We start from the raw sequence: 71,651 nt of genomic DNA on the forward strand, positions 1-71,651 counted from the left end.
GTTAACAACACATCATTCACAGGAGTTTACAGTATTTTTTCACTAACATTAGCTGTCATATTCCAACTCAGTGACCGAGGCAATGCTCTTTAGCAATTCCATTTTTGCCCTGCGAACAGTTTTTGTCTCTTTGTTAGGCGAAGACGAAGAGACACTCAGCCTGGAAGAGACCAACATTGTACCTCGAGGTGGCAGTATGTTGTATGATGATTGGTATATTTAGACAATTCTAGCACCAAAACACAGACAACATGTCCCCTTCATTCATTCATTTAGTCAGCAGTTTCCACGCATATATTGAAGACTACAGTGAGTTAGGATTTTGAACACAGACGGTCGCTACAGTTAAGTAATGGGTGCCGGAAGATGCTGGCACCAATAAAAGAGAGAATGAAATGCGCTTATATGCTATGTGCTACCATTCTGACTCTTTTAATGAAGTGATGACAAGGCTTTCATCCATAATAACAATCTTTGGCAGGTCAAACAAACACAGAACAGCTCCAGGTTCTGCAGAGGAGCCTCTCATAGAGAGAAACAAAGTGCAACACAGTTAACGCCCTGTAATACTGAATGAAATGTTGGGGTGTATCACATATTCTGCTTGAGTCAAGTTGTAAAGCTGATACTGACATTTGACCCCCCCCCCCTTACTCCTATAGTTGATAGGAACTCGGTAACCATGTGTAAGCCATCTCTGAATGGGTTAAATTTTGCATGTAAGACTGCACATGTGATTGTAATGCACCCTGAATGGTGATAGTGAGTGATCGGGCAAATCCAGCCAGTCACCTTCTGGTTTGAATCAGTGCAAAGGGAGTGGAGGGGGTTGCTTTCAGTAGGTTGGCTTTTATTGCTTCTCCCCTTTGGTTTTAAACAGATCTGCCTGTTTGTGGAAGTGTGGCTGGCGGTTGGCTCCTCAGTTGGTAAGGCAGCGGTGTTTAATTGTGCTTTGTTGTGGCGGGCTGGGGGGAGAAGGAGGCCCTGTGGTCGCTGCTATACAATGGTGTCCTGGCCTTTCAGCGTGTACACACACACACACACACACACACACACACACACACACACACACACACTATATTCAGGCACATCACAGGCATTCAAGCTGATGGAAACACGCCGTTCCAAATTTTTGACTTTCTGTATTTTTATTTTATTATTCTACTATTTGACATTTCATTTTTAATTTTGTTCATTTTTTGAGTCAAATAGATACCTCAAGAAGTCTCTCTCCCTTTTTCTCTCTCTCTCTTTCTCACACACACACAAACACACACACTATAACACACACACTATCTCCCCTTAAGTTAGTACCATCCCTTACCGTCTTGTTCGCTAACCAGTCGTGATTTGTGACAACGCAGTTTCCTTTCAAATACTAGTGAAGGAGAGCTGTGTGAATCTTAATAGACACCATCACATCTTATTGTTGACAAAACATTGAATTTTACTGTATATCTCTACATCAGGATATTGAGTAACATTTCAGCATCCATTTTTTTTCTTTTTTCAAGCCAGGATTAATAGTGCCAGAGGAAGTTTACGAGAGAGATTTGGAGATTTGTAGTCATCTACTTGGCTAATGGAAGTGTTAATGCCAATTGTACAACCACCTGTAACAGGACAGAAAATACACTCTGAATAATGTTTTATATATCTGCAGCCTCGGGGTTTCAAATGTGCTTCAAATAAAATTGTACTCATTTATCTTACACGATTTCAGACCAGTGGAGGGATGATGATGATGATGATGATGATGATGACAATCAGGCAGTCAAAGCTCATTATCTGTGTGAAGCAGGTAAAGATTAGTGAGTTATCCTCACAACAACAAAAATAACATGATGGTGACGAGAATAATACATAGTTATTATCATTACAGCAGCTATAAACTAGGACTGGAAATCCTACACTTCATTGCTTCCCAACCCACTGTCTATTTATATCTCAGTGTGTGTGTGAGTGTGTGTGAGTGTGTGTGTGTGTGTGTGTGTGGGGGGGGGGGGGCTGGTGGTGACTAGTGATCTTTCAAAGAGGTTGAGTAGTTTGGAAAACATGTTGCTACTGTCTGAGCTTCTCCGGCGGTGCAGCAGACGCTGTGATGTCAGCTCAGTCTCATCATGCTGGTTTTCCTTTCATCTGTGGCTTTATTATCTATACTCTTTGAATGAAATCACATTGCAGATTTAGTCTTTTCCATATAAAAGTATATGTCCTTCTCCCAAACTAGAATGTTTATGTTCATATTTCCTAATACTTGCTTGCTCTTGATAGAACAAAATACAAATTAGCCTTTTATTGTCATTTTTTAAGTCTACATTCAAGAAAATTGTTTAATGCATTTAAAGAAACGTTTGGGAAATGAGTCATTGTTTCTAAGAGCCAACCAACAGATTGAGACCATTCACCCCACTGGCACCTCCTAATATTCAAGTCTTGTCCTTGTGAATGTTGTGTATGGTTTGTTCTATTCATGCATGCAAAGACAGTCTCAGAGAAAAATGTATTTGATGACCTTTTAATGCCCCTCTCCCAGCTAAGCTAACTAGCAGGCAGACATTCAGTGTGTGTATGTGTGTGTGTGTGTGTGTGTGTGTGTGTGTGGGGGGGGGGGGGGGGTCTGGAGCTCCGTAGGGCATGCTGAGAGAGGTTCTAAAAAGGATGGACAATAAGTTTATTTCTTAACAAGTTCCTTGAAGATGTGTATACATATGCACTGGTCGTGCTATTTGTTTTTTCAACAAAATGAAAAATCAACTCCATTCATAAGCAACCAGTATAAAAGCACACATAGGGGGCAGCTAAATGGTGTAACAATGTTGGTTTCTAATGGACCAGCTAAGTGTTGGAGGAAATAAAAGGAATCATGGGAGGATAAACAGAAGCAGCATGGTTTGTATATTTGTGCTGTTCTGTAAATGGCCAAGCGTATAATTATCACATTTGCGAGGAAGAGCTGCCGAATAATAGGTCACAGTGGGTGTAGTGGGGCACTGTATCCTCCCTTATTCTGCCCCTCCCAGAGGGTGTGTGTGCATGTGTGTGTGAGAAAGAGAAACCTGATGACATCTAAATAACAGTCGTCTTTCAGGGTCAAGCTGTTCTAACACGATGAGCTAATGCTTAAGTGGCGAGCAGCAATTTTAAACTGTCTCTCCCTCCTAAATGTGCTGACGACACCTCACATTGCGGATCACCTTCCTCATCTCAGCTTCATCGTCCCCAACGCTAAAATCAATTTGCCTGGTTTACTTTTCCTGCAGCCCCTGCACGTGTCTTCACCCTATACTCGAGAAGTCTTCTTTCTGCTCCTTCGTCATGGTGGCTTTTGTACTCAGCTGTGGTGAGTTTTGTGTATTTTTGTGTAATTTACCCCTACAATTGTAGAAATGATGTGTACCCCCCACCCTCCTTTTCCCTCCCAGAGAGGTTCTTTTCCGTTGATGCACTTACTGTAAAGTGTTCCCCCCGCCTCCACGGCTGACCACATCAACTTGGCCAATCACTGATGAGTCATTATACACACATAAACAGAACAAAGCACAAACAGTCATCACTGTAACTGCATACGTTTACACATGCAGCACAGCAGTGTGTCTCTGCACCCAAAACTATAACATGAGCTGCAGTCAGACTGGCTTGCAGTATCTCTGTTTTTCTTTTCCACCCCCCACCCATCTCTCTCTCTCTCCCTCGCTCTCTCTCTCTCTCTGCCCCCCTCACCCCCTCTCTAACACACACAGTGCGGATGTGTGCAGAAGGAACAGAATGCTACGCCACTGTAATTTTTGGATATGAAAATGGAAACCGGCACCAATTAGGGAAACCAATAAAGTAACCTCAGTTCTATATGTTTGCCAAGTGGTGGAGGGGATTTAACTGGAAAGTGTAGAGTTGCATCCAGCCTTTAGTTATCATTCAGATAACATCATCCAGTTTTATACCATGGATGATCTGCTGTTACCCCCCCCCCCCCCTCGCCTTACACAAACGGGAAACACAGACTTTGTTCTTATCTTTGAACGCCGGCTCCTTCTCATTTGAATGTCTGTTACGGTTTCTCTCAAGTAGACACACTAAATCAATTAGTAGCCTTTCATTAGGTAAGTCAATGTTTACATCCGCTGGCAGCACAACTCAGATCAGGGAGAGGGACATGTTTTGATTCAGTTAAACACTTACTAATTGCTGCTGTGATTAATTGGTTCCTGCACTGTTTATAAGAAAGGAAAAGGAAGGAGGCAGATGGTAAGATGAATCCCGCTCCTGCTAGAGACGCAGTAATAGGGTAATGATCCTGCGGCCCTCTGGTGATGATGTGGTGTTGAGAGAGCAAAGGATAAAGGAAAAGAGAAAGAAGGAGGAGAGACCTGAGCTTCAGGAGAACCACTAAATGTTGCCACATTCATGCACAGTGGCGACGCCGGTCACATGATCAGGCACTCACACACACACACACACACACACACACAAACACACACACACACACACACACAATTTATTTTTTCTCCTTACAAGTGCTCACACATCCGGTAAGCAATTTTTTTTTTTTTTTTACTAACCTCGGCTTTACTTAGCCTGGTGAGACCATCCCTGTATCACAAGCTCAAAAGTTGAGGTCTGCTGCTCCATCCTCCATGAGGGGCGGCGTACTCGTCATGACAGACAACCTCCTTCAGTCAAGCAGCTTCAAAAAACATGGCACAATCACATGACCAATCCAGTCGCTAGAAACTGCCCTCGTGTACTTCTGCTGTGATGTACTTACAACGATGTTTGTTCTACTAAAGTTTACTCATGTTGATGCCTTTTTTTCACAACTGTGTTTTGCCAGCAGTTTCATCAACTTTGAGAACCAATCAGAAGCTATTTTAATGTTGGGTGGCAGGAGAACAGTTACAACAGAGTCCTGATTGGTCACTTGCTTTCTTAGTCCAGCTGCAGAGTTCAACTCTTGAACTTATGAGATACCGATGGCCTGATGAAGATCCATGCTTAACAAAGCAACAGAATCGTCCTAGGTTCAAAAGAGCGCTCGGACTTAACAATTTCATGAAATTGACTGCTCATCAGTGACGCCAGAGTAAAAGTTTATCACCACTGGCTCTGTTTGTTTTGCCACCATGAAGCACAAATTTGAGCCTTTGCTGTGGAGATTTCATCATTTTAAATATCTGGAGAATCGTGTAGTTGCACGTTGAAAGTAACTGAGATGCATCAACGTGTGTTTTGCACAACTTACGTCGTCAATGTGGCTACTGCATTCATCGGTTGTGGTCAGTTGTGGTTAGATCATATCAAGAAAGAAAAAAACAAACAAAAACCTTGCACTTCTGCTACTAGATAGCAGCACCTGCGGCCAACCAAACTTGAAGCACTTTGTCGTACGTATAAAGGCCTCCCTCCGGTCTAAATTCTTGCTTGTGTTGTACGTCACTTTGGAAAAAAGGAAATTGTAGAAGTACCGAATTTGATTACTTGATAACTGACGACCACTTCAACGCTCAGGGTACGTATGTGATGGACCCGGTTTGTTTCAGGCAAAAAGAACTCACACCTCTACAAAGGAACTGCGTGGAAACAGAATACCAAAAACTGGTCTTCTACTTCACAGATCTAGAATGTGATCAAGATAATTACCAGAGGTTCTTTCCACAACTCTGGAGAGAATGAGAATCATACTTTCTTTTTTTTGTTGTTGTTTTTTTTTGCTTTGAGTGGCGATCACAGTTCTCACGAATGATTTTGTTAAATCTTTATGTTCATTGTTTTCCGAGTTGTGGATTCACGTAGAAGTCATGCAAGGGGGAAAAAAAAACAAAAACCTTCATGAGTTCAACACATTAAACAGTGAGTAACGGTGAAAAAAATGGGTGAAGTATTACTTTTATCATCCTAACTTAAACTACACTTTCAATCTTGTGAGTTACATGTGCTGATTGTAAATATCTGTGTGATTCGCCCCACAATTCTGACTAAATAATTACATCTTATGATGTGTTAACACAATGATTAATGTCTGTTTGGTTTTTTTTTTTGGCGCCACAAACAAGAGACAATAAGGATGGATGAAGAAAATGCTATGTTGTTAATTTGTACTGTCACTTCCTAAAACTGTTCTTTTGACGTGCTCCTCTTGGCCAGGTCACACTCGTAAAAGAGATCTTGATCTCAATGGGTTTCTTTCCTGGTTAAATAAAGGTTAAATAAATAAAAATAAAATAAAAGAACACGTGCAGAGACTGAAACATGCTTCCTATACACAGATTCACTTATGCAGTTTCCAGCGTGTAACTCACACACACACATGCAAATATATGCACAAACATTTCTGTGTGTTTTCTCCGTATGAATCCTCTCTCACAATGACTCATGTATTCACTGAAATAGTTTGGAGTTAAGAAAACAATTTCATTCCGGACAGTAGTTTATTTTGCAAAAGGAAAAGTCACAAAACCAGTTCTCTGTGGCTCTTTTGTGAGCTTCAATTTAGCCGTATCCAGACTGTTGCTTCTTTTACGGCTCTTTTCTTCCCCCTGGGCTGTCATTCCTCCTCCACTCCTCCTGTTCTATACCATGGACTGTTTCCTGTCTTCCATCCTAGCCTCGCTCCATCCCTACCACCCCCTCTGTCTCCCTCTCCTAGTCTTTCTGGCATCTCTGTCTCCCTCTCAGTTGGACTCATGTGGGACTGATTGAGCTTGAGGATCCAGGCCTCATCAAAGGCCGAGTGTGGTTGAATGCGAGCAAGCCACTGAGGCTCCAATCTCGCACTGGTTAATGAGCCCCCTCTCTCCCCCTTCTTCCTCCTCTTCTTCCTCCTCCTCTCCCCCCCCCCCCCCCCGCCCCGGCATCCCTCCAGTGGCAAGCTCATGCAACACAGCAGCTTGCCTTCAGCCTCCCCCTTTCCCTCTCTTTTTCCTTCTTCTCCTTCCTTCCTCTTTCCCCCAGTCTCTCCACGTTCCAGCAGTTCCGTATAACTCTTGTCTTTGCCACTACTTTTCCCTCTTTCAGCTCATTCTTTGCTAAAAAAGTTTCCTCCTCTCCTCTATAATTCATCTAAATTTCTGTATTTAAATCAGCAAATTCTCTCCTCCTCTGCTGTCTTCAATCGTTCACCAGTCCCTCTGCTCTCTGTCAGCCACAGTCCTTCAGTGGGCACAGCTCCAACCCAAGGCTGGCGTCTGTCTCTGTGTGCTGTGTGTCAGACCCCCTCCTCCTTTAACCACCACCACCATCGCCACATTGAGGATAGATACACTCACTCGCTCTTTTGCTTTCGACCCCAACTTTAATCATTGCATGCACTCAGGCACACTCCAGCCACACACTTGCTCCTGTGTGCACATGCATACGCAAAAAAACACATGCAGGTGGGAGACCTGCGGTCATTTATGGACATGTGCTCACAAAGATTCACACACATTGGCAAAAGGTCAAAAAAGAGTCACTTTTGATCCCAAACATGAGGTGACACAAACTGTCCTGAGATTTAAGAGAATCTGAAATGTTATTTGCGAGAGAAGTAAAACTTTCAGGAAATAAATAAGACTTGAAAACCCCCCAAAACAAAACTAGTTCTCAAATTTGAAGGAAGTGATATCACCCACCGTCACAACATTGATAAGTTATTGTCAGCAGATTTTACAGCACCGGGACATAAGAGAAGCGGTCAAATCCACTGATCGCTTGGCTCCAACTGCAGACAGATGTTGCCGTGGGGATGTTAACTGCTTAGTTTGTACAGAATGAAAAAAAAAAGGATTTAGTTGAGAGACTTGTCAGGCTATAGTTTAAAGACTAGTTTGACTACCTCAATTTCTATCTTAAACAGACACTTAGATTTTTCTATCAAAAATGTGAGAAGTATAGTATAGTGAGTTAAGTCCCCTTTTTAATTTCCCTCCTGAAGTCTATCGGCAGTTGCAGGCTCCTCCAGTCACTTGGAGGTTCATGGAGCTAAATGTGTGATTATTAGAACTTACAATGGAATTTTGTGAAATAGGACAATTCATCGATGCGTTGGCAAAAAAACAAAACAGAACAAAACAACAACAATCGTGGCCACAAGGGTGTTTTAGAAATTTTGGAGAACCTCTTAAAACCTTCTCCCATTCAATTTGTGTGACATCACACATGCTAACCTCTAAAACAACAATTAAATGTTAAAAGAAAAAACAAACAAATATGTTTATCCGTCTTGTGATCCGGACCTGCACTGAAATGTGATGGCTTCTGCTCGGCTCGCCTTCCTCCAAGTTTTGTGAAAATTAGAACGAATTTTTTGATGGAATCAGACAGACAGACAAAAGATTATAATCTCCAAACAGATCAAATGAATAAAACACACACATCTCCCTTCGTTGTTTGTCTCTAACGTTTGAATTTACTGTGTTGTTTCTATAATGGCTGTCCAAGTTTACTAAAGCAATGTGTCATTTTCCTGCATAGTTGCATTTTAGACAGTTGGATTGTTGTCAACTCGGTTTGGAACAGCAAATATGCACAATCCTGTCAGCCTAGTGTGTCTTTCTTTGGGGAGCCATCTTTGCCAGAGCACACAGATACAGAGCAGACATCAGCATGGAGAACACATTTAACAAACAGCTAAGGGCTTCATTTCATAATTGGCCAAATCATCCATAAAATTAATTAGCTACAGATGAAAAACCCAGTGGTATCGGTTGCATAATAGAGTTTCTTGAATTTTCATGTGTGTGAGCTTTATAGCTATTTGGGAGCCAAAGTTCTTCCACATATTTGTTTTTATCTGAGTTTATTTTGTCATAAAACTGCACATAGCGTGGTACTTGAAATAACTACAATTTTACTGTAGCAATAAATTTACAGCGATTCTTAATTTTCTACGTGGTCTTGTACATCATCTGCATCTGTTTAGTTTTTGCTCGTTGCCATCCTTCTGACACAAAATACCGCCTGCTCTCTGCTACGCAACACTGCCCAAGTTTCATCACCTTAGTACTCAACCTCACACCATCTCTGGCCCATGGCCCATCTTTGTTGTGTGTGGTTGTCTGGATGAGGTGGTGGGGGAAGACCAGCAGTCAGACCACTGCATATGTTTCCAATCCCCCCCTCCACCACCACCTCCTCCTCCTCATCTCCTCCCCTCTCCTCTTCCCTCCTCTCCTCTGTTTCTCTTTCCATGTCCACCAAATTGCCCATTAGCCGGCCTGCCGGTCTGTGGCATGGCAGGCAGCTAAAACTGTCCTCAAGTTCAGGCCATTTATACCATTTTTAACATTTTTCGCTACATGACTGCCTGAAACTAACCAGGTCCTCTTCCTACATATACACCTCTCAGTTAATTGAGATAATGCAACATACATATGCTTAAAAAAATGACTTAGTCCACCATGAAGATTCTTCCATCCACAAAGAAACCCCACCATGTTAGATATTGTCGTTAGTGTTGTTTTGGAATATTAAATTTAGATAGAGTGAAAGCTTCTTCTCTGTTACTGTTTGTTTCAAATGCTCATTATGTGATAGAGGGCTGCGGGGAAGGTGGATTTTTTGTAGGCCAACATTGAAAGAAGCGTCACCAGGATTTTTTAACTTTGGATTTTGAATTAGCGCAAAAAAAAGAAGAAGAAATAACTCCTGAAGCAAATAAGGATTTATGAGACTTGCATATTTTGTTGAGCAAGATAATCCTCACAAGCAGTCGTATTCGTTTTGAAGCATAAATTAAATGGCAGTGGTGAAAAGTTAACACTGGCTTATAAATAAACTACACAACAGCTGCACGGCTTTGACAACACAACTAGCTTTGTGTTTCCTCCGTGTTCGCCGTGATAACGTTTTATGTCTGTGACCATGTCTGAGACACATGGATGTGTTTTATGCCATGGAGTAAAAGATTCCAACGTCTCTTCGCTTGTTTTAACCACGGAAATGATTTCAGGCATCCAACAAAAACCCTTTGACTCTGCGATGAATGAAGCGGCAGTTCAACAATGCTAACTTACTTCCAGGTTTCAGGACTCATTCCTGCGCCACTCTATTAAACATAAAAAAATGGGAGGACATGATAACTGGTCTCTGGGTCCCCAAGTCTCCCCATGTATGTCTTTTTTAACATCTCTTTTAAGAGAAGTCTTGTGTTCCAAGAAAAACTGACTGATCAACCTCACACATTTCCTCTCCAAGACGGTGACCAAACGATGCGGTCAAATGCTTAGCTAAACATTGTTGTTGCATTCTGTAATAAAGAGAGGAAACCAAAGGCCCACTGAGAGAAAGTTATTAATATCCTGTCAGCATAAATTTACTGTATGTGTACATGTCCCTGCTCCATCTCTTTGTTTTGTCTAGCAGTGGTCCTTTCAGCGCCACTGCCGTCTGAGCGTGTGTCCCCTGTAGCGGTGAGACTGAGGCGGCGTGGTGGTAAAACTGCTGACAGAAATGGAGCCCTAAAGAGAGCACATGTATGGTGCTAGTGTGCATGTGCTTGACGTGTGGAAGGATGATGTACGGCCATGTAGCAAGATGTGTTTGTGTATGTACTGTACCTATGTGTGAGGGAAATAAACGGAGGAAGCAAGTCATAGCCAGAGACCGTAGCTGAAATGATAAATGCTGAAAATATTGAGAAACAAACCGAAACCAAGAGAACTGCGCCAATCAAAATAATTTTAGAACAGGATGACAAAAATAAACAAGCAACCCGTGATAATCTATATGAACTGATGCCACACACGGTGCAAGGATCCTCCTGACTGTCCCGGTGAGGTCCGGCCGATGACAGGGGTTTTCGCCTGACTATAGTGACTGTTGAACAAAGTAATTAGAGACAGTCTCCAGCAGGTCACAGTTTAGTCTATAGTGGCCTTAAAAGAGACAGTGTGGGAGTGAGTGCACAGAGATGAACATGAAAGGAGTACAGACGCTGGAACATGGAGGTAATAAAGAACTTTGCTCTGGAGGCAGTAGTGAAAGAAGTATTGAGATTCTTCTCAAAGATTCAGTACTACATACTCTATATCAGTGACATGAATGATGAATCATGAGCCCAGAGAATCTCTTTGCAGATTTCTCTTTGCTCATTGTTTTAGCCCACAAACCCACTCAACACAGCTCCAGTAGCAGCTAAGCTCTGCTTTTATAAACCAGTTGAAAGACTGTCAGAAGTATCTGGTCATGATTGGAGCTGCAACATCAACTGATGAGTCCATGGCTAATCGGCAACTGTCGGACCAAAGATGGCCTAAAAACACTAATTCCTTTAGGGAGGTTTTATTTTTTACGCCTACATTGAGTGCCTGGAGGATTTTTTTTTAGGTCATCATTACAGTTATTATTATTATTTTTAATAATTATTCCCTTTCATGAGCAGCTGTAGTCCGAGGGACACCAGCAGCGCTCCTGGTCCCCCTCGCTCTTACATTACGTGCAAATATTTTGATAATCACCTCAGTCTTTTCTTTCAAGCAGAAATGTCAAACATTTGCTGGTTTCAGAAGACTCTGCTATGTTTAAATTTTTTATTTTTTCATTTATGACAGTCTTTGATTTCTGTACCACTGGACAAACAAAAATAAATCATTTTCATACAGCGTTTGGGGATCTGGGAAATTGTGATGAGCATGTATTTTTCAATTTTGCAGACTAAAAGATTCATTTATTGTCTTTGTAAACCATCAGAAGATTTAAATAATCTGAAGTATGAGTGAAGATTAGATTTCCAGACACAGAACTTCATACATCTTGTTCTGCTACCCCTGCGCTCCCTGAAGATTGAATTAATAGAGCTTTAAAGCATGATTGTTTTTATTTCTCTAAGGTCTTAGGGATGACATCAGGCAGCATATAATCACCTAAATGAGTGGTTTCAGCGGCTTGTCACATGTTTTCTTGGTTTAAGTTACATTTAGTTTAACTTTCATTGTTTGGGTGAAGAAGCCGGCAGTACTCTAGACCTACGAATGAGTAAGTGACTGGGTTGCTTTGTAGAAAGTGTAGCAGCTAAATATTTTTAATATATTTCACTTAGGAGTTAGCAGGGCGAGTATTGGACTGATCAGGCCGCCAGAAACATGACTAAAAAAACATTCTAATGCTGCCCAAGTAATGAAATGAATAAAGCTTAAATAAAGGTATGTTAGTAGAATTACCCAGAGTTGAAATAGCGAATGCATTTGTAAAGTTACATGTTTCTCTTGTGAATTGTTGTTACTGATGCATTCATGTGTAGTTGTTCATGCTGATGCTGGTCAAGAAGATACAGGCAGTCCATTTATTGACAAGTGAACAAGAAACTGAATGATGTCAAATTTACAATAATGCAAATGATATGATCATGAAAAGCAGTGGATTCAAATATGAAATTGAATAGAATAAAAATAAATCAAATCCAAGTTCTGGTAAAATGTTGTCGCACTCTTTGACGGGATGTATAAATGTTAAAAAGCTAATGTTTGGATTAAACATTTGAAGTTTTTAGGCTTGCCTGTCATAAGTTTGCAGATCAATGTGGCATTTAGAGGTTTATTTCCCTGGAAGTGGATCAGACTCCATCATGCTTTACCTCAGTAAAAACTCTGTGATCCACTGGAAGGCACAAGCCTGAGGAAGTTTACTCTGCATGAGTGCCATCCCTCAGTGCGAGTGTCAGCTCCTGCTGAAGTCTGCATATCCTGCTCACCGCCTTGTTAACCCAGAATACCCTAATGACCACCCCCCCTCTGCCGAGCCACACTGTGAGGTCATCCATGTTTCCATGTAGCTTAAAGTTAGCAGTGGAGAGGGGTGAAGAAGAAAGGAAAGGAAGCAAGACGAGGCACAACCACTAATGAAGTGTGTTCTGATGACATAAAGTTTGCAACATCTGAGTGACTCTAATGAGGCTCTTACAAACACTCGTAGTCATGCACAGGACCAGATCCAGTCCTGCTCAACCCTAATGAGGATCCTAAATACACTCGTAGTCATGCACAGGACCAGATCCAGTCCTGCTCAACCCTAATGAGGATCCTAAATACACTCGTAGTCATGCACAGGACCAGATCCAGTCCTGCTCAACCCTAATGAGGATCCTAAATACACTCGTAGTCATGCACAGGACCAGATCCAGTCCTGCTCAACCCTAACGAGGCTCTTACAAACACTCGTAGTCATGCACAGGACCAGATCCAGTCCTGCTCAACCCTAATGAGGATCCTAAATACACTCGTAGTCATGCACAGGACCAGATCCAGTCCTGCTCAACCCTAATGAGGATCCTAAATACACTCGTAGTCATGCACAGGACCAGATCCAGTCCTGCTCAACCCTAATGAGGATCCTAAAAACATTCGTAGTCGTGCACAGGACTGGATCCACTCCTGCTCAACCCTAATGAGGATCCTAAATACACTCGTAGTCGTGCACAGGACCGGATCCACTCCTGCTCAACCCTAATGAGGATCCTAAAAACACTCGTAGTCGTGCACAGGACCGGATCCAGTCCTGCTGAACCCTAATGAGGATCCTAAATACACCCCTAGTCGTGCACAGGACCGGATCCAGTCCTGCTCAACCCTAATGAGGATCCTAAATACACTTGTAGTCATGTACAGGACCGGATCCAGTCCTGCTCAACCCTAATGAGGATCCTAAATACACTCGTAGTCGTGTACAGGACCGGATCCAGTCCTGTTCAACCCTAATGAGGATCCTAAATATACTCGTAGTCGTTTACAAGACCAGATCCAGTCCTACTCAACACTAATGAGGATTCACATATATGAACAGGACCAGATCCAGTCCCACTCAACCCTAGTAACCATCCCACATACGCTCATAGTCATTTACAGGACCACATCAGTCCTACTAGTGAGGTTCCTAAATACACTTGTAGTCATGTACAGGTTCAGATCCAGTCCTTCTCAACCCAAATGAGGATCCTACATATACGCAGAGATCCAGATCCAGTTTTACTCAACCCTAGTGAGGATCCAACTTAGTCGTAAACACAGGGGTGGAAAATAGTAGTATTCTTATTCAAGCACTGTATTTAAATAAAATATCTAACTAATTGTACTTAACTCAAGTACTTATATTTTAGGGGACTTTGTACTTTTACTCTACTACATTTTGGAGAAAATAATTTACTTTTTCACTCCACTACATGTATCTAGGTCTGCCAGTTACTCTGAAGAAGAGGATGTACAGTGTGTACTTTTACTTTTGATACTTAAGCAAGCTCTTCTTTTACAGAAGTAGAATTCTGAATGGAGACTTTAACCTTTTTTTAACTTCTTCCAGTGTAGTATTTTACGAGTATTTCTTCTTTTATTCAAGTAAAGAAGTTTCATTCTCCCCACCACCACCTTCTAAACCTATCTGACACAAAATTCAGACGTGGGTGGATGAATAGCCTCCTTGGTAGAGGTGGTACCAGGTCTTTATTCCTCTTTCCTAGGGAGAACATGATAAAAGGCAGAAAGGTGAAATGTTGCATCGATGTGGTTGCAGGCCCAGAAATGTTAGCTTTGCTTGTATCAGTGGCACCTTCATGTAGAGGAAATAACAACAAGAAATATAAGAAACGTGCAGAGTACAGTTATCATTGAATCTCTGTATCATCACATGTCATCTGCCTACTTTAATGAATATTTTTAAGTTTGCCATATAGTAAATGTACAGTCTACCAAGAGTAAATGGTTGGAGCTCTTTCTGTAGTTTGCCAATTTGTTGTCGCCACCTTGTGGTTGAATGGGTATGATTTATACGCAGTGCTCCCAAATACTGTATGACAAAAATACACAAATATGTTACAGCACGCACAATATACAAGACTGATACATGCATGTGTGATGAAGTACACAAGGAGCAGATCCGGTCTTCAATCCAATCTTTAAATCTTTGGGTTCGACACGTTCTGTTAAATTCTACTGAGATTTTCTAAAATTTTTTAAACGTTACTTTTGACCTACTTTGAGTGTCATTGCAAAAACATATACAATTCTATGTATGTGTACTCATACTTCACTACAGCTCATACTGTGTCTTGTGCTTGTACAAGATGCTCAGCCTGTCAGCCGCAAATGAGTTCCCGTGTAGGTGGTTGGAAATGTCCCCCCCACACACACACACACACAATATGCAGTGTGAAGCTTCACAGTTCTTAAAACTTTCAAATCACTCCATCCATCTCTTCCTTTGGAAGGTGAGCTTTGAACAAAGAAGTGAAAAGTGTTGATAACTGACTTGTTACTGATTTTCAGCAACACTCCCAGGGTGATGACAACTGGAGCTGTTCAGGACCAGATCATTATTTAATCAAGAGGCCAATAAAAAGGAATAGCTGAATATTACATTAAATTCAGTTGCATTAAAATCAACGTGACCTGGCCTCACAGAAAATACTTTAATGCATAGCAGTGTTCGTCAAATGGGGGTACGTGTACCTCTAGAGGTACTTTGGAGTACTGCAGGAGCTTTAAAATGTTTATTAAAAGATTATCCCTCTTGCATATTTACAAAAATAATTGTGCCATAAAAAGTTCAACAAATATGCAGATGTTAGTTTTATAAACCACAATGGCATTCCTGAACTGCAAAATGATCCACATATTTTTGTGAGGACTCCTTGTCTGCATGACTCTGACCAAAAGAAAACAAAACAACCAAACAACAACAACAACAAAAAACCCTAAACCCAGATTGTGCCTGGAAGTGAGGTTGATCACTGCAGTTGCCTTCCTGTGACTAAGAATGACACAGATCCTCAATAAAAAACAAAACCACATTTAGCACTAAAAGTCCAACGTATCAAGAAGACATAACTTCATTGTTAATTTGATGACAAAAAAGACAGCTTTACAATACATCCCGTTATGATTCCAGTGAAACACGTATGAGTAAAGCTTTTTATCCAGTATCCATTTAAGTGTTGTGTTACAGCTCTTAGCAAATCGTTCAGGGGCATTTCCTAGTAATTTGGTGTCAAATTGGTATTTTACAGTCCTAATGAGCCAACAAGACATAGAAGGATATGATAAACATAAAAACTATGTCAAAACATATATATAGATTATGATTGAGAACATGTTTGGGCCTATGTTAATATTACTGTAAGTGCTGGTCAGGGCTTCTTGTCGGAGGTTCTCAGTGAGGCGGGCCTACCCAGAGGGTCTCCAGACAGTTTCGGTGGAGGATAAACGAATGGAAGCGGAAGAATATTAGTCATCAAAAGGACGGTTAAGAAACACAATAATTTGTGGGGAATTTTACAGTTTTTACTTTTTTCCAGAAGTCATAAACTGTGGTGATAAATGACTTAAAACATAACGTTTTAATGTGCTGGGTGCACTCTGGAGCAGTGTTAGCTGAGCTTAAATAGCTGACTGTCTCTGGGATCAAATAGAATGATAACAATGATTCTATACAGGCATCCAGAGACCAGACAACACATGATACAGGTGAGGGGGTGGGGGTTTCTGAAGATCCTGGGGTAAGTAAATTACTGGGAAGTCTGGGATCCATCACGGCCGTCAGAAAGTTGTCTACTTTATTTAGCTCTGGCGCCCCCTTCCGGTTCGACTTCTTTCTTTCAGTGCAACACTCAATTATCATTGGTGCAAAATGCCACCGTCGTTATCTAAACCAATGGCGCCAGTCTGATTCTCAGCGGCTTTTTTTTTTTACATGCATGCTCCTCCCCTATTTTTTTATCCCCCTCCCCAACTCATACACTCACACACACACACACACACACACGAGCCCCCCCCCCCCCCCCCCTTCTGTGATGCCAAACACTACATTTCTGAACCGGACGGCGTGTCTGTCGAGGCGGTGTGATGATCTAAATCCAAACCGGGACGTTCCGGTTCGCTCGTTGTGCTGACAGAGAGGCGACGGCGCACGGAGAAGGTGATTTAATTTACACGTATGCACATGAATCTGTCCGCTGATATTCATTCATCTTGTAGCTAGCTGGCCGTGCTAACCCTGCAGTGTTCGGCTACATTGTTAGTCATTGTCATATATGTTATACCCCCCCCCCCCCCCTCTCTAATAATCCCATCACGTCTGTTGTAGGCGATCGTCCTCCGCGGCGGGATGATCGGCGATAGACGGCCAGAGGAACACGGAGAGAAAAATCAGAGTCAACACAATCTGTCTGGACATCAGGGAGGAAGATGAGGAAGACCATGATGGCTCCGATGAAAGCAGCGTTATTCGTCTGTCTCCACTCGGGTGAGCGCAGCCGCGTCTGCTCGGTACCTGTTCGCTCCGCCATCTGTCTCATGCATTTGCATGATTGTCTCTGCACGCCAATCACACAGTGATTTCACCGAGCTTTCGACGTTTTCTGATATCTGCTGGCCTGATATCCTCTAGTTTGTGCTCCTGCGAGCCATCAGTAGGGCAGGTGTGCCATTTCTCTGGTCCCTGAAGTCTGCTGATTGTTTTCTTAACTTGCTCTTCAAATGCAGAGAGCCAAACGTATCAGAGAAACAGGTGGATCCACCCCAGGATCAGTGGAAAAGTAACAGAAAAACTGAATAAAGGGTCAGAAAGACGAAGAATGAAGCGGGGTTTTTTTTTCTAAAGGGGAAAAGCAGGACTTCACCTTATCATCATAGTTATTTACCCAGTCTGCCAAATATAACCTTCAACGTTATTTGGCTTGAAAATAGTAGAGAGATGTTACACTGGTCACAACTTCCAGGTTTAAAGGCACACAGTATTCAGCTCATGGTCGTGTGAGACTGAGTCAATTCACTGAGTTAAGTGTAACAATAAAAAATGGCATTTGGGCTTAAAAATATGATGAGTTCTCATGGTTGCTGAACAGTTGTATAATTTGGTCTGCACAATGAATCAAACTTTAATACAAATGACATTTTTGCTTACTGCAATTTTCAAATCGCAGTGAGGTGCCATATCTATAAAGTCTATAAAATCACGTTTTGCATTAAATATTGTGGTGCTGTAGCGACTTCCTGCTGACAGGTGTAAGAAAACGTCTTTTTATAATGCACATCCCAACAAAAATCACACGCCGTTGTCATTTTAATGGATTTCTAAATGAAAATGAAAATAATTGGATGAAGAAGGAACATTCCCCGTAATATTTCAGATCTTTTTGCAATTGCAAAATCTATCAAAATACAGTAACCACAATTACACTTTTTGCCAAAGTTGTGCAGCCCTGCTGTGCATTAATTGCATGCTCTTAATAACCAAACCCATCTAGAGCGATGAGGATTTCAAATTAAAATAAATTTCTTGACTTCAAAGTTCCTGTGACCCAGATTATGTAGGAATAGAGAAAGGTAATGAAGCGGTTTGTGTATATTTACCTGTTATTTTATCAGTTCTAATTTTCACTTCCTGTTGCGTCTCCTCTGGTGGTTTCAGATCAGAGTGAGATTATACAGAAAGTTGCAGGTTTCACATGTTACTTTTCACCTCCTCACTCACAGGATTAAAAAGTGATATATTTTAAATATGATTATGATTTTTAAAAAAAAGTTATGTATTTTTCTGCTCATTCAGGGTCCAACTTGCATCTTTTTTCATTTTTTCAACTGGAAATGTAGCCCCCCCTTGTTGCAGCCTGTCTAATCCAGACAGAGTAGAGTATTGTCAGAGGCTGCGGCGTCCCCGGTCCTATCAGTCCGAGCCCGATGTTAATTAGGGCTTGATCCGCTTAAGCCTCCTACTAGCCTCCTGTGTCATTATCTCTGGGCCTGTTGTGATCAGGCTGTAGTCCTGAGAGAAAGCACGAGTTGTTTTTGGTTTTTGCACACACACACACACACACACGCGCGCGCGCACACACCCACACAAGTGGGTGTGCCACGATACACCCGTCCAGTATTTCTGGTTGTTCAGGTGTTAAACCGTTGCGAGGTGAAGAAATGTTGGTTCTTGTTCGTGACGTCATCGTTCTGTGTGCTTTTGGAGATGCGCAGTGTATTTCTCACCGTTTAATGAGTTTATTTTCCAGATTCAACTTTTGAAAAAGTGCTTATCTGTGGACGCCGACCTGATAGAGAGTCAAGCATGTGTAAAGTTACGCCCCCCCAAACAGGACCCCCCCAGTATAGGTACATGGATATTTTCAGCAGGTACCTGACCCGCAGAGATCATTGTAACGGCCTGATAAGTTTCAGTGCCTGAGGCTGAAAGAGGATTTCTGGTTTTGAAAATCCACATTTTTCCGAGTCCATCACTATTTCACACAGATATAACGGGAACGAGGCCTAAGGAAGGAACTCTGAATAATTTCACAACCAGAACATTTATGCATCCTCTCTTCTGTTAGAAAGTCAGTCAACAGGAAAATGAAACGTTAAAGTGATATATGTTAACCTCCTTCAACTCAGAGTTAGGTTTTTCTCTCGGGCACTGGGGGAACATTTGGTTTTTGCTGTTTTTAAAAGTGAAAAATGACATGAATAATTGAAGTCAACAGCCTCTCTTGGTGCAGAAGGATGAAAGTGTTAAGATGTTTCTGTCAGGAGGAAAGAATTGTCAGGAGAGATGAATTTTGGGTTTTCAAATGTGTGAGTATGCGAAATTAGTTGGTAGATTATTTATTGTATGAATAAAAACTTAATTGACAACAACTTTGACAATCGGTGGAAGGAGAGATTTTCTTTTTTTTTCCTGAAAAATGTGGTTATAGGTTACAAGGCGACCTCAGGCAAACCCAATGTAAAAATAAATATAAATAAATTTTAAAAAATTGTAAATAAAAATGCCAGTTTTACTATGTCAGATGGATCCGTCCCCAAATTCAACAGCTTCTTTCTCACACCCTTCTGCCAATTTTGCCCCAAAAAATCCCTGTTTGGGAAAAAAAGAAGCTCAAATGGTGTCAGACTGCTCTGAAAAACAGGGTTACATTCTTTTATATTGTACATTTTTATTTGTATTAACATTTAAAGGGGTCAGTATACACAATCAACATTCAAATCAATGTTAATGTACCTAATTCATCCAAAACGTACTTGTTCTTCCTCTTTGAGCTGATGTCATGGAGTCACAGGTGTCCTGTGTGTTCAGGAAGTACGTGCACGCTTCCCCTCAGCCGGCTTCCAAGAATGAGCCAGTCAGAAGAAAGTAAATGAAACCTAGAGCTGGAAAGTGAGCATGATAGGTTCCCTTTAATCATTCAGGTCAAAAAAGGAGCCTGACATTCGCTTCTCTTTTGTTAGCCTTTGCTGTTTTTCTGTTTCCTTATGATGGAATATTAATTTTTCTTCGGATTTCTACTCTTGCGTATTAATTTGAAGTTGTCTCATCAGGCTTGAAGGACAACAGGTGGATTAATTGAGAGAATAATTTTATCCGGTTTATGATGAAAATAATCATTATTTACTTGGCTTTCGGGATTTCAGTGCGCCAGATCTTCAGTCATCTCTTTAATAATGCATTGATTTATAAGACTACAAACTGGTATTAATATTTAATGTTCTATTCCCTTAAATCAGTGGAAATGATTATGACAGGAACTCAGAAGTGGAGTTATTAAGACGTGCGGCTGTATGTGTCACAGCCCCACCCCAGAGTCTCTCCCTCACGGCTGTTTAACCTATTGATTGTCTGTTAGCCGGTCATCGGCTCAGGGTATTGATTGGTGAGTCAGTGTATTAAGCATGCTGGGAAACAACACTGACCCACAAAAACTGACATGGTTACCAGTTCCTGTGTTTCCTGGGCCTCATCCTCTCTTACTGTCTCTCTGTTTTACATTCACAGTGCTCCAGTACGCTGTGTGTCGTGATGTAACTCTTCCCAGCGGACCCTTGTACCGTGTAGCAGGATTCCCCCTCTCCCTGCCCTGCTCTGTATCAGGATACGAAGGCCCACGCGTGCAGGAATTTGAATGGTTCCTGTACAGGGATGATGCTGGTGGCAGGCAGATGGGAGTAGTGTCCACCAGAGATAAAGGTTTCCCTTACGCCCCGTATCAGGCCCGGGTGAGAAACGGGGAGGTGAGAGTGGACCGCGACTCAGGGGATAAAGTCCGGCTGGTAATCCAGAGGCTCCGGGCTGAAGACCAGGGGAAATATGAGTGCTACACCCCCAGCACAGACTCCAAATACCAGGGAAACTACAGCGACTCAGTGACTATCAAAGGTAAGATCCACTCACTAACTTTATTTGATTAAACTGATATCTTTACTTTTCTAACTGACACTAAATCTCACGATGAGCCAAAAACCAGCAGCTGCCCAGCTTAAGTTTTGTCATGCGTGTTTATTAAGCCTGGTGAGTCTCATTACTCAGTCTCACCCACACACACCTACTGTAATCAGTTAAAGAGACTATGTGTAATATTGGTGAGTGAACTACGCGCTGTTAAACAATCATCAGTTTTAACAAAACTGACCACTAACCCCAAATTAAACTTAAATGGCTAAATTCAAGAGCCAATTCAGAAAACACTGACTGCAATCTTCACGTGCGGCATCAGGCTTTAGTTTATGTTTTAGCTTGTTCAGCTCAACTCCTAGCGAAATGCTAGTAGCAAGTTCTTCACATTATGTTAATAATTTTGGTTGTTTTAAAGAATTTTACTTCAATACTTCGCGCAGTGTCTTCATCTAACATCCGTGAGCCAGCTACTGCATTGGTGAAATGTTCCCTCTACAGTGACGTTGGCCTCTGTGTTCATTCTGAATGAATCATACATTCCTCGTAGCAGTGGGAAATTTTTACAAGGTATTATGCAAATGAATGACAGTCCGAGTTTCGCTGTGACGTGAAGTTTGAGCCCGCAAACCGACGTGTTCACAGTTTGTGAAAGAATTAGAAGATTTTATCTGCAGCTTCCTTGCTTCAGCAGCCTGACTGACAGCATGTTTCACTTATTTATTCATGCTGTGCCTTTTTTTTATTTGGATGGAATTTTTGCTTTCCATTTGTATTTGTTTCGCTTATTTTTCTTTCTCTCTCCGTAAATGGGTTGAGTCGTCCACAGGATTTTGAAGCGTCGGTAGAAGAACAGATACAGGCATATTTTAATGGATAAAATACCTCAAATAATGCGGCCCATTGTCCAGCTCAGCATTGTGGTGTTGCACCACTGCTTTGCTCCACTTCAGCTGCGGAGTGTTGCCAACATCATTGTCTGAGTTCAGACAATGATGTTGGCAGAAATCCCAGCTTCACTACGCTCCAGCTGCGGGAACAAGCTGTGAACACAACACTGACGTATTAGCTTTCAAATCCATGCGGCAAACTTGTAAGCAAACTGTTGCTTATTTAAGTTATCACTGAGATTTGTAACATTATCAGTCATTTTTTTTTGTGAACTCGGTGAATTCAAGTCGAAAGTAACACTCCATTTGTGGCTAAATTCTCACTAGCTAGCCACATTCTCTCTGGAAAAGGGCAGTCAGAGCGATTTAAAGCCGTATAATGTGATAATGAGCTGAGATCATAAAGCAGAGCTGCAGAGTCGGGTGATAATTCTGTCATTTCAGAATATATCTTAGTTTCAACTGCTGTAGGTAAGTGGAAGCACTGCTAGGACTTGAGGTGGGGCGATCACTGAGACTGGGAAATCCTTACAAATTTATTGCGCATGTATATGAGCCGTCTGCTCAGGCTGTCAAAAATAGCCAGTTTTACATCATCTACAATATACGACTGCCTTAAAGTAGGTGTTCAGAATTTGGGTCCTAAAGTCTCATTTCCATTTATGGTAGGACTTAAATTTTGAGATGGCTTCAGAATAAATGCCTCTGCAGGTCTATTTTTTGTGCTTAATATGGAGAATATGTAGTACGTATGAATATTTCTAAGTATTATCCATAGAATTGTGACTAAAACACTTAAAATACCCACCTTTAACCTTACTATGCCTTTATTATGGGTAATAAATGTCTGTCAAGGTTATAAAAAGCTATAATTTTGAGTTCATAAATCTCATAATCATATTGCTTTATATACTGCTTAGTTTATGTCTAAATTGTGTGGGATGTTTTGTGAAAGCGGTCTGAGCTAGCGCCCAAACCTGAAGGTGGCTTCAATTTCACAAATTGCATCCAGACCCAGAAAGAGAGGAGGTAGTAGAAATTGAAGATGACCTATATCCTCCTGTTATCAGGCTCCTGCAGCAGCTGCTTGTGATATAAATGTCCGTCTGTCCTGTCGTGCACCTGCAGTGATCCCTGACACGCTCCAGATCAGCTATTCCCGCTCCCTCGCTGGCCAGCCCGTTCCAGAGGGAGCCGAGTTGGTACTGACGTGCTCGGCAGGCATCCAATCTGAGCAGCTCACCCGTCTGGCCATCACTTTTGGGAAGCGGGGCGGTGGAGCCGGTTCAGGAAGCGGGGCTGCGGGAGGAGAGGTCAGCACCGTTAGAGAGATTATCTCCATCGACAAGCTGCTAGGGGTTGTCCCCGGACTTTCATACAAGACGCGCTACAACGATGGGGAGATCACGCTGGAGAAAAGGAATGGCGAGGGTGGATTGGACATCTATGTGATGAAGATAAGAGCGGTGCAGCCAGATGACAGCGGCTCGTATTTCTGTGAGGCCTCACAGTGGATCCGGGATCCTGATCGATCGTGGCAGAAGATTGCACAGAGGACGCTGGATATTGGCAACCTGACTGTGCTGCAACTCGGTCAGTGTAACTAAGAAACTCTCAGAGATCGCGCTGCCGTAAGTGTGACAGCGAGTGGAACCTTTTCAAGGTCAGATGGCTCAGCAATAAATTGAGGTTGTTCAGAAATCTCCTCTTAGAAAATCCAAGTTATATTAAACCTGAGATGAATTAAACAAGCTGAGTTGTGAAACATTCCGATTCTCGCTTGTTACAGAGAAAAAGGCTTATGCCTCCGTCCAGGTCTCAGAGCGTAACGCTTTCGTTTGCTTAACTGAATGTGTAGCTTGCTGTCAGCGGATGAACTGAATTCACATCTGAGTAGAGCTGCGTGGACGGAGGGAGTGGGGAGGTTTCTGATTGGCTCCCTGGCCGGTTGTATTGTTGACCAGCTGATGGGCTGTCACACTGCTTGCCTGCCTGCCTGCCTGACTGATGAGCTCCCAGCTCAGCTCTAGTGTTGATTATCCATCTGGATTTGATTGGTCGATAGCTGGCAGGCTGGACAGCTGGATATATGCCTCTTGCCTTGCAGCTTGGCTCGTTTTTAAATTCTAAAGAGCTTGTGTGGGTCCAAGGGATTGAATAATCTTTTCATCCACCTTGGCCTCTTGTAAAGAGGAGGGCGATCTCCCTGTCACACTGAATGATCTATTTAAGACCAGCGCTGTTCTGTGGCAGCCAATTGTCTCGTGAGTTTTATTTTAATATTCTAGAAAGGGAAGTTAACCTGACACAGAGGAACACTGGAAAGGTTTTGACAGCTCTACATTCTACAGTCTGATAAATGATTTACTTTGCTTTGTTATCAAGTTTGCTTTGTTTTGTGTGCGTAATGCTGCTGACAAAAAAAATGACCAAACTGATTTCAATGAAACTAAATATTTACGTGTTTCTGGTAAAATCGTGACGCTAGGGAAGGACGAGCTGCTGATACTGATTGCCATTTACTTTGGTCAGCTGCAATGAACGTGCATAATGCACATTCACACGCAATAGAGCATGTGCACCAGTGGGGTACACTGACTAAACTGGCTACTCCTGGCTTTTGTATATCCATTTTAATCATGCACCCAGTCAGACTTTCCAAAAGTTAGCCAGCAAAATGAATTTAAGCAAAACCAGTGGTTTCTTATGGGTTGTGTGATGCTCACAGTAATTCATCTACTGGTTTACAGCCTCCTCTCTCGTGCTGTTACTCTATAGGAAGAAAAGTCTTCGGGTGTCATCATGAGATCGATGAGGAACATTAAAGTCTGAGAGAACATTTTAATCGGACCCAGAGTGATGACACATCTGAGTGCGTGGATAGTCATCAGACACTTTGAATCGTTTTTACAGGAAAGACAGGGATTCGCTCACCATTTTTTTTAAAAACATATTTGGCAACTGAAATGAATGATTAACAAACACACACAAGATTAAAAATGGGAAAATGTAATCCCCATTTCATGGGACCTCCCCCCCCCCCCTGATAGTTTTAGTGTATCAAGATAGGGATTTTTTTGGGGACATTTATTCATTTCTCTGGATATATTTCTTGGATTTTTAAGGGGAAAAAATGTGGAAGGAAATCTCAAGTATCTTAAAATTTGGATCCTCTGGAACAAAACCTATTTTCATAACTCCAGTTATTATGCAAATATGTTCCTGAAATAATTAGGACAGTTGTAGATTTGCATATTATAGAAGAGTGGGCTACTGACGGTGGTGGAGGTCTACATTCCTCTGTTGTCCTGGGTTACACAGCCATGATGGAAGAGGGAGGTGCACACAGCGAAGGACTAATTGAGATGAATCTCTGATGGGTTCAGAGCGTGCAAGCGGCCTTGGCGGGCGTCTCCTCTCTCAGGGCTCTTCTAGTTAATTTATGATCCAGGAGAAATCTTTTCCGTCCATGTGACTGTTAGTGGAGCTAAAAGTTATTCAGGTCATGATTTCTTTCTTTCTTCGGTAAAACTTGCTGAATGTGAAGAATTGAATCAAACACAATGCATGAATTGTTTACAGACACTCACTGACAGGCACCGTTTTCCCGGTCGTGTAATATAATAGTCTGACATGTCTCCTTTTGTTTGTATACATAATGTGTCTTATTGAGCGTAACTGTGTTTGGAGAAGTGCTGTGGTTTAATGAGGCTTTGCATTAACAATAGACCAGTGTTCATCTAATATAGTCTTTATTTTGACAGTATGAAACATTTTCAACAAGATTTTCCTTATACACGTGTTTATTCAGCATGACACTACATGAGTGTCGTCTGTAAGCAAGTTTGGAATTGATAAATGAGGCATTTGCGCTCAAACAGTAAATATTTAACAGCTGTTGGATACACTGATGTGACACATATGTTCAGGTTTGGATCCTGGGTTGTTTTTTTTTAGGTTTTGAGGAAATATTTCTCATACTCTCTTTCTGTCTGCTGTGTCCAGCGGAGTCCCTGAGTGTAATATCTTCTCCCGGAGGGGAGGTGACCCTGCAGGTGGGCTCCCCTCTCATCCTGACCTGTGAGGTTAAAGGGCTGCCAGCTGAGGTCAACTCCGGCCTGCTGGTTCAGTGGATGAAGAGAGGCTCTGTATACAGCGATGTGGTAGGGGCCGGGGGTGTCGAGGTATCTGTCCTTCTAGTTCTGATGAAAGCTTTGCACTCTCACACTGTAACTACTGATTATTTGAGTGGATGAACAGCTATTGTGCATTGTATCAGCATCGTTCCTTTTACAGGAATAGTGAAGAGTTCCATTTTCCCTAAAAAAAAGACACTTAAAACTTTTTTAATGAGGTCTTCATTACCTACCTTAAATGTATATTACTGCAGCATGAATGGCTGGCAAAGACATTCAACCATGAGGCAACAATTCTAGATTCAGATTTGAGTCTCACTATATTCTGTGTTGAGGTGGAGGTGGCCCGGCTGAGCCCAGAAGGTGTGGTGAGCTGGGGTGATGACCTGAGCCGAGCTAGCGGTGGCTCCATGGAGAAAGTGGGGAATGCGAGGTTCTCTCTGAAGCTGTTCTCAGCCCGCCCCTCTGACTCGGGGGTGTATAGGTGTGTGGTAAGTGTGTACGCTGGCAGGAGACTCCCAGGACCGTCTACTCCGGCTACACTCACCCAGAGGTCTGAAGGAGTCACCGTCAACCTGAAGACCAAAGGTAAGAGACGTTGCTCGTGACCCATCGGCTTCATCCGTGAAGCTGTTGTAGCGTAAGGTGGAGGTGGTCCTCAGACACACATCTTACTCTTTTGTAAATGTTACCTTTCACAGACGTGCGAGTTTCAGCTGTGGCTCAGCTCCCCCGAGGTCCCCTGTTAAAGAGAGGCAGCACCGTCACCCTAATCTGCAATGCCACCATAACAACGACGGGCCCCGCCCAGGCACAGGTGCAGTGGGTCCGGTGGCCAATCCCTGAACCGGTCATCAAGAAGCAACAAAGCCCAGATGCTGACATCAGTCCACCTGAGCCCCAGGCTGAAGAAAAACCCAGATTGTTAGCTGTTCTCATGCACAATGGTGTTGCAAAGATCTACACCAACACCAGTGAGGTTAGCATTGACCGCCTGTCAGATGTCAGCTACAGACTGAGGGTCCACATGGCTACCCTGGAGGATCAGGGCATGTATGCGTGCTATGCTGAAGCCTGGGGGCAGGACCCGCACGGGGGCTGGTACAACACAGGGGCCAGTGCAGAGTCAAATGCAGTCACCGTTTACCTGTACGCGCGAGGTAAGAGTCTTTTTATAGCCCTCTGACTTTTTTGAGCATTTTTTGACTGCTGAAATGCTTAGAAATGCCATCCCCCTGGAGGAGAAGCTCAAACTTTCTCACTGGCTTACATAGGCCTGGAACTAGTCCATCAAACATCAGGATATGTCATTCCCTGATTTCTCGTCTCTAATGGATCGTGTCCATCGCACATCCACTTACTTTGTCAGATTGAAAGGCGACAGCAGGACGTTGTTGAACTCATCCATGAGAAAATGTGAATGCAAACTTCCTCCAGTTGGTGGAAAAGCTGCATCAAGCAAATGCTGCTTCTCGTGATAACAAATAAATAATATAATCCAAAGAAAATGTTGGTCAGTCAGAATTTATCAAAAAACTCTGCCACCAAAGTACCTCATCCCAGCATCCTGCCAGAGGGACCTGCTGCCTAAATGAGACGGCAACAGATCCTCAGTCTCCGCACCTCCTCACACTCCCACTGTTACATCTGCAAGCTGCCTGGTGCAGCACAATTTATAGAAGCTACACTCGGTCAAATGGGGTTTCATCCAGATTCATGTAGATTATTGGGAATCGAACAGGCTATCGAACAGCCGGATAACAGCCAGTGTGAATGCCAGGTAATTTCAAGGATTTACTGTTGACTTGTCAAATAGAATGTGTTTAAAGTAGATAGGTCCCTCTCTACATCAGCTTGAAGAGCACAGTTGCTCTGTAGAAACTTAATCCCTCTTGTTCCTGTTTCCTAAATTTGTGAAATTCAGATGCTAGTTATCCCGCTAAAAAAACATAAATGCAAATGCTGGTGATCACGGCCGCCACTTGGTGGAGGTAATAATTTAAATTTTATGATGTCGTTCCACACATCTCATTCTCTAACCTCCTGTTGTTTTCGCTCTTCCCAGCTGCTGACCTGCTCCTCATCCCTCTGGTGGTGGGCGTCTCCTCTGCCTTGTTTGTGGGCATCGTCATCATCGCAACTGTAACCTGTTGCTTCATGAAGCGCCTCGCAAGACAACGTGCTCAAAAATAGGCGTCCGCGGTCACCAAAATCTGAATGTCCACCGAGAGGTACAGAGAGTGAGTTGGTGAAGCATGAACGGACTCTTGAAATGACTCTGTGCGAGCTGAATTTCTGTGTTCTAACCCACCTGTTTACCAGTCAATGCCAAAAGATTCTGTCTTATGTTTTCTTGTATTTTTTATATCCAAATCTTCTTTAAAAACTGCATATTTTAGCACCTGTTGTATCACGTACCAGTGGGATGATCTCTTTCCACAATGAAGTTTTACTCTCACACCATTTCATCCGCCAATTGGTCAAATTGAAGGAGCAACTAAACCTTTTGCAGTTGGTTTTGAAGCCATCAGTACAGGTTCTCTTGGAGAGGTTCTCCAAATTAAAAAAGTATTTCTTCTTAGTTTAATTGTTACAGAATTAAATGTCCCTCTGCTGGTCAGTGTGTATGTTTCTGCAAGTATTGATCATCCTACAGTGACTTACAGTAACATGGATGAATATCTTTTTTCCTCACAAAGTGTTGATGCTGTTACACAAACTGCATGTTTAAACACAGATCAGCCGCTAGCACTGCCACTGAATGTCACATGAGAGCTGATGGGAGCAGTTCAGCCTTCGGAAATTTACTATGTGCTGGGGACCTTCAACTGTCTGCAGCCCCGCACCAAGGTCTCTTTCCCTTATTTAATAAGGACGCTGCTGGCTGGGGACTTTCTGTTGCCAAGACCAATTGAGTACTAATTCTGCTGTCACGACTTCTCAGATGGATAAAGAGAAATGGAAGAGATATCGATTATGCACTGAGTAAAAATATGTAAATACTCCTTGGAGGTTAGCTGTTTTATTTTTTTTCTTAATGCAAGTAAGACTATGCTGGAGCCATGTTTCTTTGGCAAAGCATCTGCGTTTAACATTCTGTTCCTGTTCTGTTCCTTTTGAAGCACTTGGACACAAATGGGACTGGGACCAAAGCCCCTTAGTATTTTGTTTACTTGATTTCTTTCAACTGAAAGAGTGACTTTGGTTTTCTTGAGGGAATACGTTCGTGTGTGTGTGAGAGAGAGAGAGATGGAGAAACTTACTGTGAAAAAGAATTCCCTGCTTGTTATACTGAGCAACAGACAGACTGTCGTATTGTTTCACACTGTTCAGAATCCTTGAGGTGAAAATTTCTTAAGTCATATGACTGCGTAGTTTAGTGTGGTCTTGCTGTCATCGTCATGTGGTTCAGGCCATTCATTTATGCTGACAAGACCGCTACTAAGCCCGCAAAAATCTGTTGGACAGATTTGCTGTGTCTGTGCACTTAATGAGTGAAATCCATCCTCCTCTTCCTGATACTCAGTTGAACACTTTGGAAAAATTACATGGAAAAGGGGAGTGATGGGAGGAAAGTAAAACTTTGCTATCCATCATATGTTAAAATGATTGTGTCACGTTTCCAGCTTTTTTGAATGTGTCTGTTAAAATTAGTCTGTCTGTTTCATTCTCTTGGTTGGTTTTCGACGAGAGTCCCTCTAAATCTGCCCGTCCTTCCTAACCTGCCCTCACTAAATCCTGATTATAAATGTTCACGAACATTAGGGAATAAAATCACAGCTCTGCTCGCTTCCTGAGCCACTTTGTTCCAGATCAACTACTCAAAGCTGATTTGCCCCCCCCCCCCCCACACACACACACCACATCACATCACATGATGACACATTTGCACTAACACAGATAGATGCATGTGCACGCACAGCGCTGGCTGGCGTTTCACAGGGAGGTAAGAGAGTATCCGCACGTTCATCTTTAATCCCAGTTTATGACTGCAGTGGGTGTGTTCTGCCCCCCCCCCCCCCGTGTCAGTGTGGCTCACGTTTGATTCATTTCACTCTGCTCCCTGAGAAATCGCCAGCTGTCAAATTGTACATGTGAAGTAAGAAAACTTTGATGTGAGTCATGTATTTTTATGAAGGTGTTATGTTTTGTTGGGTTGGCTCATGCTTTAATACCACTGCTCCTGAATGCATCTGCCTGCCATGGAAAGCGTCCTCAGTCGCTCAGTTTGTTTCATATGGTGCTTTGGCAAACTTGCCAATTGATAAACCAATAAACAACTCTGGACTTGCGTCACTGCGGCTTTGTTTATTCCTCAACTTCCTCCTCAGCTATGACAAGCCTTTTGTCGGCAGAGAACCATTTCAGAGGCCTCTAGAGATGGTGGAGGTATTGCAGTACATTCTGCGGAGAGGAAAATAATGCTGTCTGAAAAAGTCCTCATGTGCTAGTTGAGCATATTTTCCATCTATAGTACAAAAACCAAGACATTTCTTGTGGTTTGTGCAGTTTTTGTTAAAGGCAGCCGAGCAGAGGTTCGTGTTTCGGCTCAAGTTTGACTCTCAGCACTTTCTGATACAGTTTTATAGGTTCACCGGGAAAAATAACAAATGACATTGTTGCAGGGGAGAATGTAACCATTCAAGTCAAATACCAATACTTAATTGTTCATCAGATTATAATATATTTTACAGTACATTTCTCCAGAGGATTGAAACACTCATCTGGAACATTTTCCCGATGCTCATCAACATCTGATTTTGAGGGGTGAGGGGAGCATGATTTACAACTTCTAATATTTTGGAAGCTGATTCGGATCCAAAATCAGCATACTGACATAAAATGTGGAACTTTGAAGCCTCCAGTGCTCGAACTGTGAAAATGGACTTCATGAAGAACAAAGAGACGTGTTCTGTCCAGCAGTTCAACGTGTGAAATGAAAACTGTTTGTATAATCCTGTAATCTAGAATTTTAATGAGGGCGTAGGGGATATTTGACTTTGTCAGAATTTTGGCTTTAATGTTCCTTTATCAAATATAGATGCCTCTGCACAAAGCAGCAGGGTCACTGGACGTAGTTGACCACCCATGGGAGATTATGCACCCACAGATGGCAATCTTCACCACACATCACCAAAACATCAAATGAGAGAAGAATGGAGTTCACCTCCCCCACACTCCCATCAGAGTTCCAGGGACGAGTATCTTTGCTCAGACGTACTGATGTTCGGGGTGCCCAGCACCCTACTGAGACATATGTCGCTATTTTGCCTTTTCCTTTAATTTGTCACCCAACTGCAGACCCAAAGTCAGTTCATAAACATTGAAAAGTGGCACAAAACCTGATGGTACATTTTCAGTGGCTGCATTACATGCTCATTAACATAATAGCTTTGATGGGATCTATTTATTGCATCACTGATCCATTCATCTCATTCAGAGGTTCTGGTGAATTGGTTTTATGTCTGAAATCATCATCAGTGTCTGGTCTGGTCACATGGAGCTCCCTGTTCCGCTCACACAAACTCAGTACACATAACCAGATGTCTGACCCCTAGTGAACCCAACACTTTGACAGAAGAACAAAGGATTTGTGTCCCGCATCTTTGCAGCATTGTATTTGAGCTGGCGTTTGTTGTTGTTTTGGTATTACAGGCCGTGGTGTTCCTGTTCTCATTTGTTCACCCCTGTTGCTCTTAGCCTCATCTTTGAAAAAAGACCTGATAAACCCCTCTGTACCCTACCTGGCCAGCACAGCAAGGCAAACGGACTAAGTTAAAGATTAATTGGAGGGTTTAGCAGCTAAACAGATTAATATATCCCCCAGGAGACTGCCTTAAAAAAAACAACTAACAGCTGAGAAGTTGGAACGTTCCTTCCTGGAAGTTCCCAGGAAAGCATGTTAGCATGTAGACAACATGGCAACCCTCAGAAACTCTGCTCTGTTTCTGCTGCTCAAACACAAAATTGTGGCAAACAACTAGATCACTAATATAAATAAAGTGAGAATCACGGGCTGTTAACTTTTTAACTGATTTGTCAGGATTGACAGCTATTTAGCTAGCCAGAAGGCTAACATTACATCAGCTACTCAAAACCTAGCTTCGTGATGAAAACAGCCTTACCTTTAGCGTCACAATCCTTTGTGCTAAGGACGACAATCTATTTCAACGACCAAGAGACTGATTCAGGCCACAGTCTCCTCACTTTTCTACCTTTCACTGCAGCCAGTTTGACACATCATGATGGGGTGAACACAAGTGTAATTAATGACGTTAATTAGGCCCTGCTCCATTTAGGTGGGCCAGGACCCTGCTATTGTGCCTGTTGGCTGAGTGAAATGATTCTGACACTAAACAGAATGGGACCATGGTTAGTTTAATTAATAACACCTGTGTTTACTCTGCCATGACCATGACATGACAAATTGGCTGCTGGGAAAATGGCCTCCTGTATTTGCTAGGACAGCAGAAATAAGACCACAAATGACTGTATGTATACATGTGAGTATTCGTATGGGATGATGATACCCCGCCCCCCAAACTCCAGACAAAAAGTCAATCAATACCATTTTAATACGACAACATACAGTACGACTGCACAAGGTTACGTTCCCGCTTGTGTTCAGTATACAAAAAATACCCAGCTTTAATCTCAAACTGAATCAGCGATCTGAAGAAGAATAATCTTGCTCGATAATGTGAGACAACAGCATCCGTCAAAATAAAAATAAAATAAGCGACAGTCCCTTTCATCTGAAAAGAAAGCAACGAAATAAAAAGGATGTCAAAAAAGATGCAGTTGTGTCCAAAAAAACAAAACAATCAAGCATATTTAAAGAAGATACAAATACATTTCTTTTCACTGCCTCTAAAATAATCTGTCTTGCTGTGCAGCTGTGTGCATGGGGTATTACAGTGTATCAGTTTACAGAGCATTACATCACTAATGCAAACACTGTACCAATGTTAATCCTCCTCTTCCTCTATGACTTCAGAGGGACATGGCAGCCAGACAAACACAGGCTTTATGGCAGCCCGATAAGAAGCTGTGCAGCGTACCTTCTCCCTCCACCAATCCCTGCCCGCTGAATGTCAACCACGGCAGGATTAAACGTGCGCACGGATCCGACCTGTCACTGGTTCGAACTGTCTGTTGGGAAATGTTTTCCAACTCTAAAGAAAGCTTCATAGGCTGCTACAAGATGAGAATTAAAAACTCTCATTTCAAGCTTTATTATAAATAGAGCAGAAATAAAGCAAGATTTGTTCAGTCTACTATCTTCTGCTTTACACACTGCTGTGTTACTGCAATATTTAAGTCTATTTTAGAAATTTACATCATTGTACATGATTACATTCAAGGAGGTGAAGAGGTTTAAATCTCCTACAGCAGGGGTGCCCAAAGCTTTTTCCTTTGAGGGGCCTTTTTAGGGATATTTCTTATTTCAATAGCATTTTTGCTTAACAGAAATGAAAACAGGGATTTATGTATTTTTTGATAAATACATTGTTATTTTTATCATTATTATTGCTCATGTTATGTTTTTCATTTTACAGGTGCTGGGCAAGTTCAAACTGTATGGTGGCAAATTTGGGTAAATTACAGAACTCAAACTTCAACACAATTAGTCTGGTGCAGTATAAAGTCTGGAAACAAGGGCTATTATCTTTCCATGGTGTGTGTGTGTGTGTGTGTGTGTGTGTGTGTGTGTGTGTGTGTGTGTGTGTGTGTGTGTGTGTAAAGGTCTGGAATTCAAAGAACGGTAAGTCTATGAACACACTAATTAACACATTCTATTTAATTTGTGTCACTCATACATCAAAACAACAAAGCCTCAACAAAATAATCCCCACCTTAATGAATATGCACAAATTGGTTCACAGTCAGAGGAGGCATGGCTCAGAGGCAGAGTGGCCATCTAGCAACCGAAGGGTCACATAATTTCATATTCTGGCTTCACCCTGTAATCTCTCCATATTATTAATGCTGTTAAGAATCAGCTTGATGGTAGAAGGTCGCACACACTGTGAGATGGTCGATTAAATTTCAAGAGACATTTTGGAGTCCATACCCGGTCGTATCAAAACTCTGGCTAGAGGAGGAGTGTGACTGTCTTCCCTTATGCTTGTGCATTCATCTCCCTCAGCACCTCTCCAGGAGTGGTGCACTCCTCCTCCTCTTTCCTTCACAAAAAAAACGAAGTATTAAATGCTATTTAAAAAAAAAAAGAGTCTGTACAAACAAACACATGCAATAATCCAGCGATGTTAGATTTAGTGACAAAAGTAGAGCATCCCATCAGAAAAGTAACGCAATGCTAAGAAGTAATTGAATAATTTGTTTTTGTTTATAGCACCTTTACTTAATTACTAAGCGGAGGGTGTACTCTTTTACTTTTATTCATTATTTAAAAAAGATGAAGGAACTATTTTCTGCTTGAACTGTTGGATTTTATCCTAAATAAATTTGAGAATGTGACCGTTTAAAAAAAGTGAGTGGTATAAACACATGTAAATATTTTCTTACTTCACTTGCTACTACTTAGATTTCAGTCCTAAACCTCAATGCATTTTCGATGTGTAACTTACAAGTAAATTGTACTTTTAGTGCATGTTAGAGGTCTAATAGATAAATACTGACTCAAGCCAATTCTGTGCTGATTTCTTGATCTTTTCACTGAGTCACGCTGCAACGTTGAAGCTTGTTTTCAGTGCGGACGTTAAGTTCTTTGCACGTTGAAAATATGAAAATCAGTTATATTTACATGGGGTTTGCTGTGTCCCTCCCATCGTGTTTAGTCCATCATGACTCTCATTTCCATCATGCTTCCATTCACTGCCTTCATTTATCCCTCTGGCCTAGGAAAATATATCAGCAGCTTCATCTTTGGTAGCTGCAGGACCAGGACCGAGGCGTCACCAGCTCCCAGAAACTGCTCTGTAAGACAAAAAGACCAGTTTTACCTAAATATTTACACAGCTCTCCTCCTCTTTCTAGCAACGTAATCCTTTTATACATTTTCTGTCTATGATTTGACATCCACTTATTATCTCATAATAATCTCATTTTATAGACACCCCTTCTATTTTTAGACGGTCATTTTCTGTGTTAAGCCATTGTGTGTGTGTGTGTGTGTGTGTGTGTGTGTGTGTGTGTGTGTGTGTGTGTGTGCGTGTGTGTTTGTGTGAATGATGCCGCTGGCTTTAGAGGATGCCCTCACTGGGCATACACAGATATGCTGCAGTTCATAGTAGAGTAAGCATGTTAAGTACATGTGTGTCCATCTGTCATGAAAATCCTTCCCTCCGCATCTGTGACTTCATCAAAAGCTTGGGGGTTGGAGGAAGCTTTTTTTGGGGGGTTAAATACATGTCAGATTTTCACAACATGTGTGACTGCTGTGTCTGTTTAGGAACATGTACGCACACGTATGCATGTGTGTCTTGCAGTAACAGATGCTCACATATGACGAGAGAAGAGGGATAATTAAACACTCATCTGACGTCTGTTTGGCATCCAGGTTAAATTCCAGAGTCATGTAATCTAGTTAGATTTCCTTTTCCTAGTCTTCTAGGCCAGTCTATTTCAAGTTCATTCACCTGCTAGCCTATTTTCCTTTCAGTTCCTGAAACAGGGGTCAAAGTGCCGTGTACTGATATCACCTGAAGTCCACAATCACATGGTATGTTTACAACGTAGCTGCACCTCTGTCAGCCTGTCTACACCAACAGCCTCATCTCTCTTCATCATCTCTTCACGGGGTTTAAATATAGTCTAGCTTGCTTCAAACACTATGATAAATCTCCCAAAAAGAAGAGTAGCACGGAATGGTAATATATATTCTGACAGCAGAATGGATCAGACTGCTCGCTTTATCAAACGCTATTGATTTTGTTTCAGATTAATTCACCCTTGCTGTCTGTTTTTTTATCAAAGCCAGATTTATCGTAGAGGTGAGAAAAGCTTTTTGAAACTATTTGTGGTTAAAAAGTGAATTATGAGCAGTAGCAGCATGCTCTACACATGCTGATACCAATATTAAGAATGTGTTGTTTCCTCGGTGACCTGTCATCACTTTACAAACAAGCCACCACCACTGTTTTATTCTTGATAAATATAGATTGCTTAGCTGGGAAAATATTTTAAAATACAATGACGCATGACTAATTTTTAAGATTGTCAGTGGCAAGCGCCAACCAACACTCAGCACCTTTATACAGCAGAAGAAACCCACTAGCATCAAAAATGTGAACACATTTGATGGTACGTTATTTGAGTGAATATTTGTCTGTTATAATCTAGTGTTGTAGCTACCCTCTCTGGTACTCTGGCTTCCTCCCACAGTCCAAAGACATCAAGAGGGGACGAGGCTGATTGATACTCTAAATTGACCGTAGGTGTGACTGTGAGTGTGAATGTTGTCTGTCTGTATGTGTTGGCCCTGTGATGGACTGGTGACCCATCCAGGGTGAACCCCGCCTCTTGCTGGATGGCTGCTGCGAAATAAAATGGTGAGCTGCAGAATATATACTGCGTACGTACCCCGGTCCGAGGACAGTGTATCTGGGCGTACCACTCCTGGCAGTACAGACACACCTGGACGCCCTGACCCACGAACAGACACATCCACATGATGACGTTGAAGACGGGGCTCTGTCGTTTGTCATTCATGGTAAAGTTGAACACCACTAAGAGAAAACAACATGATTGAAGGTTGTACATGGTGATGCTTTTTGTCAAATGTCACAGGACAGGATGCATTTCTCTATAAACAAAAGCAACAAAAAAGAAAGAAAGAAAGACGCAACATACAGTTTAATAGTCAAGGCTTGAAAGCCTCTTAAATGTAAAGGAGGAGAATACTGAACATTTTCTTTCTTTTTCTTGTACTTGTTTTCCTCTTATTGGAAGTTTTGCTGTCATCAAATGCATTTAGCAGCTGTGCCGCAGCACTGAAGAGCAATAATTTGTGTTTTAAAGCCAATTGACAATAGTTCCAAGGATCTCCCTCACCTCCAAAGATTGCAAAGAGGAAAAACATGACAGGATAGAAGAAACCGAAGCCCATAGCCAAGGCGTATTCGTGGACGATGGCAGAGACGATGAACACAGAGAGCATGGCAGCTGTTCGGAATTTCCTCTTTGACAGCTGCAAGGATCAGAGAGAGAACAGGAAGGGTTCAGGGGTCAGGCTGGATCAGAGCAGATTTTGTGAAGGCAAGGCTTTATCATGTGACATGATAAATGTGACATGCTGCTTCACAAACAGATAAAACCTTCACAGATGTTAATAGAAATGATTGTTGGTTAAATATTGGTTTGCTGTAATGGCACTTTGCTCACCCAGAGGAAGTCTCTGTATCCATAGTAATACAGCCAGTCATGAACCACCACGTTCCAGGTTCTATAGTAGTTGGCGAAAGATGTGGAGTTCCACCAGTCCTGTGAACCAGCAGGGTACGATCAAATCAGTGTGTGTGTGTGTGTGTGTGTGTGTGTGTGTGTGTGTGTGTGTGTGTGTGCTGATCAAAATATAATCAGAGAAGTAGAATCACTCCATTAGGAGGGCCTGACTGCTTCAGTCCAATTTGTTGAGACCAAATTCTGTGATACTCAGCAGTCCAATAGTTGCCCAGCCGATTTTTTTTTTTGAGTATAAGTACTTGACTACTTGCTTTTAAAACATCTTAAGTATTCAAAAGTAAATTTTCTTTTAATCCTAACACATTGCTTTACTCTTTTCACAATACATTTACAGAGACATATAGGTCTGACAAAAAAAAAATTTGAAGTTAGATGTAACTCATAAGTATCAAAAGAAGGAATTACTTAAATACATTTTATGAGTATCTGTACTTAAGTAAATCCCTTAAGTAAATGTCCTCAGTGGATTGTCCACCACTGATCACTGACACATACCACCATTGTTTTACCACCCAGCATCCCGGAGGCTGTCTCTGTATCCATAGTAATACAGCCACACCCACAATGGTGGAAGTTGCATCTTCCTCAAACAACCTCAAAGCCATTTCCACTAAACTGATCAATCAGCCTTAGTCATGATGTCATTTGAATGCGAGGGGAAGCGGTCAACTAAGCACAAAATAGGCAGGCGTTCCAATCTGAGTCAGAGTTTAGTCTCATGAAGAAATTGCAGCCGCAGCATTTGGATGATGGAAAAGTGCGACTGTAATGTGACTGCCGGGCCACCCAGCTGTAATTCCACTGGTCATTAATCACCTTTTCCTCACCTGGAGAAGCGAGCATATCAAAAATATCTGCATCCTCCGGAGAGGAAATCAGCCACATTACTCACCTTGTAGAACATTCTGTCAGCAAAACGAAGCAGCTCCCCAAAGAGATTGAGCCAGCAGTGCAGGAAGGCAAAGAAGCACAAAAGCAGCAGCATTATACCTGCCATGGACAGGGGGGGGGGCACTTTTATTCTGGGCAGAGTTCCAAGGTTTCACATTAGAGCTCTTGATGCTCTCCTATCAGCTATTCCCTTAAAGAGAGCAATATACATGCCAGCCTTTCAATATCTCATATAATTACATAACAGCGTCTTTAATCTCATCACTGATGTGAAATCCCTGGAGACTTCATTTCCATTGTTGGTGATATATTAACCAGTGCTGACCCTTACACATGCAGATATTACAGATAGTACAGACGGACTTACTATGTGTGTGTGTGTGTGTGTTTATTGCTGATAGAATACCTGGTAATATTGAGTGGAACACGGCTAGAACCATTTTGCGTTTACTGAAAGGCATGTTGGCCTCTGGTGTGAAGACGGGCACGCAGAGACGCACCAGGATAAAGTAGCCATAAAACAGGCAGCCAAAGATCTGCAGTTTGATATTAAAAAGAAAAATGTAACAATGACACTCGAGGAAAGGGAGGAAGAGAATCAGCACTTTCTCTTTGACTCTAGTTTTAGTTTTACCCACACAAAACGTGTCTTGGAATATTGTATGAAACTCTGCTAGCCAAAGGTGATTAAATATGAAAAAAAAATACTCTAACTGAACATAGTTTCATCTTACCATGGCCAGAGTGACAGCTACATACTTCCATCGAATGTGGGAGTTCCTGCAAAGAACAGACAGAACGTTCCTTAAAACATCTCTGCTGCTGTAAAGGACATGGTCTTGTAATGTTCCTAAAACGTTCCCCAATGGGCACAGTTATTTGGCAGACATTCAAAAAACATTCAAGATGTTCTGGGAAGTCTTACATCATATTCTCTGGATGTTCCCTCAAGGTGTCTTCTCGAAAGTTTCTGTAATGTTACTTGGAGTTGTGCTAAAGTTCTGCGAAGGTTATACAAGAACCAGAAAAGATTCATCATTGGTTGGTCCACTAAAAGCTTCCTGTAATGTCACGAAAGGGTCTGCAAACCCTCCAGGTACAAAGTGGAAAAATCAAGAGGGACCATCCTATAAATATTACCACAAACATTCCCTTGAACATCCTGAACGTTCCTTGAACATTTACGAAATGACGGCCACTATTCAACCAAATAACACCCCCTCCTGATGTTCTCAGAACGTACTGGGAACGCAGAGTTTGTAGCTGCGACTTTTTTTTTCTCTTTTAAAAAAATCCAAAGTGACAGAGTGACTCACAGAGAACAATTCTGGAATGTCTTCTTTACAGCCTGAAAGTCCTGTTTGTAATATGACCATAAAATAATAAAATGGAACATTCTCTATGAAGTCATAAAGGGAACTTTGAACTACAGGATTTCAGAAACAACCAAGGATGTTTAAGAACATCCCTCAGGGTCATAGATCCCAGAACGTTCCTTCCTACATTGGGCTGTTTTTGTCGATATTTCAACTGGAGTTCAACTCTTCTCAGTTCTTAATTGACTCTTTCTTCAGAGGACGTTCTCAAGACTTTGAAGTTGAAAGTAACAAAGAATCCTCACATCTTCGCTTGCTGTTATTCCTACTCACTAATTATAAGAACAGCACAGGTGAGGACAGATGGAATCAAAGGCAACTTACCGAGGATATGACTCCCTGTAGATGAGAGTTGGACAGAAAAGAAAGTAGAGATAACTTGATAATGTCGGGAACCTTGGAGTCTCTCCTGAGAAGGAAAACAGTCAAAACAATTCATAAGAAGGGGAATGATTGTCAAAATCAATTGTTACAGTTTTCACTTCTCCACCTTGGGGAAGTTGTTTATATCAGTTACAATCGTTTTAAGCTTCAACACACTTCACTTTCATTATGTGACAAAATAACAGCTGCTCAGCGTTGTAATGCAGGAACTAGAGAGAAAATATCAGGTCAGATGAGATGAAGACACCCATGAAAGGCATACTGTCAATACTGTATGCTGAAAACTGCTCGAGTAAACGCGTGATTGTGGTCTCATTTGAAAGTTAACACTGGAGGTTAACACCCAACAATCAGAGGCAGGTTCAGTGTTACTGGCTTTGACTGGTAGAGGTTTGAATGCGCAGAAATACAATTTATTTATCCATCCATTCCTTCCCTTTTCTACCACTTTTCCTGTTAAGGGTCGGGGGGGGGGGGGGGGTTGGAGCCTATCACAGCAGCCTTCAGGGGAGAGGCGGGGTTCACCCTGGACGGGTCACCAGTCCATCACAGGGCCAACACATAGAGACAGACAACCACAGCCACGCCTACAGTCAGTTTAGAGTATCAATCAGCCTCGTCCCCTCTTGATGTCTTTGGACTGTGGGAGGAAGCTGGAGTACCAGAGAGAACCCACACAGGAACAGGGAGAACATGCAGACTCCACTCCAGGGGGCTCAAACCCGGAACCTTCTTGCTGTGAGGCAACAGTGCTGACCACTGCACCACCGCGCTGCCCCAATTTGTTTATTTTATTAAAAAGGGTGCATGCAGATAAAGAGAGCTGAGAGAGCTGGAACACACAATGAGGCTGCTGCATCAGGACTCACCTTGACTCCATCTTGAAACATGTCAGATTTTTTTTTTTCTTGGTTAAATCGTGCAATACAAATACCCCGTTCAGTGTAAAAATTTAAATATTTACAAAAGATATCTCCTTATATTCTTGATTCTCTATTTTTTTCTTATTGTATATTGTTTTTTACTGTGAAATGGAGCACTGCAATCCAACAATTTCCCGCAAGGGATAAATAAAGGATTTCTGATTCTGATTTTATCAGGCATGCTGCTGCTTTTGCACTGATGAGGTTCTGAGGTGTCATTTTAGCACCCTGCTCTTCATACCATGTGGCAGGAAGATGAATAAAACAACTAATTTGCTTCCACCGAGTTTGTCCTCTTAACACTCGCCAGCTTCAGTACCAGCGTCAAGAGTTGTCTAATTCAGGTTCAGATTTCACCGTGATTTACTCGACAAAATTCCTCACATGCTTTACCTTCCATCACAGCCGCTGCAAATTATCAAGCAAAAATGATTTTTACAATCAGCATAATTGATTGTTCTATTGCCAATAATCTAAGAAGATGTTTACTTTATGTGCTGAAGTGTTTTCATCTCGAATTGGTTTATAGAAATGACTTCTCTAGAACTGTGGCTCTCTGACCATGTCTGGCAATGACGAGCCAATCACAGGTCTATGTGATTAATACGGTCCCCAAAAAGCTGCATGGCCTGAAGGTAAATTACTGAGGGGTCACAACAAACCAATATATCAAATTATCTGCATCGCAGTTAATCTCTTTTGTTAAATTATTCACTGTATTTCAGTCTAGCGTGAACCTGATACCATTTTAGAAAGGTAAAAGAGTGCTGTTTTGTAAAATTTGCATTCAAATCTTCATGAGTATCAACCACGTTCAAACCCCGGCAGACTGCCGGTACCGTTATAGAGCTATTTATACTAGATTTATTGTTTTCTACAGTTTCTCCCGAGGCATTAAGTTACTCTATGTCATATGAGTTTTACAGTCAAACCTTTTGGGGAGACATTCATCATTGTAATGTTCCTTAACTTTATCTCCCATAAGCAGACTTCTACAATAAGACCTCATGGGACTGTGAGTACTTAAGGTTATTTATTGTCTGGGAGAGTTTTCATCGTTGGTTTTAACATCAGCATGAATCGTAAGCAGGCAATTTTGTTTTAGTCGTGATTCTCCAGAGCCTCCTGACATCAAAACAGAACAATGCAGTACCTTGGCTTGGTTTGTTCTTCACAATAACGGGAGCAGTTTCTCTCAGGAAGGAGTAGCTCTTCATCAGGAAGCGAATCTGAAGAAGAGAGAGTGTATCAGTCATAATAACTCCCCTGTCCTCCGTCTCCCACATAGATAGACGTCACACCTTTATGTCCTCGGTGAATGAGTACCTTCTATAGTCATAATGTGAAAATCTTGTAGCGTTTAATTCCTCTGTGCTTCCAACCAAAGGGAGGTGTAGAGCAGACAGAGCTGCTTTGTGATTTTAGTTGATCCTGCAGTTCAGACGTGATGCATCATTCATCTGAGAGCATGAGCATTGAGCGTGACTATCCATCAAGAACAATGTGTAAATGTGTGGGATGAACAGACTCACGGGTCAAATGAGGATCAGCGCCTGGTCTCCCAACAGCACTGAGATAATCTCCCTCCTTTCAAATGAAGCTGAAATGATCTCAGTAGCACTGAGACGGCTCTGAGAGGCCGGGACCGGTGTAATAACGAGGTCCATGATGTGGAATCATCAGCTGCGCTGAGATCAGCTGTTTCTCTTGAGGTTTTACATTTTGAAAATTCCCATCGCAGCTTTTCTTTATAGAAGTGCTGCGACTACTGATGGCAACGAAGGGCTGAATTAACAATTCCAATGAATACAAATGTACCTAAAGTGTAGATTAATCCCAGCAAGACAGTTGGTCTAAGTTATGATTAACAGCAGTCTGCATTACAATAAAAATCACTTTCACCATGGATTCAAGTTAGAGGAAATATTAAAATAAATGTGAGGTCATTTTGAACTCTTGAATAACTTCATATGCTTAATGTTCAGAGGACAAATTGCAGAACTGTAATAATTAACTGGTGTGGTTTTGTGTGAGGCACTTTGGCAGATATATTTAAGAGATAATTCATCGGACAGGGTCTTTGCCAGGGCAAGTAGAGAGGGTTTATTTTATAACTGTGCATTTGTACTTTTCCCCCAGACTAGCTACATCATTATCTTGTCACACATTTGTCTTCAATGTTTCAACTTTTGCCTCATCTCCCTCCTCTGCTCCATCTCGCTCTTCTCCCGCCTAACAGGAATGTGTTATCAGCTTCAGGTCTGGTAAGCTAAAAATGGCAGATATCATCTGGCGTGCTGGTAGCTTTCGCACTGGCAGGGTTCTGAGGTGTAAGTTTTAACACGGTGCTCTTCATAAATGTGGAAGGAAGGTGAATAAAACTTCTAAACCCTCACCTGCTCCAAAATAACAATGAATCTTGAGGCCGGTGGCAGCTGGTGCTGAACCACCATGGAGATGGGAAACAGCCCGAGCACGCAGCTCTGCATGGCGCACAGGACGAGCGCCGTCCCCAGAGACAGACCTATCTTGGAGGGGAAGCTGTGGTAGAAAGACCCCCAAAACACCATGGAGAAGTAGGGAACCAGAAGGGTGTAAACAAACATGAGCGTCCACACCCAGGTGACCGTCCACGGTTTCCCGAAGGCAAAGAAGAGTAGATCAAACTCCAGGACCAGCCTGAGATTAGAGGACAAAATGGGTCAGTTAAACATGACCTGACATTGAATAACAAAGAATCTTTGGATGAAATAACCAAAGTTATAATGAAAAAAAACAACAACTTCAGTTTCAAATGTTAAGGCAGACTCATTCATTATTTTAGAAAAACAAACAAGTGGTGTTTATTTGTAGAACATCATTTAAGACCCAGCCTGTGTGTTCTGTTCAAGAAAAAAATGTTCTAAAGGAACCCGGAGGACACTCAGACTGCACATCCCTCTGCCAAGGCATCATGCTGACTGACAGGCCCTTGGAGACTAAAGTTCTCAGGCCAAACTCAGTATTTTAAAAATGTCATGTTTTGGTGCTATGTGAAACAGATAAGCCCCAAAAATTAAGAGTCTTCCTTGGCTCACACGATGTACTCACGCGACCCACAGTTTTTACATAATCCCACTAAAAAAGCGACGACAAACTAATAAACAAACACCATCAAAATCATTACCTCCCTGGCAGGGGTAATAATATCAAACCCTGACTGATTTCAATAAAAATGCTGTCACAGCTAAATAAGTTCAATATTTTTTTCATTACTGTCTCCCATCCTAAAACCCTCTGGTGTTAAAAAATTCTCATTCATTACAATGTGCCAAAGCTTTTATTCGACAAGCTCAGTTGGAAAAAGTTGTCTTTTCATTGATTTACTCACTTTAAAATCTATATTTACTGGGTGTATTGGGTCATTTGTGCAGAGTGGTGCTACCCTCTGGCACTGATTCCAGAGAGAAACATCAGAATTAAAGTTGAACTTGCATCTGCAAACAGGAACCTAATGATTACTGTACTCAGAGGGATTGATTTTTCAATCTTCCCGCTGCCAGATGAGTGACCAGAAACGGAGGGAGCAACCAGGTCAAAGTCTTTGGGGGGGGGGGGGGGGGGGGGTTCTTATTAGAATTTCTTCAGGGCTTGGCAAGTTTGATGTCGGTGTTGTTAAAGGCCTCTGCACAGACCTGCCCTGGTCAATGTAGTCCACAGCCAGCGTGCTCAGGCAGAAGATGAGGAGTATGGCTATGAACATGTGGTAGATGGTCCGGATGTGGCTGATCTCAAACAGCTCGCTGATGAGGAGGAGGAGAAAACACAGAGACCGGATTAGAATATAATCACACATGACCGCTCTGTGTTTTGCATTGATGTGCATGTAAACTGCTGCTTTATTGAGCTCGACCTTCAAACAAGCCAGTGGGATTATGTGAAGGATGTGTATTTTACTGCAGCCCCGAAGTGCAAAAAAAAAAAAAAAAAAAAAACGTTTATTTTTTCTGAACACATCCTTTCAGAAAGCACATTTGTTGTAGAGATTCTATCAATGCTCAAACAGCAGTAGAGATACTCCCCTCACCTTCAGGCTATTATTAACCTCATTCACTGTGTTTTCTGAAACGTTGCTTTAACCCTCAGGGCCACCATAGCATCCGTGTCACTTCTCGCAAATATGTCTTAAAGTATATACGAACTATAAATGCTCATCTATATAGGAGATTATAATGTCTTTTCAATGTAACAGGTCCATCCATCCATTTTCTATACTGCTTATCTATTGAGGGTCATGGGGGGGGGGGCATTATTTCTCAATTTTCCAAATCTACCTCTCTGTCATCAGGATGATGCAGTCTCTTGTCTAAGGACTTTAAAAGAAACAATTTTTGTGATCAAATGTAGTGTTGTAGTCAAGACCACCAAAACTATGAAACTAAAGGCTTTGAGAGGTCAAGTCAAGACCGGGGATCTGGGTATTCAGTATTTACAGACAGCAGAAAGCGTTTCTTTTTCAGTTTGTTTGCATTTCAAATCTTTATGGTTTGTGATGCTAAATGTAGTTGTGAATGAATTAGCTGACATCCTCCTCTCTGCTTCATCCCGTCGATCACACTCACTCCAGCAGTGATGCCCTGTCCATGAACACTTTGCCGCCATTCATCCTGTGAGATCTGAAATAAACCACGCAGAGAAAGATTCATGTGCGCGTTCATGTAGACAGAAGAAATATATCCGCTGCAGCAGAAGTTCCTGTAGGCTGGAAAGTGCTGCTGCCGCTGCTCCTCACCCAGATGAGCCTTTTTTAATTGTCTTTCCGTTAAGTGTGGGTTGGATTTGGGTAAAAGGCTGCATGGTCTCTTCAAGAGCCTTGTCGAGAATATCACTGAGCTGATCCTGGATCTGCTCCAGCATTTTCACCTTCACTTTCTAACAGAAGGACACAGGGATTTTCTTGTTTTAGTTAAAACTGTAATTCAACCTGTATGTAACGACGCAATATATGCAGCTTCTCATATTTAAAAATATCACGACGTGTTCAATCCAGTTTACTTTGGTATTTTCACAGCAGAGCAGTTTACCTGTGCATGTTTCTGCCACTGTCTCAGATCCTCCTGCTGCACATCAGTAGGACTCCTAACTGCAATAAAAGCACATTTGCATGAAACAAGATGTTCTCTCCTACATTCTGCGCACATTCCTGCAATAATACGACATGTAACAGAATAAAATGGAGCTCTAACTCATTAACCATGGGTGCAATAAGCAGAATTGTATAGGGGAAAGGTTTTCTTTCCTTGTTCCTTTCCAAAATAAATTAACACTTAACGCAACTCAGATGATTTTTCTCTGCGTGTTTGTTGATGATACCATGATTGGAAAACTCATCCAGCACATGCGCCATGACATTTCTGTGCTTCAGTCCGTTTGGTGCTTCAGCTGTTGTCATGACGACCTCTGAGCGTGAGCGCTGTATCTGCTGGGACTCGGGAGGAGGATCCTGTACACATCAGCGTAACAGGTCAGTGTCACACACAAACACACGCACGCACACGCAGTTACTTGACTGTGAGTAAATATTGGCATTTAGAAATCTGTGCCACATTTGTGCCACACGGTGTGTTAGTAGGATAAGAACTTGACATTATCTAGAACGAGTGAGTAACACCTCAGCTTCTATTATTAATCTGAAATGCCTCCGTAATGTTTGGGAACTTGGGTTCACTTATGATGAAACAAGTGGAAACCACACACTGAGCTGCAACATGCATGTAAATTTCAACCCTTAAAAGTTAGCCCAGCAGTAGCAGTTGAGCTTCAGTGTTTTACAGTTTATCAGAAGCGTGTCAGCAGAATGGCTGCTTTTTATAATACGTCCACATCGTGTGATCATTGCCGGCAGATTGCCTCGCGCCTGAAAGATTTAATAAAAATGAAACATATACAAACTCCTGCTCTGCATGCAGAAACAGATAGGGGTCAAGAGTTTTTGACCGCTGGTTACCTTGACTGCTTTTCAGTAACGTAAGTGTTATTGTCAGTCACTTGAGTTGAAGCTAAACAATGTAAACATATGATAAAGTATCTGGACTCTGTGGAAGTTGTAGATAAGTTGCACAGGGGGCTGAAGGAGAGGTTGTGTTGTGTAGACAGGCTCATTTCCTAATCCTGCCTGTTTCATCAATCCTCAGCCAAAGAAACGTCAATAGCAGAGAGGCTCTGCACCGATAGACAGATCAGATATTCAGAGGCCGCTGTGACAGAGTAGATCAGCACATTCTGGGCACACGAAGATCAACACATTCTGAGATCATTACATCTTGTGCAAAAACTGGTTAATTGATGCTGATGGATTGTGTCATTTATTTGTTTGACCTACTTTTTTATTTACCCACCTTGAACCCGTCCAGCTTTAATTTTATTTGCTTTCGCCAACTCATCTTCTCACAGCATAAAAATATAAATGTGTAGTTTGTAACAGCGGTAAATTCTCAACAAACCGATTTCAAGAGAAATATGATGATTTATACCAAGTGCCTTTTTAATGAAACAGATTTTGAAAGCTTTGGGGGGGTCATTATTGAATACAACTGTCTCTTACATCATAAACTAGCTTGTGATGTACATCCTGAATATTCTAAAACTTTGATATCAGCGTTTTCTCTCCCCAGCAACACTGGCAGTCAGAGGGAAGATGAGTGTGTAAGGAAATGAGTTGGATGCAATCACAGTGATATCCACGATATTTAAATTTTGAGGCATATTCGCATAGTGGCGGTTTTTCACTTTGCAGATTTAAGTCAAGTCAGGTCAGTTTTATTTGTGTAGCACCAAATCACAACAAAAGTTATCTCATGACACTTTACAAGTAGCGCAGGTCTGGTACCACACTCCTTCAGTGAATTTACACCCAACAATTCTCCATGAGCAAGCACATCCTGCAACAGCGGAGATGAAAACCTTCCTTTTAACAGGCAGGAACGTCGAGCAGACCCAGGCTCAGTGGGGACAGCCTTCTGCTTTGACCGGTTGGGGGGCTGACTAACTGAAGGCTCTGGCTCCCATTCTACTTTTAGAAACTCTAGGAACCACAAGTAACCCTGCATCCTGGGCAAAGGGTTCTACTTGGAAAACAGGGGACTATGAGCTCTGTCAGATATGAAGGTGCCTGATTTTTGAGGGGTTTGTATATTAGAAGAATTTTAAATTCTATTCTGAATTTAACAGGGAGCCAATGCAGAGAAGCCATTACAGGAGAGACACGGTCTCTTCCACCAGTTCTTGTCCACACATGTCCACACATGTCCACAGCAGCGTTTTGGACCAGCTGGAGAGTCTTTAGGCACTCATTGGTGCAGCCTGATAGGAGGGAGTTGCAGTAATCCAGGCTTTAGCTGCTCACATCTAACAACCTTTCACCTTCTCACTGAAACACTGTTCATTAGTCTCCTGTGTTCCCATCATTCATCTTTTAGCAGAAACTGTGATTATTGTGCAGCAGAGGAAAATTTTAGATATTCAAGTTAAACAAAAAAACATAGCATCCGTGCATTTGAGATGAATCCACCATAGAAAGTTACGCTCCAACCAAAGTCTGTGAAAACGGTCGTGAGGTTGAGAATGACTGGGACCAGTATCTGAGATTTATTGTATGAGTGACACATAAGTTTCGTTAGAAAGAGAATCAGAGAAATGACAGTTAATCATGTCGTCCTATCAAGTTATCAGTGAGAGGTGAATAGTTACACCTGAAGCTGTCAGTGAGCACAATCGCTCATCTTCAGCTAAATCAGTGATAAACACATCACTGGTGCTTCTGTTATGGAAATAAAACCAATGCAACCCAATGTAATATTCTATATTTACTGGGCAGTAGTTTATCATATGAATTGCTGTGTCAGTTCCGTATTTTAATGGATGTTTTCACAAAATTAATTCCATGTCCTTTCTTCATTTCTTTTAGAATAAGTCTTGAAAAATGGTCATTAAGGCCAAAAATTCTCATTACTGATGAAGAACTTATTTGACTGATTCTTTTTCTACAACACGGAGACATTTTTGTTAAGAATGTGTTACCGCTCTATTCAACACAACATGACAACAGACATTGAACGACTGTAGACGTGAAAATAACCAAAGCAGCAGATGCCACATCAAGATGCATCGGGCAGACACCAGATCCAGGACAGACACTCGTCAGTGTGTTTGTACTCACAGTTGTGTGACCTCGGGCTCAGTCAGCGCTCCACGGGGGGACAGGCACCTTTTCAACTGATGAGAGACTGTTGAAGTGTGTTTAAGTAAGCACGCGTGTGTGTGTGTGTGTGTCACAGTTCTTATGACCTGTGTCCTTTTTTTTTTTAACTGCTACTTTGCACTTTGCCCTTCTTGCTGCTGGCTTGTTCTCTGGTCCACCTCCACCCCCACTTCAACTTCCACCGCTGGTTGAATGAGGTCATGAAGTCAACTACTAAACTCACATCAGGGCACAGGGATTCCCAAGAACTGTTATTGCAAAATGTTCTCATAGCAAGAAACAAACGATGTTGTTCTCAGCAGGATACACGGTCGGCTGTGTAGCTGTGCGTGACTGCACTGAGGCTCAGCGGTGGTGCACAGCAAAGAAAATAGAGAGAAAAGGAAAAAAGGGGTTGCAACTAAGGTCGATGGGAATCTCGGTTGGAGACTAAATCATTATTTTGAATTACACTGAACTCTTTAATGCATTTACTTCCTCCTGTATGAGTATTTTAATGCAATTTTCCTCATTGTCAATGTCACGATACGGAATCCAAATGAGTAGAAGATATAAATATATGACTGGAAAAATACACCACACTTTTGATTCAATATGTTCATGTCAAATATAAACGACAGTAAAGATACTTTTACATTTTATATGAATATTTTGTCTTGATATTTTTGACTCATATACTGAACATATAAAAGCACTTTTTTTGGCTTTTCAGCACCTTCCATATCGAGAGACCTCGGCACTCCAGATCAGTATCAGATATTCATGTTGTCTGGCAAAATAGGATACACCTTTTTTCCCCATTTTACTGCCTCCTATATTTTAGATTGGAAAAAAAACAAACATTTTCTCCAAGAGCTTCCATGTCATGTGGCCCAGGCGACGCCGAATCACACGATACCATGTTGATACGAGCCAACGCCTCTTTTCATTGCATTTTACTGTTTCTATTCTGTATCAATATTTTAATGCAAAAGTCATTGTCTTTTTTTCCTTCTTGAGTGGCTTCGATGTCTGAACAACTAAAACACACGTCTCCTCTGTTTACACAGAGGGGCAACACAGTGGTGCAGAGAACGGTTGAGTTTACTGAGATCAGATGAAGCGATGAAAAAGGAATGTTTCTTCTGTTTCCAGTCTGGTAATAATATTGATTATTGACTTGGAGTCGCTGCATCACAACCCCTGGTAGCCATTGAATAAAATTATTATGAATTATTAGCGCATTCATAGTCAATAAGCATGTAAGATGAGACCAATCTGGTACATTTTTTAAAATCTTACTGTTGTCATTTCATTCATGAATGTCTTCAGAAAAATTCAACCTGATTAACTTTGGTGCGGTAAAAACCTTCAGAATATCTCTTCAGGCCTCTGAAATTATATGCCAATATGAATGCTGAGAGAATTTTCCTGGAAAAAGACAATCTGGACCAGATTTCAGAACCTGCTTCACGAAGGATACTTCATCAGCTGTTGCGAAATATTTCAGAGTTTCTGTGAACATCTGAAGTGTCCAGACAAACGGATTCAGAAGCTCTAAGTTCAAAAGTAAAGACTTGAACGCTTCACACTTGTGGTATTAGGAATGTCAAAAGTATTCTTTCTTTGCGCGTTCAAAGACGAACTGTAGGCTACAGGCTACTTTCATGCTGATAAGACATTAATGCATGAAAGCACTAAAGTTGCTCACAGCAGCAGCAACTTTACTTCTTATTAGCCACAGTGACGGCCAAGTCAAACATGATGTAATTAAACCCAGTGAACGGAATGATGGCAAAGGTCAGTCACTCCATCGCCATTGGATCGCTTTCAGGTACGCAGACTTTGATACAGCTTTCAATCAAACACTGTGTTACATAAGCTGGCAAATCAAAATGTGCTTCATGTGCTCTTAGCTCATAAAACAAGCAAGTTGAATCAGTTTGTTCTGAGTCTTAGTCCCTAAAACTCCACCTTAAAAGTGCTTGAACATCTTTTCATGATTAATCTTCAAATGACTAAATTAAAACAACAATCACAGTGCTTCTGATATTTACATGTGGAGGGTTCAAATGAATCGTTAACCATCTAATTAACTTCAGTAATTGCATCAAAACTGCAAACATTACGTGAATGATTTACAAAAGAGTAAACAAGTCCACTTATTCAGTGGTTTTAATCAGCGGCTGAAGCCTGACCCCCCACCCCCCCGTACTGGGTGCGCTACTTATTGATTTGTTTTGACTGAATGTCACAGTTTCACTGGGGTTCACTGTGTTGTTCTTTCTTTCTTTCGTTCTTTTTTTTTTTTTAACAAAAAACTTTAAACAACTAAAACAACCCTATGGAAGAATAAAGATATACTGCCCCCCCCCCCAGACCGAGTAGTTCCACGATATATGAGTTTTTCCTCAGTGACTACAGTTTCAACGACCATTTTACATTTAACACTAAAAACTGGCAGTTTTTAAAAACACGACTAAAATGAGCAACAGACAAGTTTCGGCACCTTCTTCTCAATCTCATTTTCATCTCAACATTTTGCAGCTTCAATTTAAAAAAAAAAATCATTTATCATTTATTGTCCAGCACCCTTAACTGCTGTGATTTCACGTTTTTACTCATGGATCTAGTTGATGAGGAGGAGGAATATTGTGAGGACGGGTGGTGTAACTGCAACTCTTTCACAGTGGGTTGTGAATCATTTTGCAGCTCCAAATCAGAGGGGCAGCTCCAAATACCCAGTTGGTTACTGCGGTTTTTCAAGTGGAAAAGTAAAAAAAAACAAAAAAAAACCACACACACAAACAAACATCAAATGAGGTGTTGCTCTGGCGGGTCATGTTCTTCCTCAACAATCTGCTTCCCACATTGCTGGTGATGGAGGCCTTGTAGCCCTCTAACTCAAGATGGCCCATCTGGTATTTGCCAGAGTTGCCAGATGGCCGTCCAAACCTGCAGGCGAGTGTTTAAAAGGAAGGTGGCTTCTATTTTAAGAGGGCGAGTTTGCCTCTTAGGCTTTTTTTTCTTTTTTCTGGTGTGTCACTACAGGACTGAGAAGCCTCTATGCAGACCATTTAAAAAAAAGGAAAAATTCTTTGTATGTTGGAGCTCCCGTCAGTGATGGAGCCTCCATGCGAGACACTTCAGTCAGTACATCTGTGTGTCTCTAAAACCTATTCGGAGCTCACTCAGCTGCCCTGCATGGTGGCTAGCAGCTAGTTAGCATGACTTGTTAATACAGTTCATCAGATACATTACCCACATGGATTCCCGTGTTGTAAATGCAAGTTCCATTTGTAGGAAGTTCTAAAAAAGGGGTGACGATCATTTTACATCACAATCAATCAGAGCAAATTCCCATGACGACGGCGGGGTGGCATCACCCGAGAGTGACGGCTACTTGTATACTATGGTATTTCACACTTAACTAAAAGGCTGGATTTTTTTAGGCTATTTTCCAGTCCAGTATTAAGTTGTTAAGTTGCTGTTGTGTCACTTCAGCAGCAGGATCCTGTCATCGGTTGTGTACCAAAAGGGTGTTACCATGTTTCTGGTTTAACAGCCGAACAGGTGCCAGGTGTGTTTATGGTGTTGGGAAGCAGTGTTGGGAAGTATCCCAAGTATAAATATTTCATTACTGTTCTTAGACTCTTCGCGTATCTGTACTTCACTTGAGCATTTATTCCTCTGACAACGTATCACTTTCACCACAAACATTTTAGCACAAATATCTGTACTCTCTACTAATTACATTTCCGAAACAGACTTGCTACAATTGATTTGAGCAGAATTATCAGTCCTTTTTACTTTGCATCAGAGTACCTTCCACATCTTAGACCAATTTCAAACGAAAAAGTCAACACTCAGATCTGATAACAGCCTTGCACAAAAGCAGTGGTAGAAATTGAATATCTTTGTCCTTCAAAGTGCTAGTTTTTACTTTAATTCCTACGTTTCAGAGCCTGTACTTTTTCAATTATACTGAAGTAAAGTGATTGAATCTGTGCCTCGACTTCTACCAGTCGCAATTTAATGTCTCCCCAGGTGTCACATTTATGTCACCGCAGCTGATAAATACCTGCAGTTGACCCAGGAATTGACCCCGCGAGACACAAGTCTGATGTTTTATAGTATTTATATTTTTTTGTTCGGTACGGAAGGGGTACAAGACATTTCACCTTTGGTTCTCAAAGTACAGCACACGAACGGCCCCTTAGGTAAACCTGGAGCAGGACAACTCAGAGAAGCAGGAGCTAATACTGTAAACAACCTTCACATCATGTCAAGCAGAATAAAAGAAAAGAGCTGAAGGTTAAACATGTCAAACACAATTGTTTGCGCACTCAATCATCTTTATTGAAAGGAGAGATAACAGCTCTATTTCTCAGCAGCTACAGAAGAAGGTACTGCATGCACTAAACCACACGCTACAAACAAACCAACCAACACACAATTGTACAAATGGACATTTTGCAGCTGTATTTTCTTCATCACTATCAGTCCTGGCATTCTTCTTTTTCTGCATATGTAAGCTACAGTAGAACATATTTAATTTGTCAGACTGGATACAACAACTGTGAGACAAACATACCAACAAATAAATAAATTATACCCTCAGTCATTCAAACATTGTATTTCTTCCTGCTCAGTACACAACCGTAGTGCATGTTGGGACAAAAGTTGTTTTTAACAGCAGACTCACAGAACATTCAACTCATGGTTTACATAGGTTATGTAAACATATTATATCTGAAGTTTTCTTCAGTTCACTGACAGTTTTGACCCTTTAGAGAAAGTCAAACTGAGCATTAGAGTGTAAAAGAGGGAAAGTATTAAGAAAATAATGTGATAAAGTGCTTCATGCATTTGTAATGAGCCTCAGTCTCAATGAAGAAAGGGTGTGTTTTATTAAAAGGGTCACTCAAAGTCAAGGGTAAGAGACCCTGTTGAGAGGAATGTCACACACACACACACACACACACACACGCAGAAGAGTTTCTCCATTATCACCCTGGACACTCTGATCCTGACTGGTTGATCAAGAGGTTACTAGAGTGTGTGACGGGCAGTGAGGAGACAGTCACCAAGTTATCTCCTCAGATTACTATACACACTTATACATTGGATGTGATGTATTGGGATGCCTCACTGTTTGATGAGCCACTATATCTGAGGGCGTGTGTGTGTGTGTGTGTGTGTGTGTGTGTGTGTGTGTGTGTGTGTGTGTGTGTGTGTGTGTGTGTGCGAGCATCAAAGAGGGATAAAACAGGGCTGTATCAGCTCTTGATAACCTTCAGTAACCCGCAGGTCAAGAGTTTAGACGTGCCGTTATGAGTCAAGTTCCTCCTAAAATGACTCACTACATCTGGACTTTGGTTTCAGTCTGAGGTGCTTCTGTAAAGAACCACGGGATTGACCGTCTTCTAAACAAAGTCTGTTTGGACTTCAGCATTTTCATTCAAAACTGAGGAAATCTGACAGCTTTAACACTCTGGAGTATGAGAGACAGCGTCAACATAAAGTATTTACACACAAATCTTCACATTTAACAACTGCTAAAAAAAAAGATAAAGCCAACATAAAGATAAAGAATACATTTTCCTCTCAAACTAGCAATTTATAAAAATAGTAGCTACACTGATTAGTTCACTCTGCCGTGCTTTAGAGTGACATGATCATCTCTGAGGCGTCTTATTGGCGACCTTCACATGGGCAGCAATATTCCGGTATTAACCCCATTAAGACAATAATCTGAAGAAGGTCAGTGTCGGAGTTAGACATAATCTGATTTGATTTCAACTGAATGGAAACACTCATAAACGTCTCAATCAACGACTTACACATGAACTAATTATTCCTCTACTTTTCCTTTTTTGCCCTCTTTTCAAAAAAATGACATTGTGACTCAGCTTTCTGCACAGCTCAGGAGAATGAACATTCCACAAATCATCCTTTTGACTACATACATTTCTACAAACTAGGCTGCTGACCCGCTCAGTGGTTGTAAACAGACAAGAGGCTGTAAAAAACAAAATATTATTAACCTTATTCTGAATATACTTTATAAATATCAAAAGAACGCTTCCAAAACCTGTCTGATCGCATCGTATCCAACATCCAACATGTCTTTTCCATATTAACATGGAAAAAAATCCGAAAAACCAACCAGAATATGCGGCTTACCTGACCTGAATCTGGAATATTGTCTTTTTTTTTAACAAAAGAGGAATGTTAGCATTCATGTCACCACAGTCGTTTACTACTATGCTGCTTCAGACTCACTATCAACAGCTAGAATATGGAAAGAGACAATATTTGGTTTGTTGTTCCTTTCAATATAATCAGCAAAACGTCTTGTCATACGATCTAGGTATCTGAAATATATTCTCCAACAGTACCAAAATACAAAACTGTTATAACTGGAATAATATAACTTTATAAAACTTAAATTGTTTTTGTCCCACGAATTTGAGGAAACAGCCAGTTTTTTACAACTGACGTGCGTCATTATAACAAACAAACAAAAAAAACTTCAAAACCCAATAACAAGTTTGGTCATATTCTATATGTTCTTCCTTCTACTCTGACTAATAATACCTAGAGGTTGTGATGATGTCTTTAAACATTAGGAAGTTCATCGTTTCAACTGAAGTTCCTCAATTCCTTTGGGAGGATGATTTATTAACATTATTGAGGGCAATGAAGTTTACGACATCAATCCCACATACATCTTTGTACTGCTGTAAATACTTATTAAAACATCAAATGCATATTTATTCGCAGCTAAAAATAATCCCCGACCAATTAATTCCTGTTAATGCAACATTCACAAATGGCAACCTTGTCCACTGTTTTAGGGATTTAGAGGCCTTGGCCCATTTGATGTGTTCTGCAGGAATTAATTGACTAGAGGCTGAGAGGCTGAGGGAGTCTGAAGTACTACATTGTTGCTTTTGGTAATTTTATGTAATTTATTAACAACAACAACAACAACAACAACAAAAATTAAAACACACACACACGACTAGCCTAATTTTTAGGTTGTATTTACCTTTTACGCAGACACACACAGCTTCTCCTCTCATGCTCTCTGCTGCTGCTTTGATTTGTTTGTCTTATTTAATTTTGGGGTGAGAGAATAGTGTCCAACAGCAACATGCACAGCCCAACATGTATTAGTGAAGTGTTTTTGAGGACCAATCATGTTGTTCACAGTTTACTTATGATGATTTTGTCCACTCTTGCTCGCTTAGTGAGACAAACAGCACAGTCTAGTGGTTACCTCCAGCACTGCACCTCCTCTTCCCCCACTGATCTAATTGTGATTCCCTTGTTCTCATGGGGGAGGGAGGGTTCAGCAGTTACACGGGGCCAGACATTGGAGATGTTTGCCTGACACCCAACATCAAAGAAGGAGAAAGACAAGAGATTGAAGAGGAGCGAGCAGGGAAGGGAAAGTGGGGCGCAGGGGAGATGGAGGTTTGTTTACAGCAGGTAGGGTAGGGAGAGGAAGGGTAAGATGGAAAGGTGGCGATCAGCCGCATGCAGATTTACAGAGGAGGCCTCAATAGTAAAAACGTCTGCCTGGGGAAAGAGAGAGAGAGAGAGGGAGAGAGAGAGAGAGAGAGAGAAAGAAACAGAAACAGAGTAAGAGCGACAGTCAAAATACATCTGAGAGGAACAGCAAAAGAGAGCGATGGCAGCCAGCTCGTCGTCATGCTAACTCTGCCGGGGGGAACACACGTCTCCAGTCATTTCATTTCTGGTGTCGTCAATGTTAGGAGCAGTGCAGAGCACTCTGGGGCCAAATTTAGACTTCATAGAATGTATAATTTAGCAGCAACGTGCAAAACTTACATTTACTCTGCAGAAAACTTTACAGAGCTTGAAGTGTCATGGTAAGTATGATCATACTGCACTTAAAAAGCTGTCAGATTGAATTACTTACTTGAGTTTATTCACTCAGTTTCACTTTGACAATCAGGGGTGAATATTATTAATATAGAATATATAAAGTAGGCGACCACAGGAAAAGATGAAGTCCAGAGGTACAATATTTCAACCCCCCCCCTTCCTCACCTGGGTCTTTCCTAGAGCAATATTTTGACACACTTTCAAGGCCATAATATACATAACTTGTTCAAAACAGTTCTAAAACACTTAAAAGCAGATGATATCTCATGGACTCAAAATATTTAGATATTTAAACGATAAATGGCTCTTCAGGTGTCGCAGGACCGTTACACTACATGCACATGATGCACTCAGAAACAATTAGACGTGCTCCTCACATGACGGCCAGGAAAAGCCGACACTTAGTTCAAGCCAACAACCAACATGCAGGCATCCCAGCTGACACAGAAGGCCCACTCTATTATTAATGTCTCTCTAATGTCCTTCTTTATGCTATTTTACTGAAATGTCATATTTTGTGTCACCTCCTTTTTGCAAACTCATCAGCTGACTGATAAAATTAAATGTCTGACTTTTTTTTTTTTTAATGAATATCAAGTTATGCCAACAGCAACAAAAAATCTGAATGGCTCATCAAAACATTAAAAGGAAGAATCCCAGTGGAGGACGATTGCAATATATCCTTATCCATGTACAAAGAGATCAAAAGCGATGACTTTTGCAAAACTTTCTGTGAATCTGAATTAATTTAATTACTTTCCCAGACCTGGAAAATACTATGAAAAAAATTGATTTTTAAGTTGCAAGTTGTCAAGGACAGTAGCAAAGAGTGTCAGTCTCCACAATAAAAAAAAAAAAAAAAATCACACGTAGCTTCTTTTATTTCTAAAAACAACGACGACAACTGCAAACGTTCATGTAGCTGCCTTCTGTCAGAAATGAATGAGAAAGTCAACATCTACAGAGATCTTCTGCATTCTTACCTGCTCAGGTTCATTAGCTGGCAGACGCCTCCGGCTGCAAGCTGTATAGTTTGTTTGGGTCCTGATTGTCACAGACGTCACTTCTGGACACAGAGTTCACATTCAAACACATGCTACCCAACACACCAGAACCACAGAGGGCCGCATCATCATCATCATCATCATCACCATCATCACCAGCAGTAGCAGCAGGAGCAGGAGCAGCAGCAGTAGCAGGGGACACGGAGGCAGCGATAGAGCAGAGAGACATAGGAGTGAGGGAAGCAGATCAGTGAGGTATCAAACACAGAGGGTGCATGCTGGGTAACGCGTCAGTGTTGTAAATGTAATTATTGCTTATTAATAGATAACATAGCGAACAGAAGTGTCATCACGAATGTCTAACAGAAACCCTCGCTTTAGCCCTAAAGTCTCCCTCACATAGAGAGAAGAAATACACTTTCAAATCTCTTCACAGAAGAACAACAAAAACACGCAGTCGAGGTTTTAGACGTGGACGACGTGAAAGCAGCCAAAGGTCTGCTGTGATCAAACACTCTCACCTGTTGTCGTTGATGTCTGTGGTGTTTCCTGTGGACAGACAGAGGTGATTAAAGATGGAGGCAGGTGCGGGGGGGGGGGGGGGGGTAGTAGTCCCTCACACACACACACACACACACACACACACACACACACACACACACACACACACACACACACACACACACACACACACACACACAGATTGATAGATAGTGGTTTAAATGAAAAAGCCCAGAGCCACTTAGGAGAGGAGAGTCTTTGGAGCGAACAGCTGCATAATGAGCTCAGACTTAAAGTTCTCAAACATTAATGACCTTAATGAGTTTGTCTGCACATCAAAATGACCCATAAGAACGTTCTGCCGATACGGCGACTTTACTGCGAAAGACAAAATCAAGTAGGTTTTTGTCTAATTTCTAATGAAATATCATTATCCTAAAGGAGAGTCATCTAATATTTAGGCTCTCAGTAAGAGAAAGGGCTTGTTTTAAAAAAATCAGGGAGTTATTTGATCGTAATATGTAGAATTAATAGCAATAAGCAAATCTGACAAGCTGATAATTCTTCTACAAAAAAACAAGCCATTGTTTCTTACTGAGATGCAACTGTCACAGCCTTTAATGAGATTTTTTAATGTTTCTTTTACTAGACATGAGTGCATTTTCAACTGGCAAGAAAGGAAAATGAGATCTACTTCCTAAATAAACACAGACAACAGCCACTGCTGCATTTTTAACCATTTAAGAAAATAATCATACGGCCATTTTTCTCATGAGGACAGTCTGACTCTTCTGCAGCAACTGGAATAATAAAAATATAAAAAATATTAATACCAAGGTAGGAGAAGGTAGAAAAGAAATTTTCTATCATAAAACCTCAACAATCCCGACATTTCTTTTTCTGCAGGTAGACACAAAGAACTGCAGTGGTATAGATGGGTCACTTGAATTGTTCTGACCCTGAACTAGCCTGGCACACATCCTCTGCAGTGGATCTGCCGAGTGTATCAAGAGGAATTCTCAAGCAAATAGAAGGTGCATGTGCTCTCATTCATTGTTATTCATGAAAGGTGCTCTCTTAATTTGTGTGCACAAATTTGATGAGTAGGCTATTATCAAGGGACTCGTGCTCGGCTGGAGGGCGAGGCTGTTCAGGTTAATCTGCGGGGTTGGAAAAAAAAAAAGTGTGACAGATTTGGAGGCTGCAACTACCCCCCCGCCCCCCCCCCCCCCGAAAAAAGAAAGAATTTGGTGGTGCAGAGCTTTTTACTTTGAGGTTTATACTTCTTCTCTCTTGCTGAAATTCCTGACACAGTAGAATTATGAGAGAGAGACGAGAACTAGGAATAGACCTGAAGGTACTCAGGTGCCGTACATGGGCTGCATTTATATAGAACCTTTGCCTGCTCTGCTTCACCTTCCAGCTCTTTTTATCTGCAATACCAAGTAAATACACAAATAGTATACAATTCCAGTTAAACAATAATAATTTGTCAGGAGCGATATAATCACGCATCACCACTCGTAGGGTCTGACCAGCTGGGGCGAGCAAGTCCAGCTGGCTTCGTTTAATATCATGATCTTATGTGTATTAAAAGCTGGATGCGGTTGCAGCTGACTGATAAAGTGGCCTTAACTCAGTTTCTAATGATATTCTTGCACAGGTGTACAGCTGTTACACAACTGTCACGGCTGGGTCAGGCCCTGAGGTGGGCACACAGACGCTCTGTCTGCTGGCTGAGTAATGACACAGCACTTCTAATCTTTTTAGAAGAGTTTGTGGCTGATGGGCGTACACATGCACACACACACGTACACACACACACACACACACACACACAGCTGAGCTGAGGTATCCTATTACAAACTGACTTTAGCTCATTTCCTTGGTAAATGATCAAAAGGTGACAGCATGGATCCCGAAATTCAGATTTTTATTGTATGTCAGTTGATCTCCATTAAAATCACTCTGCATGGGCTCTGAAGTAACACCATTTACTGCACCATCTTACAGGAAGAAGAAAAATCACAAGAAACAGCGGGCGGAATTCTTCTCAGAGCTGAGGGGCAACGGCTGTAAACTGCTTTAACAGCCTCCAAGCAGTGGGCGTATATAAAATAACGTTCTAGCATAATGGCTGCTTTGATTGCATCATAGCAATCACTTAAAAAAATGGTTGTAATAAGAAGTGTTTGCCACCGCTGATTGTGATCATAATATTTCTCATTATTTTAATGGGCTTTTTATTTAGTAGAGCTCACCATTTTCTGAATCTAGCATCTCTGCAGTGTCTGTCTGGTTCACTGCTTCAGCTGGAAGCCTGCAAACAGCACAAAGAGAGACTTGATGGCAAGGACCTGTGGGATTCTGTTTCAAATCTGTACATCAGAGTCTGAGGAAATAAAGTAGAGATGAAAACTCAAATACATATCCAGACATTTACTCTGATATATACATGACAGTGATGCATACTCAAATATCCCTCCACTGTGCAGTTCCAGCACAGGAGAGACATCTGGCTCAACATGTCATCATGCTGCTATAGAGGGAAAAAGATCCCTCGGTGTTGTTTTTTGTAAGCCAGTCATAATTGTGGTGGGCGGTGCTGCACCCAGGATGCAGCAACATTGCCCTTGCAAAGAAAACATCAGAAGTAAATCCCATTCAAGTTTTTGTTTTATATTTATTCATATTCATTGTATATCTTTATAACTAATCACAAAAATGACCCAAAAGACCTCCGTCACTGCACCGTCCACCACAACTAGCATTGCACGTCTTTTTTAAACATGATGGCGTTTAATGCACGTGACAACATCTGTAGTCCCGTTAAGCCACTTGTTCGCAACTGTAGTTTTTAAGACACAATCCTTTGACATTTACTGATGTAATTTAAAGGTTGAAACATCTCAAGTTCGTGTTAACCACTGACCTGATTTCAGGTGCGTAACCAAGCATAAATCCCACCGGCTTTGACAAAACCAGACATTCAACCATGTTAACTTATTTCCAGGTACGAGGACTCATCCCTGTGCCACTCTGTTGCTAGCTTGTATTGACCGTGTTGTTCCACTAAGACAGACTAGCCATAGAATAACGTTACAAAGTCTGAGTAGATTTGAAAGCTTGTGTTGTTCACGTCACTCACATGCTCTGAGTGTTGCTGATGTGTGTGTCGTTGTTCTGGGAGTCGGGGTGTTTGGCTGGGCTGTTCTGGTTGGAGTTGTCTTCAGGTAACCTGTGCTCACTCTCTGGGGTTGTTGGAGAAGCAGGAGCAGCCTCCTGTTGGTTGTTGCTGTTGTGGGAAACAGCAGTGGGGAAAACAAGGGGGTGGTCGCTGCAGCCTCGGATGAAGAAGGGGTTGGTGGGAGAGCAGGCTGGGTAGTGGCCGGCACGCACAGGCTTGGCTGTTGGCGAAGACACATAACTGATCTACTGATTGGTCTGTGCATCCGTGAAAGACAAAAATATCCTTTAAGACAAATTATAACAATGCACAATTTTAAAATTTCACTAAAATACTGAGAATATATGAATACACACCAAGACATACATATATATATACTGTATATATATATATATATATATATATACATATATATATATATAGACGGATATTTCAAAAAATTACTCAAATCAAGACTCATAGTTTCTCAAACCAACGGAGGGTCTCATACATGGTGCACATAGAATCAGAATGTAATTTGATCAAATCATTCATTGTTTTAGTCTGAAAAATGTATGCATTAAAACTGTTCCCTTGAAAATATGTCATTCTCTTTAAAGAACATGCTAATTACTGTCTACTGTCATGTATTCCAGCCAACAGTCATAACTATTAACCGTTTCATAAATCAATCATAACGCACAAGGAATTGGTAATAGGGGGCTCATTTGTTTTTAATATCACATAAACTTAATTGCTGGTGTGAGCCGCGAACCATCAGATCTCGAGCAAACGGTGTAGATGTCGGGAAGCTGAGCGAGAGAAGCTGTGAGAGAATGTTGGTGAGGGGAAGGAAGAAGGCGACAGCTGACAGAGACAAGAGCATTAAAGCATAAAATGGATGTCGCCTGTGAGGGATTCACTGCGGGGACACGATCGGGACGGCTGCACCGAGCAAGAGGCGCTTCTCACGATGCGTTGCAAGAGCAATTATCAGATGTGAAGGTGATGAAACACTGAGGTCAAGCAGACTGGAGGGTTCAACGTGAGCAAACAAACACACCTCACTCTATCAGGAATTACTGCTCTTTTCTCTTTCTGTTGCTATTACTTTTATATGTATAATATTCCTTTTTGATATTAACCCGCTCTCAAAATTTTGCAAAAGTAACACAGATCTCCCACCGGATCTCGTTTAATTTTTCAAAATAGTTCATGTAGTAATCACACAAATCTGAGCAGTCCATCAAAACCTGACCGTACTCTCGAATCTACGATGGCACAAAAGTTCCCACTTTACATGACTTTTACTGCTGTACTGTGAAGAGGGACTTCTGCTACTTATATTGGCGGAACGGCTCCTACATTTACTGCCTATGTTTAAGCAATGAGGCAGGAAATTGAGATGCAATGGTGGATGAACTTTTTTCATTTTTGATAAATGACTGTGGGTTGTTTTGTTTTTTTAGTGCAGGTGTTCTTCTGCACAGCATATATTAGTGTGGTTGCACTTATTGATTTGTAAATAATAAAAAATCTGCAGTATGATTCTGTATAAAATTAAATAGAAGAGAATATTGATATTATAGACGGATCCATGCATTGTATAATGTTGGATAAAGGGGAATTAATGTCCCACAGAGTAATGATGGTAATAATAACTTTATATTCAGATTTGAATGGATACATGAAAGGCACTACTGCATATCACCACATTAAAAGACAAAGTCTATCGTTTAATGAATTATGCCTCCTTGTTTTCATCACTAATTGTCAATTTCTGTTACCGATCTGTGCAGCGTGTGGCCGGCGGAAAGGATTGCGGGCTCTTATCATCACATCTTTGATCCGCTCCACCTCCTGCTGGTATCGACGGCGGTCCTTCATGGCTCCTTCCTTGGCTTCCTTCAGTGCGCCTTCCAACGCCTTAACTCGCTCAGCTGTAGAGCGAAGACGTTTCTCCAGTTTTGGAAGCTCACAGCGAAGATCTGCATTGTCACGCACCAGCTGTCACACAGACATAGAAAATTAAGTAAATAAAAATAATATTGAAATGGTTCAAAAAGACGGCACGTGGTGCAGTGGTCAGCACTGTGGCCTCACGGCAAGAAGGTTCTGGGTTTGAGTCCCGGCTCGGGCACAGGATCTTTCTGTGTGAGTCTCCATGTTCTCCCTGTTCCTGTGTGGGTTCTCTCTGGTACTCCAGCTTCCTCCCACAGTCCAAAGACATCAAGAGGGGACGAGGTTGATTGATACTCTAAATTGACTGTAGGTGTGACTATGAGTGTGAATGGTTGTCTGTCTCTATGTGTTGGCCCTGTGATGGACTGGTGACCTGTCCAGGGTGAACCCCGCCTCTTGCTTGAAGGCTGCTGGGATAGGCTCCAACCCCCTGTTTGCAGCGTGCTGGACCCCCTTCTTTTTAATAAGATGTCTATTTTGTCTATCTTTCTATGATGAACTGGAACATTGCTGTCTTTTAGAGCTAAATAGGTCCAGAAGGGTATCGTATTCTGATGACCAACCTGTCATCTTATACTGGCAGCCAGCTGTCAGTTAGCTACATATACAGCTACACCTCTATAAAACCACAATAAATGATCTATTTAAGTATAAATCAATAACATTACCCCAGTCGGGAGCGGAAAATAAACCACTTTCATCAATTTCCATGCTGCATTGTTTGCCACTAAGGCACTCTAATTGTTGTCCGTCTTATTGGACAACAAAGGCTTTGGCGTATTATATAAAATGAAAAGCTTCAATTAATATGCGTTTATTGTTATACTGCCTATAACTGGGAAAAGATAAACATGAAAATTGATTCACTCCGAGTCAGCAGCTACGTGATCGTGCAAACTAATCGACATCCCTGCAGAGACCTCAGGGTTTAGCAAGTTGGCAAAGTTACCTGACGTGGAAAAGGGAAAAGGAAGCTGAGGGATGGCGGTGTTAGTTTATTGTTTGCTGGTGAATCAAGTAAATACAGGCGGGATTCCCAGGGCAGATACTGTTTGAGGGAGATGGTTGCGTGTGTGTTGTGTACATCTGGTAGACATGCGACTGTGCAGACATGGATGTACAGGTACAGAAAAACTCATTTGTAGCTCTGGTGCACCGCTGGTTGCACCCCCCACTTTCCAACGGGAGTTTTCTGATTTATGAACATGCCTTTCATCTTCAATTCCAACAGTATCCGCAGGTGGTGGATGGGATGGATTCTCCCAGTAGCCACTTTACGATTGGTTTTCTGCCTGACAAACTGCTGCAGTGAAACTCTTGCCAAAATTCCCAGCCTGAGCCACTGTGCCAGTCTGCACAACGTTTAGCACATCGGCGCTGCTGTAGTCCATTTAGTATTATTAAAAGAGTCAAATCTTTCCGTACGTATTAGATAGTTTGTGTGTGAGTCGAAGCGAGGAGAGAGCACCTGCATGAGGAGGGATTCATTTGTGTTTGTCAAATATGAGCAACTGTCTAATGTGGCTTTCATCCCCCTGGAGGTATCATGCTTTAACACTGCTCTGTTTTCAAGGAGACTTTCATGTGAAGTTGCTGGAGAGGAATGATTGATGGCGTTGCTATTGCCCATAGGAGAGCAAGGATGAATGGTGCACCATGCTCTGTATCTTAAATTGCTTGGCTTTTCATGTCTTTCTTTCATGTTCTAGCCAACATAAAGATGTTTCTGCCTCACTGCTTTGTAGTACATCAGAGTTCCAGGTCAAGGTAAATGGGAGGGAGGGTCAGGAGGATTTTACCTGCTTGTGAACTTTTGTAAGCTGGTCCAGGTTGTTTTCAAGAAAGGAAATCTTCTGTTTCTGGGTGATGTATCCCCCGCTGTCATCGGGCTCTGCACTCTGTCAACAAATACAGCAGATAATGCTGCATATTCTGACGTTGCACATCTGCTTTTTTGTCCTGTTTTCACGAATCCACTTGTATTCATGCATGATTACTTGTGTCTGGCTTACTTTTCTAAAACGAGTCGTGAGGTCTTGAACAAAAAGCTTCCGGAGGTTGTGGAGGGTGTGGAGCTCTCGAGCCTACAAAAAAAAAAGAAAGAGTGGAAATAGTCTAGTTAGGCAGTATTTACCGGATCAGCGCGTTCTAACGGAGCCAAGTGAACCGTGACAGCAAATAATGACTTACAACAGTCTCTTCCAGGCCTTTGAGATCCTGTTTTGACTGCTCATGTCGCTCATGGAGGAATCTAAAGTTAAACAGAAAGATTACCGGTATATGAAAATTCAAAAAGAAACTTCCAAATGAGCACCACATTTCTTGTCAGAATAATTCATGATGAAGAACAGTTGCAGCATGGGCTGGCCGCCTCACTTGCAGGCTGTTACCCATCTGCCATCTGATGCAATATGCTGCAAAGGTCAGTTCAGAAAGAATCCTAGTAACAGCCAGTTGCTAACTTGCTCAAAAACTCCATAATGGGGATGCAAAGAGGGTGAGACAGAGTGAAACAAGCACAGAGAGAGTGAACAGGGTTAGTCTCCAGCTAAGTTTAGCCATGGTCTGTATAACTGTGTTACTCCACAGAATGAGACACGCACAGTAATCAGACTGACAGTCGGAGCTGCAGAGCTGGAGGAAAATGAATAGACAAAAGGAAGACAAATGACAGAGAGAGATGGAAGATGGGAATCCAGAGAGGCAGCTCGACCCCAGGCCTCCATATGGTGAAGTGTTTTGAAAGCTGCCCGGGACAGTAGAGCAGAGACTCACGTCAGTTCCTCCAGCTGCCGGCTCTTGTGACGCTCTTGGCTCCTGAGATGTTTGAAGTCACAGTGCAATTGCTCCAACTCCAGTTCCTGCCTCTGGTTACAACTGAAAAACAACAACACATACTGCTTATCGCTCTTCTTGTTTTTTTTGTTTTTTTACTCTTTATTTACAATTTCATGTGACAAGTGACTGTTATTTTGCTCTTAATCCCTCAGTGTAACAGCATCACTTTGTCGGAGGTCTGAGGGCAAAAGAGCCAGCAGACTGGAATGGATAGACTTTCAGAAGCCAAAATGCAAAGAGGCCGATTTTTCTTAGTTTTCCTCTAAAGATGAAACTAAGACAGGCTGGCATGCTGGATGGTTTCTGGGACCCTTGAGAGGCCCAATGTGTGTAATAAGCATGAACATGCCACATCAGGATACGAACATATGTAGACCTCATGTAACCTTTCAGAAAATAGCACATGGGTGTTTTTAAACGTGCACCTTCCACTGCTCCAGTTGTGTCGAGGAGTAAGACAAAGTCTGTGTATTTTATGTCAAAAATGAATTAGTATTCCACGAGAGTGTTACCCAAACTTTTAACAAATGTAATTTTACTCATCTTGTCTTATCCTTTGAGAAAACCGCAATGTTCGCAGCCACTCTGCTCTGACTTCTGTTCTTCCTCACTGGCAACCATCCATCCATGTTCAAGCTGCTTATCCAAATCAGGCTGTGCCAGCAGGACTGGCAGAGAAGCTCCAATGTCTTTTTACTAAGAAATTCTCTACAGCTGCTCCTGGGGTGTTACCAGATACTCTTGGGCCAACTGGGCAAATGTACTTAAGTCCTTCAAGAGGGACAGTCATGCCTGATACAGTCCATCTTCAAAATGAGACACCTGGAGCGGCTCAGTCCAGATCAGTGGCCCACCTCACACTGAGGTTCAACAGTGGCTTTACCCCCAAAGTGCTCGCACTCTGCTGTTTCCTCAACATGTAAACCACCCACAGCCCCTGTCTGCTGATAAAGCATGGCTTAAAGCTTTTTCAAGAATTCATCTGCTGAGAACAGACATCTCCAATTTTAGCATTTGCAAACCTTTTATGAGGGTAGAGTTAATTTTCTGGTTTGGTTCCAAACACAGCTGACGAAGCAGGGAAGTCCTCTGCCTTTGAGTCCATGTGAGTAAAGTATGTAGACACGAGTCGCTTTTGTAATTTGTAAACATATGCCAGACTTTGGTAGGTTAAATCAAAAGGGATAGTTCACCCAAAAATGAAAATGTAGCCAGGAGATGATGATGATTAAGCTTCAGGATACTTGGATATTGAGGCATTTTATAGTCTTACATTTTTTTAGAACACGTTTCCCGTGAAACGCCAGCAGTGTTTGGATGGTAAAAAAAACACCGTTCTATCAGCATGAGGGTGACAAGATAATGACTGAAATTGTATTTTTGGGAGGACTATCCCTTCAATAGTTCTCTTTTGCCCTGTCAAAGTTAAGAAACCCTCATTTAGAGAACGGTAGACCAGAGAAGGTAAAGAATTCCAATGAAGCACTGACTCCGTTAAGTCATCGATGATCTTCTGCTGCTCATTGATCTTGTCTCGCAGACGGCCAAGCTGTTCGCTGTGCGCCTCACGGTGAGACTCCATCTGCTGCTCCAGAACCCTCTGAGGTATGAGCGACAAGACGAGGCGAGGGACACACACACATGAACGGTAAAGGAAAAGAGAGGAGAGAGGAGGGAAGCGTCAATAGGTGGCTAACAACATGATTAAATAATGAGAGAGGAGAAAATTACACACACACAAGTGGATATGCAAGGCACACAAACACAAACACACATACACAGACATAAACAATGACAAAAATCTGATTTTTACACATTTGGGACACACACACACACATCTGAGTGTTTCATACACACTGCTACTGTGCTCACATGATGCATTTTCTTATATCACGGTGTGTTTCATGAGCTCACAACAAATCCTAATACAGAACACATTAAAGTTGGGACCCAGAAATCTTCTAATATTACAAATATGTAAAATTCCACGAAGCTGCCATCCATAATGCACAGGGTGCACAGTAACTAATGAGAACTCCAAGACTTTAGGAGCCCTGTTGACAGGTTTTGCCCAGAGGCCTCCATATATCAGCAGGTAAATCCAACCATGAGAGATGAAAGGACGCCTCGAAAAATCAGTCAGTTTCACAAATACTTAAATAAAGTTTTTGATCCAGTCAGAGTATGTGCATGGGTTTTGGTGTGTTTCAAAAGTTTGCGTCGATGCTACTGTACTACACTAAGTACTACTGAGGTGAGTAGTATTGATCAGACTGAACTAGAAGGTGTGTATTTCTGCCTGCAGAGACAAGCAGGCTGGAACAATCGGACCACAGACATTAGTTATTGTGACTGAGCTACGAAATGATTGGTATCAACTGAATCACAAAGATATGCTGAATCAGCACCTTTTTAAACAAACATCTGACAAATGACCCTCTGAATACGAGCAGGTACATCACCAATTTCTATTAATGATTGAGTCATCTATTGAAAAAGAAAAGAAAAAGATGGGAACATTCTGTTTCCACATATTAAACATGAGGATTTTGCTGCTTGTCTCTACTTTGTTTCATATTTCATTTATCTTTTTGTTTTTATATTTTGAATTTTTTAGGTTAAAAACTCAAAAGCAATTTCAAAAAAAAAATCAGCAGGCTTACCTTCATTTTTCTAATATTTATGAAATGAAATAAATAACCAATGAATCAACTTCTACCAAGGAAACGATGCTGAAACAGAATTTTAAACAGTATCATAAAAGTCCTGATTTCCAAAAGCCAAAACATTCGTCTTTCAACCCTTTCAGAAGCAGTCAAGGACTTTGACCAAAGCTCATAAAAACATAAAAACAGATAAGCATATATATCATATTTACAGCTAATATTGTTACAGCATACAACAGCCGAGGAAAATCTTCAGGATTCAGACTCTAATTTGATCACTTGAAATGCTGCACTTTTTATAGTAAGACAACAAATTTGATCAAAATCTGTCCATTAACTGATGACATATCCTGCTAAACAAGACAAAGGACTATTCAAACCAACAGACGGATCACATTTGCGGAGGTAATCCAGCAGTAATTGTTAGTAGCATCCCTGTAGTCGCACACGTGAAGGCACACTCGTGGTGGACGCAGTTGTCAGGGAAGAACAGGCACACCTGCAGTCCGCTGATTGATGTGGGGGAGTGATGAAAGGTCATAACACTGTCGTCATGGTTACCTTTATATCACAGGATTCCTGGATGTGATTCTGCCCTCTGGCCACCTGTGACATGGTCTCTGCAACACACACGTATACATTTGAAAGAGAGAAGGCAGACGGAGAGGTAAAAGAGGAAGAGAATGTCAGGCAGATAAAAGCGTTACACCCTGATGAAAGAGGTGACAGTGAGCTGACTTTGACTGCACGTCAGCAGCACAATGGGTGACGCTGACAGTGAGGTCAACCAGACCTGTGAAATGCTTTGGGTGTAATCAGATCTTCGAATGTCATCTTTAGTGTTGTGTCATACTGATCCATATGACTCGCTTTTCTTCCTCGTGCGCGGTGATGACCAAGCTCTTCCCGTGCACCGGTGATGATGGTGTGATGGGATCATCATGACCTGCAGCCTTTTTATTTATCTACCACGAAGACTGCCTGGCTCAGGTGGGAGGCAAAGCCAAAATGGATTAACCTTCCCTTAAATCCAGCAGTTTTAATACAGTTCTGTGGGACCCCAAACCCTCCCCTGGAAAAATGAATTATATTGCATTTGGCCTCATTTGTGAGTAGTGTCAGCGTCCTGGGAGCATCTGCACTCAGCTGCACCATTTCCAATATACCATTAATCTATTGGTACCAGTCGTGTGAGCTGTCCGTCTTTTTAACCTTGTTTTTCCTTTTCTCGACAAGATTGAAAGACCTCTGCCATCGACTTAAACTCTCCATTGAATCCGATTGAATAACTGAAAGCGGGGAGGCACTTCTTTCTAGTTCCAGCTCGATGGAGCTCAAACACACACACGCGCGCGCGCAATTTGTCTTTCAACATTTTGATTCACCCTGGCATTATTTTTTTGGAACATGAATCAAAATGTTTTTCAGTGTGCAGTGTGTCATTTCGATGAATGATTATTTAACTGTAAACTCATTTTAATCATTCCGGCCAACCTTTTCTATTGACGGTTCCACTCTAAACCTCCACTTCATGCCACTGTATACAAAGCCCAGCAGTGTTTTGTTGACTAGTTTGATTGGATTTGCTCCTGGAGTCTTGTGTTTTGCCTGATTTATCAACCATAAATCTGCTGTTTTGCTTGACAGACCATATTGATCCCCCCCTCCTGCACCTCAGAGTCTGAATGAAGTTTTAACTCTTGCCCCTGTTTCGTTGTTTCAATCACATCAGGTAAAATAGCTCAAGCAGAGCCCAAGGCTGAGACGCTTTTATTACTCATAGAGTAAAAGTACATTTTAAAGGTCCTGCACTGACCATGTTTATGCAGTATTGATCGTTGGACCTCCGGTTTGGCTGGATTGTTGAGTTTGACCTCAATGGCTTGATTCACGATGTGCTGCATCCTTAAGCTGGTGATGTGCATTGTTGAGTAATGCATAAAGGTTACAGTCCAATTTTATGTGAACAACCACAAAAGCAGCTTGGATTTAAGGATGGCAGTTGTTTGGCCGGTCCATCTCTCACACAAACAAACACGTTCTAACAAGATAAAATCATATCATGACTCTTACAAATTATGGCCGTTATATTTCAGTGTGTTCTGTAACAGCGTATAACTGCAACACATCGCAAATATATTTCTCAGTTCACCTAAACCTAAACCATCAGCTAATGATGGTAGGTGAGGTCATCTCATGACCAGGGCTTGCTGGTATTATAGGTGATATGTCAGG

The 71,651-nt window shown here is 41.7% G+C and overlaps 3 protein-coding genes across 10 annotated transcripts in view; 1 reads left to right on the top strand and 2 right to left on the bottom strand.

Annotated features, from left to right (window-relative positions):
- Positions 1 to 16,742: 16,742 nt before the first annotated feature.
- igsf8 (immunoglobulin superfamily, member 8) lies at positions 16,743 to 30,439 on the top strand. The gene is made up of 8 exons (XM_086199800.1): positions 16,743 to 16,878; positions 17,047 to 17,205; positions 20,722 to 21,102; positions 23,136 to 23,600; positions 26,013 to 26,191; positions 26,479 to 26,731; positions 26,845 to 27,303; positions 28,209 to 30,439. Exons 2-8 carry the CDS (start codon positions 17,148 to 17,150, stop codon positions 28,334 to 28,336), a joined length of 1,923 nt encoding a protein of 640 aa, XP_086055926.1. The 5' UTR covers positions 16,743 to 16,878; positions 17,047 to 17,147; the 3' UTR covers positions 28,337 to 30,439.
- Positions 30,440 to 33,821: 3,382 nt separating this feature from the next.
- On the bottom strand, positions 33,822 to 49,484 carry soat2 (sterol O-acyltransferase 2). Of its 5 annotated transcripts, XR_015112123.1 has the most exons (17): positions 49,342 to 49,484; positions 46,461 to 46,626; positions 46,208 to 46,266; positions 45,916 to 46,055; positions 45,746 to 45,799; positions 44,819 to 44,926; positions 43,541 to 43,823; positions 42,298 to 42,373; positions 40,162 to 40,246; positions 39,196 to 39,241; positions 38,868 to 38,997; positions 38,463 to 38,560; positions 37,490 to 37,588; positions 37,160 to 37,295; positions 36,689 to 36,834; positions 34,911 to 35,083; positions 33,822 to 34,329 (listed from the first exon to the last, which is right to left on the bottom strand). XR_015112123.1 is itself a non-coding variant. In XM_086199802.1 (16 exons), exons 2-16 carry the CDS (start codon positions 46,573 to 46,575, stop codon positions 35,027 to 35,029), a joined length of 1,596 nt encoding a protein of 531 aa, XP_086055928.1. In that variant the 5' UTR covers positions 46,576 to 46,626; positions 49,342 to 49,484; the 3' UTR covers positions 33,822 to 35,026. The 5 variants fall into 5 exon arrangements, 4 of the variants coding, with proteins under 4 accessions (XP_086055928.1, XP_086055927.1, XP_086055929.1 ...); XM_086199802.1 differs by having other exon boundaries at positions 33,822 to 35,083; positions 46,497 to 46,626; XM_086199801.1 differs by having other exon boundaries at positions 33,822 to 35,083.
- Positions 49,485 to 54,527: 5,043 nt separating this feature from the next.
- kif5ab (kinesin family member 5A, b) overlaps positions 54,528 to 71,651 on the bottom strand; it is a 62,631-nt gene continuing 45,507 nt past the window's right edge. The window contains exons 18-29 of one of the 4 annotated variants that reach the window (XM_086199807.1): positions 69,978 to 70,036; positions 68,241 to 68,350; positions 66,688 to 66,789; positions 66,103 to 66,163; positions 65,925 to 65,996; positions 65,712 to 65,810; positions 63,738 to 63,957; positions 61,933 to 62,191; positions 61,046 to 61,104; positions 58,805 to 58,832; positions 58,263 to 58,345; positions 54,528 to 56,949 (exon numbers count right to left, since the gene is read on the bottom strand). In XM_086199807.1, coding sequence (XP_086055933.1) covers positions 58,276 to 58,345; positions 58,805 to 58,832; positions 61,046 to 61,104; positions 61,933 to 62,191; positions 63,738 to 63,957; positions 65,712 to 65,810; positions 65,925 to 65,996; positions 66,103 to 66,163; positions 66,688 to 66,789; positions 68,241 to 68,350; positions 69,978 to 70,036 — 1,139 coding nt within the window. In that variant the 3' untranslated portion in view covers positions 54,528 to 56,949; positions 58,263 to 58,275. Of the gene's footprint in view, positions 56,950 to 58,262; positions 58,376 to 58,804; positions 58,833 to 61,045; positions 61,105 to 61,932; positions 62,192 to 63,737; positions 63,958 to 65,711; positions 65,811 to 65,924; positions 65,997 to 66,102; positions 66,164 to 66,687; positions 66,790 to 68,240; positions 68,351 to 69,977; positions 70,037 to 71,651 lie in introns of all 4 variants that reach the window. The other 3 variants (XM_086199806.1, XM_086199805.1, XM_086199808.1) reach the window with 3 other exon arrangements.

Source organism: Aulostomus chinensis, chromosome 3, assembly GCF_037954235.1.
Source record: "Aulostomus chinensis isolate RoL2024-O1b breed Wild chromosome 3, RoL_Achi_v1.0, whole genome shotgun sequence".
NCBI lineage: Eukaryota > Metazoa > Chordata > Actinopteri > Syngnathiformes > Aulostomidae > Aulostomus > Aulostomus chinensis.

Bases quoted from the DNA above. Each gene is read 5' to 3' on its own strand.
- igsf8 (XM_086199800.1), top strand. From the start codon at position 17,148: ATGAGGAAGACCATGATGGCTCCGATGAAAGCAGCGTTATTCGTCTGT. The intron at 17,206-20,721 runs GTGAGCGCAGCC...TTACATTCACAG, and splicing joins ATTCGTCTGTCTCCACTCGG to TGCTCCAGTACGCTGTGTGT. The intron at 23,601-26,012 runs GTCAGTGTAACT...TGCTGTGTCCAG, and splicing joins CCTGACTGTGCTGCAACTCG to CGGAGTCCCTGAGTGTAATA.
- soat2 (XM_086199801.1), bottom strand. From the start codon at position 46,575: ATGACAACAGCTGAAGCACCAAACGGACTGAAGCACAGAAATGTCATG. The intron at 44,927-45,745 runs GTGAGTGTGATC...CCTCCTCATCAG, and splicing joins GACAGGGCATCACTGCTGGA to CGAGCTGTTTGAGATCAGCC. The intron at 37,589-38,462 runs GTGAGTAATGTG...GCTGGTTCACAG, and splicing joins CTGACAGAATGTTCTACAAG to GACTGGTGGAACTCCACATC.